At 39.0% G+C, this 72,089-nt stretch overlaps 2 protein-coding genes across 2 annotated transcripts; both read left to right on the top strand.

Moving 5' to 3' along the window:
* Window positions 1-1,542: 1,542 nt before the first annotated feature.
* LOC125177683 (DNA-directed RNA polymerase II subunit RPB1-like) lies at window positions 1,543-2,319 on the top strand (the record flags this gene model as incomplete). Its single annotated transcript, XM_047879898.1, is given in 2 exon segments — window positions 1,543-1,746; window positions 1,837-2,319. Coding segments are annotated over 2 exon segments (687 nt in total), but the record flags the coding sequence as incomplete, so codon positions are not given.
* An 18,806-nt stretch (window positions 2,320-21,125) lies between these two features.
* Window positions 21,126-33,954, top strand: LOC108673096 (cylicin-2-like). Its single transcript, XM_018160878.1, has 5 exons — window positions 21,126-21,170; window positions 21,744-21,975; window positions 26,969-27,794; window positions 28,455-28,596; window positions 33,640-33,954. The coding sequence occupies exons 1-5, from the start codon at window positions 21,126-21,128 to the stop codon at window positions 33,952-33,954; spliced, it is 1,560 nt and encodes a 519-aa protein (XP_018016367.1).
* Window positions 33,955-72,089: the final 38,135 nt, after the last annotated feature.

A 72,089-nucleotide genomic window follows, 5' to 3' on the forward strand; every position in this document is an offset into this window, starting at 1 on the left:
TGTTTTTTTAATCGTTTCATAAAATATCACGAAATATCAAACTAATAATAAACTAGGTGAACGACTTATATCTATTATGCACGTATAATAAAAAGGTAGAGTAAATAAATAAATAAAAAATCAGTGACAGCAGGGCTGACACTGAGTGCCAGCGAGACAGCAGTGCTGACACTGAGTGCCAGGGAACTTAGAGTGCCAGCGAGACAGCAGGCTGACACTGAGTGCCAGGGAACTTAGAGTGCCAGCGAGACAGCAGGCTGACACTGAGTGCCAGGGAACTTAGAGTGCCAGAGAGACAGCAGGGCTGACAATGAGTGCCAGGGAACTTAGAGTGCCAGCGAGACAGCAGGGCTCTGTGACTCACGGTCCCTTGAATCTCACGGTGCGAGACAGCAGTGCTGACACTGAGTGTCAGGGAACTTAAAGTGCCAGCGAGACAGCAGTGCTGACACTCAGTGCCAGGGAACTTAGAGTGCGAGCGAGACAGCAGGGCAGACACTGAGTGCCAGGGAACTTAGAGTGCCAGCGAGACAGCAGGGCAGACACTGAGTGCCAGGGAACTTAGAGTGCCAGCGTGACAGCAGGGCTGACACTGAGTGTCAGGGAACTTAGAGTGCCAGCTCCTAATTGGATTGCTGACTGAAGTGGCAGCGCTTAACAAAGCTAGAGGACTTGTTTACCACACGTACACACGTGCCTCCTGTTTACCACACGTACACACGTGCCTCCTGTTTACCACACGTACACACGTGCCTCCTCCTGTTTACCACACGTACACACGTGCCTCCTGTTTACCACACGTACACACGTGCCTCCTGTTTACCACACGTACACACCTGCCTCCTGTTTACCACACGTACACACCTGCCTCCTGTTTACCACACGTACACACGTGCCTCCTATTCACCTGGATTTCCATTAGCTCATACATCAGATTTCCATGAACTTACAATTTTAAAGTTCGCGAACTATCAACATTATTACTAGAATATTATCCTTAATTTTGGACACACGTCAACTTACACTTCATCAACACAACTGAACAAATTAATTTCCCCTAAAAATCTTTCAATAGCTGATAAGTTTGATGTTATTGAATTTTTTTATTCATTTTTTAGTTCAATATTAACTAACGTATGTTTTGCCTTCCATTTCGCCGGCGCTCTGAAGTGCGGCGGTCGCACCCGTAGATTGATTGGAAAATTCTCACTGTGACGTCTGAGTGACTTTCTGGCGAGCAAAGCCACGAAGAACGAACAATAAAAATATACATTGAATATTTTCAACCAGTTTTTGCATAAAGTTCAATATTGGTTATTTTTTTACAGATATTTGATATATTTTGGTAGCGAGATATTCGGTTATTAGGAGACATAAACGGGTAACTAAATTATTAATTTGCCTGAATTGTTTAAGGCCTACTCACCCCCTGCTTAGTCCTACTTACCCCCTGCCTAGGCCTACTCGCCTCCTGCCTAGGCCTACTCACCTCCTGCCTAGGCCTACTCACTTCCTGCCTAGGCCTACTCACCTCCTGCCTAGGCCTACTCACCCCCTGCCTAGGCCTACTCACCTCCTGCCTAGGCCTACTCACCTCCTGCCTAGGCCTACTCACCTCCTGCCTAGGCCTACTCACCTCCTGCCTAGGCCTACTCACCTCCTGCCTAGGCCTACTCACCTCCTGCCTAGGCCTACTCACCTCCTGCCTAGGCCTACTCACCTCCTGCCTAGGCCTACTCACCTCCTGCCTAGGCCTACTCACCTCCTGCCTAGGCCTACTCACCTCCTGCCTAGGCCTACTCACCTCCTGCCTAGGCCTACTCACCTCCTGCCTAGGCCTACTCACCTCCTGCCTAGGCCTACTCACCTCCTGCCTAGGCCTACTCACCTCCTGCCTAGGCCTACTCACCTCCTGCCTAGGCCTACTCACCTCCTGCCTAGGCCTACTCACCTCCTGCCTAGGCCTACTCACCTCCTGCCTAGGCCTACTCACCTCCTGCCTAGGCCTACTCACCTCCTGCCTAGGCCTACTCACCTCCTGCCTAGGCCTACTCACCTCCTGCCTAGGCCTACTCACCTCCTGCCTAGGCCTACTCACCTCCTGCCTAGGCCTACTCACCTCCTGCCTAGGCCTACTCACCTCCTGCCTAGGCCTACTCACCTCCTGCCTAGGCCTACTCACCTCCTGCCTAGGCCTACTCACCTCCTGCCTAGGCCTACTCACCTCCTGCCTAGGCCTACTCACCTCCTGCCTAGGCCTACTCACCTCCTGCCTAGGCCTACTCACCTCCTGCCTAGGCCTACTCACTTCCTGCCTAGGTCTACTCACCTCCTGCCTAGGCCTACTCACTTCCTGCCTAGGCCTACTCACTTCCTGCCTAGGCCCACTCACTTCTGCCTAGGCCTACTCACTTCCTGCCTAGGCCTACTCACCTCCTGCCTAGAATATTCTCTAGAAGCCCCAGGCTCGAGGCTCGTTCATGCTAATGAGGCACGGTGTCACCTGCTTAAGCCTACTTAACTTGCAACTTAGGATAAAATTTATTACACAACTCGAACAAGCTAATTAAAGCTGTTGCTTAGCCTCCTCGTCTGACCCGCACATTATCATTTTAATTGGAGAATATAGTTATTACATTAATTTATTCCATTAATTATTGATATAATTTTGAAGCTACATGTTTGTTTTTTTTAAATGAGACTTTCTTTCCTGAAAAACAGAGGTTTCTAATTTTACTGGTTAATTTCTAATCTGTGGAATAAATCTTGAATCTCATGTACGATTCGACCATGAGTCATGAGATTGAAACTTGAAACGTTATATTAATATTTAATTTTAGAGCCAAAACGTGAATTTTAAATTAAGATTCTCTTAAATATGGTGCAATGAAGCTTGGCCCCATTAACTCACTAAATTTGAACAGTCAGAGTGCAAATATCAAGACGCCGAAGCGTTCATTTACAAAAATATTTCTATCATTGGTCTGTTCATTTCGTCACAGAAATATTCCACGACCTATCTCACTTTGATAAAAGATATGATGAGATCTCCGCTGGAAGTGTAATTAGTATCTCTGATGACAACGATGACAATTATTGCTCACAGTGTCATGTTAGGACCAGGTTAGGACCAGGTTAGGGACAGGTTAGGACCAGGTTAGGGACAGGTTTGGACCAGGTTAGGGCCAGCTTAAGACCCGGTTAGGTCCAGGTTAAGGGCAGGTTGGGACCAGGTTAGGGACAGGTTAGGACCAGGTTAAGGACAGGTTAGGACCAGGTTAGGACCAGGTTAGGACCAGGTTAGGACCAGGTTAGGACCAGGTTGGGACCCGGTTACGACCAGGTTAGGGACAGGTTAAGACCAGGTTAGGTCCGGGTTAGGGACAGGTTAGGACCAGGTTAGGACCAGGTTAAGGGCAAGTTAGGACCAGGTTAGGACCAGGTTAGGGACAGGTTGGGACCAAGTTAGGACCAGGTATAAGGACAAGTTAAGGAAAACAACAATTAAGCGATTGTTCGGCACTATAGAGTCACTTACAAGTGTTATTGTAAATTGCAGTTTCCCTTCTTGCGTTCATCAATTAATTTTGTTATAATTTTGGTCCTGAAACTTATAAGTTTCACCTAACATTTCCTTCAGGCATCCATTTTCTGATGAAGTGTTTGATGTGTATAAAAAGTGAATAACAAGAACAGCATAACCAAATGGATTCTACGGCCATGATGAATAAATAGAACGGCCAGGATGAATGCTATTCAGCCATGATAAATAGTACGGCCATGATAAATGCTATTCAGCCATGATGAATAGTACGGCCATAATGACTGCTATTCAGCCACGATGAATAGTACGGCCATGATGAATAGTACGGCCAATATTATGCACACAAATAGCACTTCCAGCTAATCTTAACACTCTCGGATAATAATTGTACCAAATTGTCCACGTATTGACATACTTTCCCACCCACCGAACGAGCAGTGAGTGAACGTACACAGTACACTCCCCTGCCGGGCAAAAGTGGGTCAAAATGAGTCACTCACGACCAGGAAGTGCATCGTTATATGGACAAACTCTCCTCATTTCTCTGGGTGTAAGATGCCATTGTACGCATTACTGAGCTTATTTTTCCGCCCCGACGGCCGCAAATATTCTAATAAAATTGCCTCGATTGCGAATTGAACCCGCGGGCCTCAGACAAAAGAAATTCGTCGAGGTGAATGATCCCGAGCAAATGTAATGGTTTATGAAGAAAATTTTCATTCGATATTTTGTTGCAATCTGACAACGTATTTATGAACATTATATGCCTAATGAGAAACTTTTTGTTCGTTGTTATTGATCGTATTGCAATCTAATAAAATGTTACGGGGAATCCAATACCCAATGATTACCTTTTACTTTCGGTATATTGTGGCAATCTGACAGCGTATTTTTGAAAATTATATGCCTACTGAAAAATTTTTTGTTCGTTTTTATCGATTGAATGGCAATCTGATAAGTATCAAAGGAAATTCAATGCCAATGACGGACTTTTACATTCGGTATTTTATGGCAATCTGACAACGTATTTATGACATTATATGCCTAATGAGAAATTTTTCATTCGTTTTTTTTGCGATCGTATGACAACCTAATAAAATATTGCGGGAAATTCATTACCCAATGATAAACTTTTACATTCGGTATTTTGTTTCAATTTGACAGATTAATTACTTAAATTCATATGCCTGATGAGAAACTTATTGTTTGTTGTTATCGATCGTATGGCAATCTAATAAAGTATTAAAGGAAATTCAATACACAATGACAAACTTTTACAGTCGGTATTTTGTAGCAATGTGACAAATTATTTAATTAAATTTCTTATGAGATTTCTGCCTTCAGCAGTTTGTATTGGAGGTCAGCTTGTCTCAACGAGCAATATATGGAAGCCAACGATGATGAACGAGTGCCATCATTCCAATACTTGGCCAAATGACATTCATTGAAATTCTAAACGACCATCTTGAATATTTCTTGCAAAACGAAAATGGTCATAGATGTTATGAAGAATATAGATGTTATGAAAGTTATAGATATTATGAAGAATATAGATGTTATGAAGGTTATAGATGTTATGAAGAAATTTCGTTCTATTAGAGGTTTTTGACGTCCATCGAAATTTTTGCGCAGCAGATAATCATCGTGATTATTTATTTTATTTATTTATTTGTTTTCTTGTAATGATAGTATTTAAAAGGTAAAAGTTTGCCTAATTCCAAAAATGAGACAAAAATTTTAAAATTGTTCAATATGATTCTAGAAATACATGAATAAAATTTAATGTGACCAATGAATTACTTGTATCTCGTTTGTAACAGACTTAGACTTGGCCAGAAAAATCATCGGATCACTTTGTCCAAATTTTTTGTGGACAATACTAAAATGAGTCAATTTTCAGAAAGTGACACATATGAGCTAAAAGTCCATCACTATTTGGACACAACCTCATTCATTTTTTAATGACACGAGTTCAGTTATAATCACATACGAACATTTAGGACACGTGCATGTATACCGGCCTCGTGTACACTCAAAAAACTTAATGGTCGAGGCCATTCACAGCCGTGATTGGCCTAACTTGAGAGCACCAGCCCAACTTGAGTGCGAGAACTTAGCATCATAGAGGAACTTAGCGCAATTCTCTGTCGGCTTCCTTGTAAGTGTGTTGCAGAGCAGCGTGATGTCCTGCCAGAGATTGATGCTGTCACAGAGACATGGCTACATCTATTTCATATAATAATACAATATTATGTTCATGGAATAATTTGGATATAAGAGGAAATTAAAACCACAGTAGCGTTTTGCAAAAATTTTTGGTAAAAGAATTTCTTAGATCTTAAAAGCTGCAAAAATAATTTCCGTAGTAGGAAACTATTAGAAATTTAATTAATAAATGAGTAATGAGCAAATGGAGACCAACCAGAATCGGAAAGCAAAATGTGACATCTCAGACGCTTGTTGTTTGAAGTCATATATCTCCTCAGCTAATTGGTAAGCTTTGTCTCGCTACTGAAAAACAGCCTTAAGACCGTAAATAAATACGTAATGACCGTATAAAACAGCCGCAATAGCCGCAAAAACAGTCGCAATCGGTAAAATTGCGATGCAAAATAATCGATATAATTGCGATATCAGCTTTCATTTCCGTCACACGCGTTGAATTTTTTGCCACATGACTGCAGAGTGAATCGTCGCCATTGAACTAAATTATTAAAACTAAATGTGAGATGTGAACTAAATATGTAAGTCTGCCAGCCACATGGCAGCAACAGAGAACTAGATCAGTAAGCCCTGCAGAGCAGACGTAAGTGTGCAGCGCCTCGCCAACAAGGCCATTATTTGTTCTGGCAAGTCAGCATAAGTCGCAGCTTCTTTTTCGGGCAGCGCTCACATCTCGCATGTGGAGGATAACCTTTTTACCCTTTCAGTAATATTTTGGTAAATTCATAAATATTGTTGCGAATAGCACCAATTGTTTTGTAAGGCTCATAAAACAAAATAAATGATTGGAGATGAACTCACGGTCGTTTTATGGCCGGTAGGGAGTGGTTAAATTGATGCGTTTTTTAATACGGAATATTTTCGAACATATTTAGCATGGAAAAGAAGGTACTAAAGATAATTTCCGATATACTATATATAAGCATGGAATGGGTCGTAGTTAATGTAATTTACGGACATTTTTGGGATATGAAGTTATCGGTAGGAATAATTTCCGAAGATTCGCGCGAATTGCGTCTTTTATTCACGAGCGTTCCTGGCTTCCTAGGAGATATGGTGGCTGAGAAAAAATGCCTTCGCTAACATAACGCCAACACTTTGTCCTCACTGAATAATGCATTCATTGTCTTGTGCTTGCAAGCTCGCTATAAACAATAAAAGGTTTGATATATTTTGACTTTTATTATGCCCATTTCAAAATGAATGTGTGTAAGGACGAATGTTTCTCCTGTTTTTATGGGGTAGCAGGAACGTCGTGGGTTTTCACTGCACAAGGCTGAGTTTACGCCGCAATAAATTCTCATTATTACCAAGGCCGAGAAATAAGGAAATTAGGATCAGTTCTTTCTTATGACACTCATCGTAAGGATTTAAAATGTCTGGGGGCTATTACAACACCTTATCTCCAGCAGCCCGCAGGAATGCCTGGGCTACTGCAACATCTTAGCTCCTGCAGCCCATATGGAAGAATGGGCTACTGCAACACCTTAGCTCCTGCAGCCCGCACGGATGCCTGGGCTACTGCAACACCTTAGCTCCTGCAGCCCGCACGGATGCCTGGGCTACTGCAACACCTTAGCTCCTGCAGCCCGCACGGATGCCTGGGCTACTGCAACACCTTAGCTCNCATATGATCTCTCTTGTAAATATTTATCATTCGTAGGAACCTTGTTATTTTTAGCATTTTATTGATTAGTTTTTTTGTTTGTTTTCAGGAAAGTTTAGGGCTAGAACTTGAAACATTAAATAAGGAATACAAGTGGAGTTTGAATTCCCCTGGAACACGAACAAAGGGTGGATTGGAATTACGATCATGAGTCGCATTTAACGCTGATGCTTGGGCCTAGTTGGCTTTCAGAGTGAGACCACAGCAAAGCTAAGCAGAAATGATAGCCTCAGCGCCAGCATTATCGGGGACATGTCAGGCAATCCGCGGCACGTCTTCTGAGCCTGTCGATCGTCGTGCAGTGTACAGCTGGGGATGAGGAACACAGTCTGGGGTTGTGGGGGATGAGGAACACAGTCTGGGGTTGTGGGGGATGAGGAACACAGTCTGGGGTTGAGGGGGATGAAAAACCCCATGGGGGGTTGTGGGGTTGAGGGGGATGAAAAACCCCATGGGGGTTGTGGGGTTGAAGGGGATGAAAAACCCCATGAGGGTTGTTGGGTTGAAGGGGATGAAGTACGGCCATGATGAACAGTACGGCCATGATGAATAGTACGGCCATGATGAACAGCACGGCCAATATTAAGCACAAAAATAGCACTTTCAGCTAGTCGTGACACTCTCCGACAATAATTGTGTCATATTGTCTAAGTAGTGACATACCACCTACCGTACGAGCAGAGATGAACGTACACAGTACACTCCCCTGCCGGGCAAAAGTGGGTTAAAATGACTCACTTATAAGAAATGCGTATTTTTATGGACAAACTCTCCTCATTTCTCTGGGTGCAAGATGCCTTTTGTACGTATTACTGAGCTTATTTTTCCGCCCCGACGGCCGCAAATATTCAATAAAATTGCCTCGATTGCGAATTGACCCCGCGGGCCTCAGACAAAAGAAATTCGTCGAGATGAATGATCCCGAGCAAATGTAATGGTTTATGAAGAAAATTTTCATTTGATATTTTGTTGCAATCTCGCAAAGTATTTATGGGAATTATTTGCCTTATTTGAAAGTTCTTGTTCGTTATTATCGGTAGTGTGGCAATCTAATAAAATATTAAGGGAAATTCAGTACCAATGATTAACTTTTACATTCGGTATTTTATTTCAATCTGACATATTATTTACTTAAATTTCTTATGAGATTTCCGCCTCCGGCAGTTTGTACTGGAACTCGGCTCGTCTCAACGACCAATGTATGGAAGCCAACGATGATGAACGAGTGACATCATTTCAATACTTGGCCAAATGACATTCGTTGAAATTCTAAACGACGATTTTGAACATTTCTTGCAAAACGAATATGGTCATAGATGTTATGAAGAATATAGATGTTATGAAGGTTATAGATCTTATGAAGGTCATAGATGTTATGAAGAAATTTCTTTCTATTTGGGGTTTTTGACGTCCATCGAAATTTTTTTGAAGCAGGTATTCATCGTGATTATTTATATTTATTAATTTATTTCTTGTTTTTTTTTATAGCGATAGTAATTATAAATTAAAAGTTTACCTAATTCCAAAAATGAGGCAAAAAATTTAACATTGGTCAATAGAATTCTAAAAATACATGAATAAAATTTAATGTGACCAATGAATTACTTTTATCTCGTTTGTATCAGACTTAGTATCGCCCAGAAAAATCATAGCATCATTTTGTCCAAATTTCTTGTGGCAATACTAAAATGAGTAAATTTTTTAGAAAGTGACACACATGAGCAAAAAGTCATCACTATTTGGACAAAGCCTCATTAATTTTTTTTAATGACACGAGTTCAGTTATAATCACGTACAAACATTTAGGACACGTGTATGTACAGATGCCCTGTGTACACTCAAAAAACTTAATGGTCGAGGCCATTCTCAGCCGTGATTGGCCTAACTTAGAACTCCAGCCCCAACTTGAGTGCGAGAACTTAGCATCATAGAGGAACTTAGCGCAATTCTCTGTTGGCTTCCTTGTAAGTGTGTTGCAGAGCAGCGTGATGTCCTGCCAGAGATTGATGCTGTCACAGAGACATGGCTACGTCTATTTCATATAATAATATGATATTATGTTCATGTAATAATTTGGATATAAGAGGAAACTAAAACCACAGTAGCTTTTTGCGCAAAATTTAAGGTAAAGGAGTTTCTTAGATCTTATAAGCTGCAAAAAAAATTCCCGCAGTAGTAAGCTATCAGAAATTCAATTAATAAATAAGCAATGAGCAAATGGAGAACAACCTGAATCGGAAGGCAAAATGTGATAAATGTGACAGTAAAACGTGAAGCCAAAATATGAAGCCAAAATGTAACATCTCAGACGCTTGTTGTTTGTAATCATGTCTCTCCTCAGCTAATTGGTAAGCTTCGTCTCGCTAATGAAAAACAGCCGTAAGCCTGTAAATAAATTCGTAATCACCGTATAAAACAGCCACAATAGCCGTACAAACAGCCGTAATCGGCATATTTGCAATACAAAAAAATCGGTATAGTTGCGATCGTAATCGATATAATTGCGGTAATAGCTTTCATCTCCGTTACACGCGTTGAATTTTCTGTCACGTGACTGCCGAGTGAATCGTCAGCTTAGAACTAAATTATCAAGATTATAGGTGAGATATTAACTAAATAAATAAGTCTGCCGGCCACATGGCAGCAGCAGAGAACTAGATCAGTAAGCCCTGCAGAGCAGACGTAAGTGTGCAGCGCCTAGCCAACAAGGCCATTATTTGTTCTGGCAAGTCAGCATAAGTCGCAGCTTCTTTTTCGGGCAGCGCTCACTTCTCGCATGTGGAGAATAACCTTTTTACCCTTTCAGTAATATTTTGGTAAATACATAAATATTATTGCGAATAGCACCAATTGTTCTGAAAGGCTCAGAAAACACAACCAAATGTTAAAAAAGAACTCACGGTCATTTTATTTCCGGAAGGGTGTGATTGAGTAGATGGGATTTTCAAGACGGATAATTTCCATAAATATTTAGCATGGAAAAGAAGGTACTAAAGATAATTTCCGATATACTATATATAAGCATGGAATGGGTCGTAGTTAATGTAATTTACGGACATTTTTGGGATATGAAGTTATTGGTAGGAATAATTTCCGAAGATTCGCGCGAATTGCGTCTTTTATTCACGAGCGTTCCTGACTTCCTAGGAGATATGGTGGCTGAGAAAAAATGTCCTTGCTAGCCTAACGCCAACAATTTTTCCTCACTGAATAATGCATTCATTGTCTTGTGCTTGCAAGCTCGCTATAAACAATAAAACGTTTGATGTATTTCGACTTTTATTACGCCCATTTCATCATGAATGCATGTAAGGACGAATGTTGCGCCTGTTTTTGTGGGGTTGCAGAAACGTCGCGGGTTGCATGAGGCTGAGTTTCCGCCGTTATAAATGAATTATTATTATCACCAAGGCCAAGAAATAAGGAGATTAGGATGAGTTCCCTCTTATGACACTAGTCGTAAGGATTTAAAATGCCTGGGCTACTGCAACACCCTAGCTCCTGCAGCCCGCACGGATGCCTGGGCTACTGCAACACCTTAGCTCCTGCAGGCCGTACAGATGCCTGGGCTACTGCAACACCTTAGCTCATGCAGCCCATACGAATGTCTGGGCTACTGCAACACCTTATCTCATGCAGCCCGCACGAATGCCTGGGCTACTGCAACACCTTACCTCATGCAGCCCGTACAGAAGCCTGGGCTACTGCAACACCTTAGCTCCTGCAGCCCGCACGGATGCCTGGGCTACTGCAACACCTTATCTCATGCAGCCCGCACGAATGCCTGGGCTACTGCAACACCTTAGCTCATGCAGCCCGCACCGATGTCTGGGCTACTGCAACACCTTAGTTCATGCAGCCAATACGAATGCCTGGGATACTGCAACACCTTAGTTCATGCAGCCCATACGAATGTCTGGGATACTGCAACACCTTAGTTCATGCAGCCCGCACCGATGTCTGGGCTACTGCAACACCTTAGTTCATGCAGCCAATACGAATGCCTGGGATACTGCAACACCTTAGTTCATGCAGCCCATACGAATGTCTGGGATACTGCAACACCTTAGTTCATGCAGCCCGCACCGATGTCTGGGCTACTGCAACACCTTAGTTCATGCAGCCAATACGAATGTCTGGGATACTGCAACACCTTAGTTCATGCAGCCCGCACCGATGCCTGGGATACTGCAACACCGCTGTTAAGCCTGAAATTGTAACGAACAACGCGTGAAGTTCGCGCGTAAATTGAATCATGTCTCACCGGCTGATGTAAAGCCTTATTTACTGCAGGATTATAAGGTCACTTCAGGCGTTATGAATAATAGCTCAATTCTTGACTAATATTTCGAGGATAAGTCGAGAAATGCAGAGTAGATCGTGAATTGCTTACATGGTTAGTCGTTGAAATGGTTAATCTTAAAACTGATAATCGGTTATCATTATACAGTTAATTGTTCAACGGATAATCGTTAAGCACTACACGGTTATTCGTTTAATGGTTAATTGTTATGCAGTTAATTGTTAAATGGTTAATCGTAGAACGGTTAATCGTCGAAGGGTTAATAGTTGAACATTAAATTGTTATACAGATAAACCGTTAATTGTTATACGGTTAATCATTGGACGGTTAATCGTTGTACGGTTAATCGTTGTACGGTTAGTCGTTGAACGGTTAGTCGTTGAACGGTTAATCGTTGAAAATTTTTTTATTAAATACGTAGTCGGTTAATCGCTAAACGATTAATCGTTGAACGGTTAATAGTTATAACTGTTATTCTCACAATAATTGGAGGGCATAGACCTCCAGCCAGCGCTGCAGACCCCCAGCCAGCGCTGCAGACCTCCAGCCAGCGCTGCAGACCTCCAGCCAGCGCTGCAGACCTCCAGCCAGCGTTGCCTTTAGAAGTTAACAAGAAATGATAGCCCCGACGCCAGCATTATCGGAGACACGTCAGGAACCCAGTCTGGGGTTGTGGGGTTGAGGAACCCTATGGGGAGATTGAAAGCCCCACCAAGAAAATACTCCCATAAAGTAATTAACAATAAAAATAACTCTCTCACACATTGAAAGTTATTTAAGCTCCAAATAGTTATTTGTATATTTCCAGAACTATTCGCAACCCGCGATCGATAATTAATGGTTAATTAAGATCGTTGTTTGTTCGTAAATCAATTAACTGAACACAAGGCCCCGTTGACGTGACCGTACCAAATGAAGAGGGAATTTCAGGAGCAATTCAGTCTCCCCTTGGGGCTGGGTAATGCGATCATCAGGTGCTCCTCTTGAGGCTATATGGGGATCACTGCCCCCTTAAGGCNTGTGGGGTTGAGAGGGATGAAAAACCCCATGGGGGTTGTTGGGTTGAAGGGGATGAAAAACCCCATGGGGGGTTGTGGGGTTGAGGGGGATGAAAAACCCCATGGGGGGTTGTGGGGTTGAGGATCCCTATGGGGAGTTTGGAAGCCCCTCTAAGAAAATACTCCCATAAAGTAATTAACAATTGAAATAACTCTCTCTCATTAAAGGTTATTTAAGCTCCAAAGAGTTAGTTGTATCTTTCCAGATACATTCGCAACCCGTGATCAATAATTAATGGTTAATTAAGATCGTTATTTGTTCGTAAATTAATTAACTGAACACAAGGCCCGCGTTGACATGACCGTACCAAATGAAGAGGGAATTTCAGGAGCAATTCAGTCTCTCCATGGGGCTGGGTAATGCGATCATCAGGTGCTCCTCTTGAGGCTATATGGGGATCACTGCCCCCCTAAGGCTATTAAGGGGGGCATACATATCCCTTCATTCCCCTCATTCCTCCCTCCTCCCCCTATTAAGGGGGTGCACATCCCTTCATCCCCTCTCTTCATCCCCTCTTTTAATTCCTTCTCTTCTTCCCCTCTCTTCATTTCCCTTTCTCCTCCCGTCTTCCCCATCGTAACATGGCCTTCCCGAAGGCCGCTCGACTACATTAATCTATTTTTAATTGTTATTGTTTATTTATTGTAATATTTAATTTCATTTAATACACTCATCAAGTAAGTTTATCTATAAATTAATGTGAAATTTAAAATATATTGATAATAAATTGGGCCGTTGCAAGTAATAAACTTTGTTCGTAGTTTACGAGGGCTGCTAAGCGATCCGGGAAGAAGATAAATTTTTACAGCTAGCTGCGGGTACCGAACCAACAATTCACTGCTTCAATCTTGGTTAGACAAATTGAAATTTGACATTTTTGTAATTTTCGAAATTTATATGATTAATTTGATATTTCATGATTTATGATTTGTTATGAGTGGTTGATATTGGTCAGGAGTAGAATAAATCGTATTGGCAGTAATTTCTTTAACTTCCATGTCAATTGTACAGTTAATCGCAAAAATTTACCCAAACAAAAAAAAAAGAGGAAAATGTATTTAATGGCTCGTGATGCATTACATTGTTAAAGGTTTGAAGCAACAAATGGTTCAGATAGTCGATTTAATTGTTATGAAAATTAGAAAAGTAAAAGAGGCAAATGCATCAAAGCTAAGAATTTTGAAGGACGAACTACCTGACATTTTTTTGCGGGTTCTCGACTGTTGTTGAATATTCATAGAGTCAATTGGCCAGAGGGGGCGACGCTCCCTGGTGCTGTAATTACTCTGCTTGCCATGCCATTAAGCTGATGTTTAAGAGCCCCCAAGCCTCATGAATCATCCTAATTCATGGTGAATTATTCCTTAATCTGATGCTAATGAATGGCCGTCCTCGTCCTGTCTAATGCAGGATAAAAAATAGGACACGCGTCGCACAGATCCTGCAATCCTGCGTCGCCAGAGGGAGGATTTAAGTAATCCTTACTGGAATTACAATATCAGGTATAAATAAGAAGAAATTTTATTATATAGATATGATAAAAAAATTATAAATGGCCGCATTTAAATACACGATGTAGTCCTATCGATCCATTTGCTCACGTCCTTGTACACTCAGTATCTGACGGGGCATGTTGTCCAATTAGTTACTCTGAGCTAGCGCATGACTGAATAAATTCAATGAATGAATGATCCAGTATAGACGTTTCAATCGCTACAAAACAATAGTTTCTCAACTTAGTAGGATACGCATACGCTACGTGAGGTAATGTGCTAGACTCTTTTTACATGAAAAAATTAGGCTGAAGCCTGTTTCTACCAGTGATTAAATTTTTACGTAAAAATTGTTTAAACATTGATGTTAAAACCTGGAATATTGTCATTTTATCTACACTTTAGTTCACACAAATTATCAAAATTTCTATTTACAAAATATTGATAAACAAAATGACACTAATTTTAAGCTGAATCATTACCTACAGTCTGGATTTTCCAGCCTGATTTAAGCTCAGTTTAAACAAAATTCATTAAATTCCGAGACTGAGAATAAATCAAGGTAACACAAGACTAAATGGGACAGAAATACGCGACCTCACAGCTGGACCTGGGACTTGAAAGCGTCCTTTGACCAACGTACCGTCGACTAGTAGACCTTATCTAAGCTACGGGCCTACACATTTATCAAGAGTTGTTGGTGCATGATGCCGATAAAATACGAGGAAGCGATTCATTTTAAATGCAGGACTTGGGTATCAGGAAGGCTTGTCTGATCAAAGTATAGCTTGATCCAGCAACTCTTCTTTCCTCTGCAGATTCGGTCGCTTCTGCTCGGCCTGCCGCTTTGTGAGCGGCGAATTGATATGAGAAATGCGGAGCCGCGGCCCTCGAGAATGCGAACCGGAACCAGAGAACCAGCGATCTCGAGTGTCTGCAAAGACCAAAGAACCAGCGATCTTAATTGTTCACTATGGCCAAAGAACCAGCGAACTCAAGTGTCCGTTATGACCAAAAGAATCAGCAATCTCTAGTATCCAAAATGACCAAAGAAACAGTAATCTCACGTGTCCGAAATGACCAAAGAACCAGCGATTTCAAGTGTCCAAAATGACCAATGTTTCTTGAAAATTTCAATTCAATGGTCCAAGGTGATCTTACGCACCACGAAGATCATAAATTTCACGATAAATTTCGATCACTAATCGAATCACTTTGCGGTGTGTTTTTCAATTCTAAAAATCTAAGAGTTTTATGTCATAATTGTCCTTTTTTTGGTACTGATTCGATTTTCATCAAATTAATTTTCCTGACATGTTTTACGACGGCTGGAAGTGTGATGGCCGTACTTATTTCCAAATCTAAAGCCCAGCTAATTGATGATCGTTAAAAAAAGGTTTGTTTCTATGCTTGCTTACAAACCTAATTCCTGATTTCAAAATTTTTATTTTGGGTGTCGGCAAATAATTAAAGGATAGATATTATTTGGGGTAACACAGACACGTGAGGATATTCCAGCTAGTGAGCATGCCAGCTAAGGGGATTAATTTGGCTAGAATTTATATACAAATAAATATAATCAATTTATTCCGTGTTTCTCCTCATCCCATCGATTGTCCATTAAAAACTCAACCCATACCAACATCAAGCACCTGGCAATATTGAATTGATTACCTTCACCAAAACTAAAAAAAAAAGAGGACGCACCAAAAATCTTTTCAAAGCGTCATCATTTCCGTTCAAGGCTCAGTCTCGATATTTCCCCACGAGACTTACCCTCCCATGACAGTATGACAGTGTAGGACCTACTATCATAATGTTTGTTCAGGACTGCTCCCGAACCATCGAATGGATCGTTCATGACATGTACATATACCTTAGAGTTGTACCTCTTACATTCAATTGAGTCTCTGAAATCAAACTCAAAGATACGAGTGGGACTTCTTTCAAATAACGATGACAATTTTGCGTCACTATGTAGGTCAACCTTACCCAATAATAATAATTTATTGCTACGTTCGCTCTCTGCACGTGCTGCAAATAAGAAATCGTGCTATCAATTGGACAATATAACTCGTTCATTTTTCAGAGTGATGCATGAATGATTGAACAGAGACTAAGAGATTTCTCTGTTGCCGCAGTCCATAAAATTCTCCAGTAGCAAATCTCCATGGAGCACAGCACTCCATAGACCCACTCCTGCCTCCCTCCACTCCCGGTCTCCTTGCTTTGCTTCACAGAAGATAGATTTATTGCATCGAACTTGCCTGCATAGCCAACCTGGGGACGGCACAACATGCACGACTCAGTCTCAGCATTGAAATGCGAGCAATAACTGCATTCTTGGAGCACTCGCATTAACTGCATTTTTGGAGCAGTAATATTAACTGCATTCTTGGAGCAGTAATATTAACTGCATTCTTGGAGCAGTAATATTAACTGCATTCTTGGAGCAGTCACATTAACTGCATTTTTGGAACAGTAATATTAACTGCATTCTTGGAGCAGTAATATTAACTGCATTCTTGGAGCAGTCACATTAACCGCACTAATAGAGCACTCACATTAACGCATTATTAGAGCACTCGCATTACCTACTTTCTTGAGGCACTCACATTCACTGCATTTTTGGAGCACTCACATTAACGGCTTTCTTGGAGCCCTAACATTAACTGCATCTTGGAGCACTCGTACTAAATGCATTGTTGGGACACTCGCAATAACTGCATTCTTGGAGCAGCCACATTAACTGCATTCTTGGAGCACTCGCATTAACTGCATTCCTGGAGCACTCATATTAACTGCATTCTTGGAGCACTCGCATTAACTGCATTCCTGAAGCACTCATATTAACTACATTCTCGGAGCACTCGCATTAACTGAATTCTAGGAGCACTCGCATTAACGGCATTCCTGGAGCACTCATATTAACTGCATTCTTGGAGCACTCACATTAACTGCATTCTTGGAGCACTCACATTAACTACATTCTTGGAGCACTCACATTAACTACATTCTTGGAGCACTCACATTAACTGCATTCTTGGAGCACTCACATTAACTGCATTCTTGGAGCACTCACATTAACTACATTCTTGGAGCACTCACATTAACTGCATCCTTGGAGCACTCATCTCAAGTACATTCCTGCACCAACTCTACTCCGTAGCTCACGACCTTCATTCTAGATTAAATTTGATTGCGTGGCGCAATGCTAAAGATATAAATCACATGGGATTTTGCACCAAATATACAATCGGTAATGGGATTATTTTGATTTACGGTGCGTACAAATAGTTCATAAAATAATTAAAGTATTTTTGCGTGTCGCCGTCTTAACCTTACAGATTTCAATAATATAGATGAGGGAGGAAGCTGAGCGAGCTTCGATGCTTCTGACATCAAAATGCGTGCGACATCATACACTTGATAAATAAATTCTATAAAAAATCTTTGTATAGAGCAAAAAGAATTTTAGTTCCTGTTTTTTTAAAAACAACAATTAAATGCCTGTGGAAAGAGGCCCTTGGTTTTGTTTCGGCACTTTTTTATCCACTGTGAAGCATTCGCTTTCGCTACATAACAATTAAAATGAAAATAAAGTGAACGACTAATAAATTTTAGTCTCTTTGCCCTCGGTGTACACATAATAATTAGCGTCAATACCACGTGACCTAAACTGAGGCCGATAGGTTTTCAATTCCAGAAAAATTGTAGGAATTTTCGGCCGCAGTTTCACCGAAAACGGCCGCCAACTTCTCCACGTCAAGAAAATATCGATAAAACTTTTCGGAGGTGAGGCGAACAAAGTAAGAAGCGAGCAAAAAACTTTCGCTTCGATGGTTAGAACTCTTCGCTGAATTTGGTGGGAGTTGGTGCGTTGTATTGTTGGTCTTCAGCGAACGTGAACAATGAAGCGACCAAGCCAGTTAACTTCGCTTTAAAAAAGAGAGAATATTTAATTAGATTTTGATTTGGAACAATGAGCTGAGGCGATATGTGACAATATTCGAAAAATAATAATAAAAATTTGTTAATGAATGAAAAAATAATGCCTCATTTATTACATGCCCTAATAAATAAGAATTTTCAAATTAAATTTTGATTTTGAACATTGAGCTAAGTACCAGGCGATAAATTACAATATTCTAAAAATAATAATAACTATTTGTTACTTTCTCGTTGGCATAGTTGTATTATAATTACATATTTGACACATTCACAGTAATTCTAAATGTGAATAATAAATTGTGAAAGTTTCCATTTTTTCTCGACTATTTGTAACAGTTTTTTCCATAGATGGCTTCTGGGAACCAAGAAAATATAAAAAAATAAATAAATAACAACCAAAAAAATGTAAAAATTGGTCGAGCGACGATTTCAAAGTATTTACAAAGCTGTTCTTTGTCCAGGCGGGACTTTTGAAAGGCTCATGACATGCAGAAGGCGAAATGATAATATCCCGAAAAAATTATAATATTTGTTAAATTAATTCTCCTTCAAAGTCTCGGTGTTGCTCGGGCTGGTGATGCGATGTAAACTCACAGGATAATCGTTAGAAATTTATATTTATTGGCCCTGCTTTACAATTTTTAATAAAGCTAACTGGATATTTTCAAACGATGCACATGCCCCAGATTCAGACGTTGCACACGCTATGATTTTAAACGATGCGAAAGCGATATTTTCAGACTATACATACGCTAAATTTACAAACGTTGCAAACGTGACATTTTCAGACGATGCGAACGCTACATTTTCGGACGATGCAAAAGCTACATATACAACCGATGTAAGCGATATATTTTAAGACGATGAAAACACTACATTTTAAAACGATGCATAGGCTACCTTTTCAGACGACGCAGACTCCACATTTCCAGACGTTGCAAACGCTACATTTTCAAGCGATGCACGCGCTACATTTTCAAACAATTTATATGCTACCTTTTCAGATGATGCAAATACCACATTTTCACACGGTGCAAATACCACATTTTTCAGACGGTGCATAGGATAGGCTACTTTTTCAGACAAATTCATTTAAATGCTAAGTGAGAAACGTTGATCAAGCTTTCAAAGCAGCGGCTCCCAATGAAGTCCTGACCTGAATCTTTTGTTGTGCAAGCGACCGAAGATTGAACGAAACGCGAAGGAATTTTTCCGAATGAGTTGAATTAGATTTGAAATCCAGGACAGAGGAGGAAATTTTGTTTCCAATGTCGGAAGAAACTCAAAGGTTTTGGTTGATTGAATGACGATATCCTGAGCACGAATGCATGAGCAGCAATGCGCTGTGCAGTGTATATCTGCATCAACATTTGGTGTTGACCGACAGTTTTAGCAAAATTGAGTGTTAAGATGTTTCTTTTCTCAAGAAAACACCGAGCAAAATTAAAGAAAGCCAAAATATTTGTGGAAAATTCCAATGAAACTCGGTTTTCGAAGTGTTACCTACATTTTTCTGCTATACTTCCGCACTTACCTAAAAACAAATAACCTTTCCCATGGTGAAAATTTTAAAAAAATTACATGCGATTGCATATCGAGATTTGCAATGTTTAGTGCGAACTGAACTGCGGTAGTTGAACTACAAACAAGCACTGCAACGAAGTTATCGAAGAAAATAAGTATGATGGTCGATCGCATATACCATGTATGAACCACCATCTACAGATGGCAAAGATTATGGCACGAATATGGAAGAATTTAAGCTGGAATCCGAAGTGATTTCAGTCTCACGTATTGTTTTTGGGGGAAATTTTTTTAATTAATAACATTGTTTGATATTTTTATTTCTTTATTTTTAATAATTCAGCATAAACATTTATTAATGCATAGGAAATAATTGATGAACGGCAGCTAAAATTGAATGGTTGGTATACAGCTCCTGTGGTTTAAATAAAACAATATTGAATTTTCAGCCAACCATTAAAATTAAAGTGCATTAAATAAATAAATCAGAACCATAATAGGAAGAAATATTTCTATCATAAGACACATCTGCTTGAGGGCGATGTCATTTTTGTCATGGATGAAACTTCAAAACTCTACAAGTTCGCAGCAATAGGCAAATCAGAAGGTAAGGTGGCTCATAAATGAAAGCCACTCTCTAATTGGCAACGATTTTTGCGCTCCGATAACGACTGAACTTTTGCGATCGCTCGGGCGAGATTGCTACAACGTTGCAGAGCGAGCACAGAGACCGTATATAGCCGAGACAGAGATTACTGCAAGAGACCTGCGAGGCTGATAATCTCGTGTGTACAGAGACATGAATGTAGTGTATAGACGGGGCATTGAATTGTACGGATAATCTCTAGTACGAAGAGACATGAATGTAGTGGATGGATGGGGCATTGAATTGAACGGATAATCTCGTGTATACAGAGACATGTATGTAGTGAATGGATGGGGCATTGAATTGTACGGATAATCTCGTGTATACAGATACATGTATGTAGTGAATGGATGGGGCATTGAATTGTACGGATAATCTCGTGTATACAGAGAAATCTATGTAGTGAATGGAAGGGGCATTGAATTGTACGGTTAACCTCGTGTATACAGATACATGTATGTAGTGAATGGATGGCGCATTTAATTGCTTGGATAACCTCGTGTATACAGAGACAAATGTCATTGTGGTAATATATTGGGGCATTAAATAACTATAAGGAAATCTCGTGCAAACCAAAACAAACGTGTGTTGAAATATTGAGTAATTGAATTTCGCAGGCAATCACGAGTACACCGAGACATGTTTGTAGTGAATGGATGGGTCATTGAATTGCAAAGACAATCTCGAGTATACCGGCACATTCATCTAGTGAATAAATGGGGCAACGAAACACAAAGGCAGAAGACGAGACAGAGACCGCGGTAAGAGACCTGCAAGACCGACAACCTCTCAAAGACTGAGTCTTATGTGTGGTGAGTTGATTTATGTATTTTAGTTTGCTTTTCCAAAAAATGTGTTTCAGCCTCCATGTCACTTGGATAAGAGACTAACAGGCCTTCCCCTATTAAAGGAAAATACAATTTCCTCGCTTTTACAGATTAACATTTTCGTTAATAAAGAGGTTTTATGAAGCCACGATTCGTCAGTTCACTGGTGTATCATAAATAAATGTGTAATTCATCAGAATAAATCACTTTAGTTAACAAAATATTGTTAATAAAAATGGATGTTTGCGACGTCTCGACATATATTGTTGACGGAGAATTTATCTTTAATCAAAATCTCTAGTAATCAAAATTATTTTCAACAGTTTGGTCTATTAAAACTATTTATTCGTCCATATATTCTTCGCTGCACAACTGTAACTTCGTACAGCGTGTAAATTTAAAAATTTCTTGTCTAAGTAGCTGAATCCTGTACTCGATAGAAGGATTTCCAAGCCAGGCTCTTAACTTGCGGACAATCATTCCTTCGCTCAAGTCAATTGGCAACAGGAGGATCTGGCAACAGGAGGATCTGGCAACAAGAGGATCTGGCAACAAGAGGATCTGGCAACAGGAGGATCAGGCAACAAGAGGATCTGGCAACAAGAGGATCTGGCAACAAGAGGATCTGGCAACAACTGGCAACAGGAGGATCTGGCAACAGGAGGATCTGGCAACAGGAGGATCTGTTTACCAGGTACACATCCTATCGAAGGAAGTCGCTCGTGCGTCGCAAGAACGGGTGAGAGGTTCTTCCTGTTCTCAATAGGAAGGCTTCCTGCCTTTGAATCAAGCCTTGTAAAGGATACGATGGCCGCGCGATCTACATTCCTAAAGCCTGCCATCAATTTGACTTGTAAAATGAATGCAATCGTATCACTAAGAGCTTTTTCGTCTTGTAAATTTAGTTTTTTTCTTGCTGGTGTTCTTTTCTTCTAGTCAGCCAACCTCAGTTCTTCTTTTTATAGTGTTTGTGCATTCACTTTCGTTCGCTAGGGAAACATAAATCGTTTTTTCACTAGCATTCGTACGTCTTCCATTGCTCGTTAGACAAACGTAAATTTTTTCTTTTGTTTTCGTACATTCACCTTTGCTCGTCTTGGCGACCACAGTATTTCTTTTACCACTTTTCGTTCATTCTCCTTAACTCGTCCGGCAAACATAAGTCTTTTTCAAGACTCTTTGCCTGAAACAAAGAGAAGATGTCCGGTTGTACTGCCGGCATTCATCAGCGTCAACAACAAGCAAGTTAGCAACGAATTGCAGCAATATTTCTGTTGCTTGTTTGTTCAACTACGACGCAATCGCAGGGGCTGGTGAGTGGCGACTGAAATGTGCTCTACCTTTGCTTTAAAAATTCATTTGTTCAACACTGTGAACTTCAGGCGTATACATAAGGTATAGAGTGTGCATTATTCAGGGTGCACATTATAAAATTTCAATATGTTTCAAATATGATCATGAATTTAAACTCAGTGCGAATATGGGCATGCATAAACTTCAACAATGTACGAAAAGAATTTCAACGCAGCACATCTATTCCTTAAACCTAAATCATAAAGGAAGTTTATTTTAATGTGATGTTAGAAGCTTATTTTACAATGAAGTTTAAGTAAGAAGAACTCCATAACGAAATTGAGGATCAAATTTCAGATGGAAAACTTCACTATAATGTTCTATCAACAACGATCAAATGCACACCATAAGTTCTCAGCATCAGTAGTAAAACGTAACGTGTTTCGATAAATACAACTTTGCCAACATCGAAAACCATTCAAATATATATAAATGAAATTTACGCTTTAGTTTTTGGCAGGCTGTGTTACCAAACAACCACCTGCACTAATTAAATATTAGTAATAATGATTATTTAATATTATTGTTAATGATAAACAGTATTTATGCAAGGCAAACATGATATTGATGCAAGGTCTAAGGTGATAGTGAATTTTTTTCCGGGACATGAATGTTATTTTAATATAGGGTTGTAAAATTACGGAGCTAATTTACTCGGTTTTTAATAACACAAGCTTACTTAATACATTATTTAAATTCTAAAGACTTATTTCATAGCGCTTTCGAAACTATAAATAAATAATAAAGTTTGTTATTTTGGACTCGAGCGCCAACTGTCCATGTATATCACTGTGCCAGAGCTCAAAATAACGCACAAAGAAACAAACTTCCACATATATAAACGAGATTAAATGATTTAACAAACTTTCCACCCATGTATTTTAGCATCCATTCATCTTAGAACCTCAAGACTGAATTAATCCCGGGGAATGAAAGCAAGTCTATTGACGCCTTTCACAGCGTCTTCAAAATACGCTTGAAAATAACGCGAAATTTTGTGCCCGGCGCCCAATTCTTGGCAGTTCTTAAGACGCTCTTGACGCCTTTGATTCTGCCTTGGCAAGGCGTAATCTCGGCCTTATGATTAATGGTGACTCGTAGTGAGGGTAGTGATGTGAGGGTGGTAGTGAGGGTAGTGATGTGAGGGGTGGTAGTGAGGGTAGTGATGTGAGGGGTGGAGATTTGAGGGGTGGTAGTGAGGGTAGTGATGTGAGGGGTGGTAGTGAGGGTAGTGATGTGAGGGGTGGTAGTGAGGGTAAAGATATGAGGGGTAGTAGTGAGGGTAGTAATGTGAGGGGTGGTAGTGAGGGTAGTGATATAAGGGGTGGTAGTGAGGGTAGTGATGTGAGGGGTGGTAGTGAGGGTAAAGATATGAGGGGTGGTAGTGAGGGTAGTGATGTGAGGGGTGGTAGTGAGGGTAGTGATATGAGGGGTGGTAGTGAGGGTAGTGATGTGAGGGGTGGTAGTGAGGGTAGTGATGTGAGGGGTGGTAGTGAGGGTAGTGATATGAGGGGTGGTAGTGAGGGTAAAGATATGAGGGTTGGTAGTGAGGGTAGTGATGTGAGGGGTGGTAGTGAGGGTAGTGATATGAGGGGTGGTAGTGAGGGTATAGATTTTAGGCAGTTATATTTTAATGACAATATTTTTGGGGAAACAACAATATTTTGCAGGAATATTGTCTAACAGCAAAGTAATTGTAGACCATTAACTTGGTGGTTATATATAATTGATTATCATCGTCTAATGGTAACACTATTTAATGACTATTACTTGATGGCTGTAATGGTGAACTAATATTTTGTTATCTTCCTCTTTTTATGTAATGAATGAAGGAAAAATGGCTCACAGATGCCACAAAAAAAAGCAATTCTGTCTTAATTTGACTCCCCAGTCACAATGAGACAGTAGACGTGTTTTAAAGAGACTTGTTATTCACCTACTTTCTGTACAATATTTTCCTGACTTAAAAGAAACCTATTCGGCACTCGCTTTCAGTAAAATATTTTCCTTACGCATCGAAATCAGAAAATTTAAAAAATTTAAGCCAGATCGTACCACAGATAAAGTAATGGAGTAAGAATTTCAGAAAACTTTCAAACTTGAACGCAATTGTCAATAAATCAAATTACAAATAGATTTATAAACATTTTATCTGTGTGAGCGTTGAAGAGAAGGTTTGCGAAGGCCTCTGACAATCGCAGTATTTTCTTACTGGCTGCGGATTTACACCCACAACTCACCGCTAAAATTTGATTGATCTTAATCACTCGGAAACACCTGAGATATGCTATTCATCTTCTATTGTTAATAAAGCCTTGAGAAGTAAATGATGCTAATACTTCCATAAAATAAGATGATATATTTTATATATATCTATATATATATATCTATGTATATTATAACGCAGATCACGTGCCTTATTTTATTCGCACGTGGCTAGTAACCAGCGCGGAGGGATGGTGTAGCGGCAAACACTTTTCCGCGCAAGAATACTTTTCCGTAAAATTCCAGGAAACTTCAATGTTAAAAAAGAACAGATATATATTATAAAAAATTATTTTAGTTTGAAATTACCCTGAGTTGCCATCATAATATGCATTTAACCAGTTAATATATTCTAGCTCAAGGGAAACTGTTACTAATTTTAGTTGAAGTAATCTTCTTAAATTTTTGTTGGCATGCGAGTTTCATTGTGAATTGCAGTTACTTGCAAGGGAAGACGTTTATCTTGCTGTTCTTTCGAAATAATCGGGTTTTAGTTAATTTTTTTAATGTGTACTATTTATGACTACTAATTGAGAGCATTATATTATATGTATTACATGGCGGAACAACTGGATTGGTTTTACCGTATCATGAGGCTACAGCATTGCATGAAAATAACACAACAACATTCGGTGAAATAAAGCATGAATGTTTAACAGGTACCAAGCGAAAGCAAGAGAAACAGCAAGACACAGCACAGAGACAGCCAGAGGCAGTACAGAGACAGCAAAACACAGCACAGAGACAGCAAGAGACAGAAAACGCAGCACAGAGACAGAAAGAGGCAGCACAGAGACAGCAAAACAAGGCACATGAGGGGTGGTAGTGAGGGTATAGATTTGAGGCAGTCATGTTGTAATGGCTATAATTTTGGGGGAATGACAATATTTTGAAGGAATATTTCCTATCAGTAATGTAATTGTGGACCATTAACTGAATGGTTATAAATAATTGATTATCATCGTCTAATGGTAACGCTATTTAGGGACTATTGCCAGATGGTCTGTCACGATGAACTAATGTTTTATTATCTTCCTCTATTCATCTAATGGACAAAGGAAAAATGGCTCTCAAATATCACAAAAAAATTTGTTTTAATTTGACTACCCAATTACAATGATGCAGAAGAATATGTGTTTTAAAGTAACCTGTTCATCACTCAATTTCAGTAAAATATTCTCCTGACTCCTCGGAGACAGAAAATTTAATAAAATTCAAGCCAAATCGTAGCACAGATAAAGTAATGGAGTGAGAATTTCAGAAAACTTTCTAACTTGAACACAATTGTCAATAAATCAAATTTCAAATAAATTTATAAACATTTTATCTGTGTAAGCGTTGAAGAGATGGTTTGCGAATATCGCAAAATTTCCGAATATCGCAATTTTTGTCCGAATATCGCAAAATTTTCCCACTGGCTGCGGATTTACACCCACAACTCACCGCTAAAATTTGATTGATCTTAATCACTCGTCAACCCTTAGATATGTTTTTCATCTTCTATCTATAATAAAGCCTTGAGAGGGAAATGATTGTAAAACTTCCATATAATAAGATGATATAATTTGTATATATATCTATGTATATTATAACGCAGATCACTTGCCTTCTTTTATTCGCACGTGGCTAGTAACCAGCGCGGAGGGATGGTGTAGCGGCAAACACTTTTCCGCGTAATAATACTTTTCCGTAAAATTCCAGAAAGCTTCAATGAAACAGAAAAACTTGATATATTATCAAAAACTATTTTAGTTTGAAATTACCCTGATCTGCATGCATAATATGCATTGCAACAATTAATTTATTCTAGCTCTATGAAAACTGTTAATACTGTATTTCAAGTTGAAGTAATCTTCAAAGTTTTGTTGGCATGCGAGTTTTACTGTAAATTGAATTTACTTGCTAAGAAAGACGTTCATCTTGCTCTTCTTTTGAAATAATTGAGTTTTGATGATTTTTTAATATGTGTTATTTATGACTACAAGTTGGGAGCATTTTATTATATGTATTACATTGAGGAACAACTGGATTGGGTTTACCGTATCATGAGGCTTCAGCATTGCATGAAAATAACACAACAACATTCGGTAAAATCATGCATTAAGGTATAACAGGTACCAAGCGAAAGCAAGAGAAACAGCAAGACGCAGCGCAGAGACAGCCAGAGACCGCAAGAGACAGCACAGAAACAGAAAGATACAATGCAGAGATAGCAAGACACGGCACAGAGGCAGCAAGAGACAGCAAGACACAGCGCAGAGACAGCAAGAGACAGCAGGACACAGCACAGAGACAGCAAGAGACAGCAGGACACAGCACAGAGACAGCAAGAGACAGCAAGACACAGCGCAGAGACAGCAAGAGACAGCAGGACACAGCACAGAGACAGCAAGAGACAGCAGGACACAGCACAGAGACAGCAAGAGACAGCAAGACACAGCGCAGAGACAGCAAGAGACAGCAAGACACAGCGCAGAGACAGCAAGAGACAGCAGGACACAGCACAGAGACAGCAAGAGACAGCAAGACACAGCACAGAGACAGCAAGAGACAGCAAGACACAGCGCAGAGACAGCAAGAGACAGCAGGACACAGCACAGAGACAGCAAGAGACAGCAGGACACAGCACAGAGACAGCAAGAGACAGCAAGACACAGCGCAGAGACAGCAAGAGACAGCAAGACACAGCGCAGAGACAGCAAGAGACAGCAGGACACAGCACAGAGACAGCAAGAGACAGCAAGACACAGCACAGAGACAGCAAGAGACAGCAAGACACAGCGCAGAGACAGCAAGAGACAGCAGGACACAGCACAGAGACAGCAAGAGACAGCAAGACACAGCACAGAGACAGCAAGAGACAGCAAGACACAGCACAGAGACAGCACAGAGACAGCAAGAGAATCATGGTAATCGAGCCGCCCTCGCGAACCCTCAAACGTAAGATTATTCATGGAAATCCATATTTAATTTCTACTTTCGCCAGATTTTTATGAGGGAAACCTCAAATTCGACAATGCTTTTAATTTACACACATTAATTCAAAATGGGAATGACTTTCCGGTAGAAGAAATCTTGCGAAAAATTTAGGAAGTGTTCACAACTTTCGACATACAGGCAGACATTAAACTTTGTGACAGAATTATTCACGTTAAATATTTTTATTGATATGTGTCATCTTTCAGCCTCGACATATGTCAAACAACTAAACGTGATTGTAATGTATATTATCAATTTTCTTTCACTTTATTATAAGCGAAGAGTCGCCTACGGGCATAAAATTTTTGAAAAAAACTGAATTACCATATTACCTCTTGAAAAACTGAATTACCATGTTACCACTCGATAAACTGAATTACCATATTACCTCTTGGAAAACTGAATTACCATGTTACCTCTCGATAAACTGAATTACCATGTTACCTCTCGATAAACTGAATTACCATGTTACCTCTCGATAAACTGAATTACCATGTTACCTCTTGATAAACTGAATTACCATATTACCTCTTGATAAACTGAATTACCATATTACCTCTCAATAAACTGAATTACCATATTACCTCTGTCTCTTATACACATCTAGATGTGTATCAACAGGAGGATCTGGCAACAGGAGGATCTGGCAACAGGAGGATCTGGCAACAGGAGGATCTGGCAACAGGAGGACCTGGCAACAGGAGGATCTGTTTACCAGGTACACATCCTATCGAAGGAAGTCGCTCGTGCGTCTCAAGAACGGGTGAGATGTTCTTCCTGTTCTCAATAGGAAGTTTCCTGCCTTTGAATCAAGCCTTGTAAAGGATACGCTGGCCACGCGATCTACATTCCTAAAGCCTGCCATCAATTTGGCTTGTAAAATGAATGCAATCGTATCACTAAGAGCTTTTTTGTCTTGTAAATTTAGTTTATTTCTTGCTGGTGTTCTTTTCTTCTAGTCAGCCAACCTCAGTTCTTCTTTTTATAGTGTTTGTGCATTCACTTTCGCCCGCTAGGCAAACATAAATCGTTTTTTTTCACTAGCATTCGTACGTCTTCCATTGCTCGTCAGACAAACGTAATTTTTTTTCTTCTGTTTTCGTACATTCACCTTTGTTCGTCTTGGCGAACACAGTATTTCTTTTTACCAATTTTCGTTCATTCTCCTTAACTCGTCCGGCAAACATAAGTCTTTTTCAAGACTCCTCACCTGAAACAAAGAGAAGATGTCCGGTTCTACTGCCGGCATTCATCAGCGTCAACAACAAGCAAGTTAGCAACGAATAGCAGCAATATTTCTGTTGCTTGTTTGTTCAACTACGACGCAGTCGCAGGGGCTGGCGAGTGGCGACTGAAATGTGCTCTACCTTTGCTTTAAAAATTCATTTGTTCAACACTGTGAACTTCAGGCGTACACATAAGGTAGGGTGTGCATTATTCAGGGTGTGCATTATTCAGGGTGTGCATTATTCAGGGTGTGCATTATTCAGGGTGAAAATGACGACTTATTATAGTCCTTAGAATTAATCAGTGTTATTTTCTGATCAGTGTTGAATTTGATCAGTGACCGAAATAAATCGGCCTTGATCATTAATACTTTATTTTATATTTTTATAAATACTTTTTTTTGTTTATACTTTATATTTTAGACTTCAGTGTTCAGCGTGCATATATTTTTTGGAACTCCCGCTTATTGATAACCTTATCTAGAGGGTTAGTAACTTTATTCGATTTGTAGTACCCTCATTTTAATTTTATTTCAATAATTTTAATAAGTAATTCATTTACTTGTCTTAAGCTTGATTCCGAACAGCGTCAAATATCAGTGTAAAAGCAGCAAGTGACCAACTAAAATTGTAGCCGATTTATCGGCGGCCGCCTCTCTGGCCAATCGCTGACCTGCATGCCAACATGTTCCGTTAATTTTAATAGTTTTAATAAGCAATTCATTTGTTGGCTTGATTGTGAACAGCATCAAATGTCAGTCTAAAAGCAGCAAGTGACCAACTTCCATTAATTTACAGCTAATGCCAATCTGCTGCAATTTACAGCAGGTCGTGCCGGGCGGTTCTGTTCTTAACAGCATTTGCTGGTCCAGGCGTCGCTTGCTATCCTGGACCACGAAACCTTACAACTGTCGTAAGTTCAACGGCGAGCTGATGTTCTACGATGATCGTAAGTTCTTTACTAACTTACATGTGATATTTCATCTTAAATATATTTGTTCTAATTTCAGTTATTTTATTTTATTGCTTTGCCTGTCATAATATCGAAGGAGATTCTCTTGAGATTATTGAACATTCTCGCCTATTAAGAAGTATTTCACTCTGCACGGCCCCACCATTCACTCTGCACGGCCCCACCATTCACTCTGCACTGCCCCACCATTCACTCTGCACGGCCCCACCATTCACTCTGCACGCCTCACGTCCGGCACTCAGCCCCAGGTCTCAGGTTGCGCCGGTTGTTGTATTCGGTTTACGGCGCAGAACAAAACTGACAAATCGAGCCTGAGTTTATAAAAGTTTTGAGGCGGTCAAGAGGTCAACAAAATACTACCTCTCTGAAAAATTACAAAAATAATGTAAAATTTTTATCAGTTTTCTCATTTGCGAGATTGAATTTCCTCTCAAGTATTTATTCACTACTTATTTTTTTCAACAAATGTATTCTCTAGGATTAAGTCTAATAAATATTAATGAATTTTTAATAAAAAATTCATTACTTACTATTGAATTGTGTCTTCAATTTTGTATTCGATTTATCTGTTATGTAATTGAGAATTTTAATTTTTAAACAATCTAATTTTTTATTTTGCGGCTGAGAATGCAGAATGCCGATATCCACGTAGGAAATCGTACCCATGGATGAATTATTAAATTGAATTATTAATTCAACCATGATCGTACCCATCCCACCGCTTCTGAAATTTGAAAATAACAGGGCCTATACTTTCAAAAAAGTTAAGTGATCGTAAGTTCNTTACCTCTCGATAAACTGAATTACCATATTACCTCTTGATAAACTGAATTACCATGTTACCTCTCGATAAACTGAATTACCATGTTACCTCTTGATAAACTGAATTACCATATTACCTCTCGATAAACTGAATTATATTTCGTGGATTATAATTTCGGATCCTCGTAGCATGTACCATGTGATGATAATGAGAATATTTCTGGATACCAAACAACGACTTATTATAGTCCTTAATAAATCAGTGTATTTTCTAATCAGTGTTTAATTTGATCAGCGACCGAAATAAATCGGCCTTGATTATAAATACTTTATTTTACTTTTTTTTATAAATACTTTTTATATTTTGATTTTAGTTTACATTTTAGATTTCAGTGTTCAGCGGGAATATATTTTTTTTAACTCCCGCTGATTAATAACTTTATTTAATGGGTTAGTAACTTTATTCCAGCTTCAGTACCCACATTTTAATTAATTTCCATCATTTTAAGGAGTAATTCATTTAGCTTGCTTCTGTACAGCGTCAAATGTCAGTCTAAAAGCAGCAAGTGACCGACTTAAAATTGAAGCCGATTTATCGGTGGCCGCTTCTCTGGCCAATCACTGACCTACATGCCAACATTTTCCGTTAATTTTGATAGTTTTAATAAGTAATTCATTTATTGGCTTGATTGTGAACAGCGTCAAATGTCAGTCTACAAACAGCAAGTGACCATCTAAAATTGTGGTCGATTTATCAGCGGCCGCCTCTCTGGCCAATCGCTGACCGGCAAGCCAACATTTCCCGTTAATTTACAGCTAATGCCAATCTGCTGCAATTTACAGCAGGTCGTGCCGGGCGGTTCTGCTCTTAACTGCATTTGCTGGTCCCGACGTCGCTTGCTGTCATGGGCCACGAAACCTTACGACAGTCGTAAGTTCAACGACGAACTGATGTTCTACGATGATCGTAAGCTGTTTACTTAGAAATATTTCATTCTATACAAAGATATCTTTTTATAAATTCAGTTATTTGATCGCATTGCTTCGCTTGTCAGGATATCGAATGAATTTTTCACGAGATTATTGATCATTCTCGAGTATTAATTTTTCAATCTGTCAAGGCCCCACCATTCACTCTGCAAGGCCCACCATTCACTCTGCACGGCCCCACCATTCACTCTGCACGGCCCCACTCTGCACGGCCCCGCCATTCACTCTGCACGGCCCCACCATTCACTCTGCAAGGCCCCACCATTCACTCTGCACGGCCCCACCATTCACTCTGCACGGCCCAAACACTCTGCAAGGCCCCACCATGCACTCTGTACGGCCCCACCATTCACTCTGCACGGCCCCGCCATTCACTCTGCAAGGCCCCACCATGCACTCTGCACGGCCCCACCATTCACTCTGCACGGCCCCACGTCGGGCCACTCAGGCCCAGGTCTCAGGTTGCGCCGGTTGTTGTATTCGGTTTACGGCGCAGAGCAAAACTGATAAATCGAGCCTGAGTTTATAAAAGTTCTGAGGGGGTCCAGGGGTCAATAAAATGCGACCTCTCTGAAAAATTACAAAAATAATGTAAAAATTTCATCAGTTTTCTCATTTGCGAGATTGAATTTCCTCTCAAGTATTTATTCACTACTTATTTTTTTCAACAAATATATTCTCTAGGATTAAGTCTAATAAATATTAATGCATTTTTTTAGTTTTTAGATAATTTAATTTATTACTTACTATTGAATTGTGTCTTCAGTTTTGTAGGTATTCGATTTGTCTGTTATATAATTGAGAATTTTAATTTTTGAACAATCTAATTTTTTATTTTGCGGCTGAGAATGCAGAATGCCGATATCCACGTAGGAAATCGTACCCATGGATGAATTATTAAATTGAATTATTAATTCAACCATGATCGTACCCATCCCACCGCTTCTGAAATTTGAAAATAACAGGGCCTATACTTTCAAAAAAGTTAAGTGATCGTAAGTTCATCAGACATTCATTGACGGCATTTCAAGCAAAATCCACCAATCATAGATAAGAAAATAGAGCGTAAGTACTTATGTTAACTTAGCGAGTTTTGAAACTATGGCCCCAGGTAGGGAAAATCAAAATTATTTACAGTGCCCATAAGAACAAATAAAAACATCGTTCAGTAATAAAATTTTCAGAAAACTCAATAAATAAAAAAATATTTCCTGGGGTTCCAATATTTCGAAATTAAAGAACATTAAAACTAGTTCTAATTTATTCGCCCCTTTAATTAAATTATAAATTCATGTTTGAATTTGAATAAGATTTATTCATAGCTTGGCAATGAATTAGTACAATTTCATGATTAAATTGCCACTGCTCCAAGATTATGTTGCATGCGCTGTGCAAGCAATCTATGCAAATAGATTAGGATTTTAATTAATCGAGTTAATTATCTCATTTGGAGCTTGCAATATGGAAACCGAATACCTCAGTGTTCTTAAAAAAATAAATTTAGCATCTAATTCCGCACATGCGAACTAAAACCAGTTTGCACGACGCCTACGCATATTCACTTCTTACCCGCAGTACAAGTCAAGCCACAATCTTATATTCATTTCTTCAGGGATGTCTGAGTCTTATTTATCTGAGACCGCTAAGGCGGCCACGAGACATAAGAACTGGCTTTCCATTGGCAAGAGACATGAGACATGGATTCCCTTGAGACATGAGACATGGCTTTCCATTGCCATAAGGAATGGCTGCTCATGAGCCATGAGACATGGTGCCTTCAAGCCCTGCTTCCCTACGTTCCTCATCGCCCGCCTCATCATTCGAAAAATCTGCATACGTTCTGCCTCATGAGCAGGCATTACTCTCCTGTTCAGCTGCAGGCCTCGCTAAAGAGGCCATCGCTGAGGCCATTACAGTTGGGGAAACCATACCTGAGGCCATCCCCGTTGAAGAAACCATACCTGAGGCCATTCCAGTTGGGGAAACCATACCTGAGGCCATTCCAGTTGAGGAAACCATACCTGAGTCAATTCCAGTTGGGGAAACCATACCTGAGGCCATCCCCGTTGGGGAAACCATACCTGAGGCCATTCATGTTGGGAAAAAGATAGCCGAGGCCATTTCAGTCAATAAAACCATAGCTGAGGCCATTACAGTCGATAAACCATAGCCGAGGCCATACCAGTCGAGGAAATCATAGCTGAAGCCATTCCAGTTGTTTAAACCATAGCTGAGGTCATTCCAGTTGAGGAAAGTGAAATTTAGCCGAGGTTTCCATCATGCGTGTTGTAGCGACATTATTTTTTTGCAATAATATACTTCCCAGTTTACAGTAATATTCTTTACAAAGTATTTTAAAATTAACTGCACAAACTAAATTGAAGTTAGAATGTAATTAATAATCTTCCCTTACTATTATTATTTAATTGGAACCTAAATCACAACTTCTTCCTAAGTGTTGAGTTTTTTTCAGTCTACTTCACATTTTACATCCTACTCTCAGGTTCCACACCATTAGTTCATTAATTCAAATTCGATCCTAATTCATTATTGTACATTCATTCCTTTATATTCATCCCTCGTGCCTCACCGCAGTTTCAGTCATTCACTTCATTCTTTAAATCACGTTCATTCTTCATTCCTTGCAGCTGACTCATTCCTTCATACTCATTCATATTTATTTACTGCAGACTCATTCCTTCATGTTTATTCATAAGTGTCACCGCAGAGTCATTCTTTCATATTTATTTATAATTCTTCACAGCACATTCATTCCTTCATACTCATTCATATTTCCTTCTTGTACACTCATTCCTTCATATAATCATTCATGATTCCTTCTTGTAGACTCATTCCTTCATATTCATTCATAATTCCTCCTTATAGACTCATTCCTTCATATTCATTCATAATTCCTCCTTATAGACTCATTCCTTCATATTCATTCATATAATTTCTGTTGAGCTTAATCCAAACGGTAAACAAAATTGAACTTTTATTTCAAAGCCGACTGGTCCAAATCTTGAGAAAGCAGGCGCATTCTCAGAATATTGATGATAGAACCACACATTAACGCTTGGTAGCGGTTCCGTTACAGGTTATCGACGTTATACCGACGAATAAACCCTGCCCAACATAACTGTAGAAGCAAGAAGTATCTTTTAAATTATACAATTCTGCATAACAGCAATAATATTCCAATGTCGCATTAAGTTTCAATAAATACATTCACAGAAGCCAATTTAACACACCATGACAAACTGAAGGCTCTGTATATCGTAAACTGTGTCGCATCAGAAAGTCCTCAAAAAATCGAATGTTTTCTCCCACCAGATCCGCAGTTCTTCTATCGAATAAAAGAAACAAATAGCTGTAAGATAATTGGTAATCAAATTATAAGTTCAATCAGCCTAAATTTAAGACGCATTGTGCCACCTATAACAGCTCTGGACCCACCTTAATTAAAATCTTTAGCCACCAAGCGGTTAAGCTGTAACTTTAAGAGGTATGTAAAGAGACCATATAAAGGGTAATTATGATAGTAGTAGGAGAGGCAGACTGCGAAGGAATAATAAATTTAACTGGAAGAACTCGGTTCTTCTTATCAAGGTAGGAATATATATCGAGTATTTAATTTAAGTTAATAAGCCTATGGCCAAGGTGTTTAAACCACAGTAAAGGGCAATGCCCAAGATCGAGTCGGTGTCTGCCTCCTAAATAAAGCAAGAGCGAAAATGCATTTAAACTTAAATAAACAAAACGAAAAGTGAGAGTGATCACTCAAACAAAAAAATAGAATTGAAAAGGTATGGCGTTAATTACAGACTGCCGAAGCGCGTCCAAGAAGAAAGGTGCTTTCACCATCAAGTTACAATGCCACACTGCTATTTACAAATTCATACCAATAATAGGTATGAAGAAAAAGAAACTTAGAACCTAAGTAATATGGAAATTTCTAACATTCCTTCTTGTAGACTCATTCCTTCATATTCATTCATATAATACCTTCTCGTAGACTCGTTCCTTCATATTCATTCATATGATATAATAATAATAATAATAATAATAATTCCTTCTCGTAGACTCATTCCTTCATATTCATTCATATTTCCTTCTCACTGACTCATTCCTTCATATCCAGACTTCATACCTCACCGTGAGCTCATTTCTTCATATTCATTTTTTGCAGTAAATACGATGAAAAAGAACAATACACGAGAGATGGAAAACGTTTTTTAGATGTAAAAAAATGCAAAGGTATACCAGATGATTATAGTTTTCTAAGATACCAAAGAAATTACTCTCGATGGGCAACTGCTTTAAATTGTGAGGTCCGGAAATGTACAAGGAATCCGTCTCGTTCGCCTCCGCCTATACGTACATAGTGGCTTGGGCCCGAGAAGTCACGAAATGGTTAAGGAAAGTAAAATTTCTACCCTCGAATGATGATCAAAAATTCGAAACAATAATTAGTTATGGCCTCGGCTATAACTAAAAAAACTGCGTTGTAACACATCCATGCGACAACATTTCTTCTCGCTTCGAGTCACCGACACGTGGAGCAGCCTCCCTGATAGCATAGTTGACGCTCCGAGAATGAACGCCTTCAAGAACAAACTAGACGAAGCTATGCAGGAGCATATGTTCAGTCTTAAAATTCCTAGCAAATTACGGACCAGTCAATAAGTCCAGCAGCTATCTCAAACAACCGTCGCTTATGCAAAGACCGGGTTCAGAAGGCCGGATCTGTTGTAAAATCATGTCACGAAAAGTGCAAGAAACGGCAACAGGCCATGGACCTATTTCTTCAATCCCCTGCAGCAACGGGCCCTCCATGGAGCATAACCACGACGCGGGCCATGGAGACAACGTCCCCTGCAGCAACGGGCCCTCCATGGAGCATAACTACGACGCGGGCCATGGAGACAACGTCCCCTGCAGCAACGGGCCCTCCATGGAGCATAACTACGACGCGGGCCAGCAACATGGCCCGCCACATGGAGCCCACATTGCAAATTATTAGTCTGAGGTCGAGCAAAATTTGGCATCTGCATACTATGCGATTGTGAATACCTGCAAATTGAAGAAAAAATACTGGGGAAAATACTTTTGCTTCATACCGAAGCACTGCAAAAACCTTCTCCCTCATTGCTCCAAAATTAACGCACTGAATTATCAGAAGTTCATGTGACCGTGGAGATGAGTTTGAACCTCGAAGTAAAAACAGATTTTCTCCGCGTACCATCGACAAACTTTTTCCTATGTAGAAAAAATTATTCAGTGCATTTCTCCCACCAAATTCGGTGACCAATTTTTCGAAGATTTTCATGTAAAATTTGACCAGCTGGAGGATTATATATTAGAATTATCTGTCCACATAGACGACAAAATTTCACTCGAGAGAACCGGCCTTAATCGCGCTGAGCGAATATGTCATATTTTTTGTAAACACGTTTTCTGCGACTCTTGCATTACGCTGCGGCTGGAACAACAGTAAGTACAGGCTTTGACTTTACCCTAAATATGCTTACAATTATGTACATAGGGTGATACATTTTAAACGCGCACATTATCCCAAGAAGAATATTAATCATGTTCACGTTTTTATATGTTCTTTGTAACTTTTCCTTGTCATTTATGCAGCTACTTCAAATTTTTTTCAGTTTCATAATTTTGTTTTACTTTCAAGTTCACAATTCAGTGCATGCGATCACTTCTTTCATTATTAATTGCCGTGGCAAATATTCAGTAATTGAGCGCTGAAAAAATATGACGTATTAAATTGCCGTAGCAAATGTTTAATGATTAAGTGCTGAAAAAATATTTTCGTTAAATTCCGTAGCATACATTTTTAATTAATTGTCGTAACAAAAATTTTTTAATTAGGTAACTGCCGTAAAAAATATTACGTCATAAATCGCCTTTGCGAATATTTCTTAATTAATTGCAGTATCAAACATTTTCTAACCAATTATCGTAGCAAACATTTCGTAGTTAAGTACTGACAAATATTTAAAAAAAATTGCCGTAATAAATATTTATTAAATACTTGCCGTAGATACGAAGTTACCGCCTCATAATAGTCACAAAAAATGTAGTGTAATAAATGAAATGAGCAAATTGTCGTTCCATTTCCATGTGATAATAGATATTGATTATTAAAATTAGCGTTGCATTTTTGTGTTGCAGTTCGTCGTGCCCGATGTGTTGCCAGCCTGTCAGCCACCGCGCCTGCCGCGACGAATTCCTGGCCTTCAAGAAGGGGGAAGATGGTGCGAGCACCAGCTAACTGTGATAAAACTTGATGACCAGCGTGCCCTGCAAGCCCTGCACGGCGCAGCGGGGAAGATGGTGCGAGCACCAGCTAACTGTGATAAAACTTGATGACCAGCGTGCCCTGCAAGCCCTGCACGGCGCAGCGGGGAAGATGGTGCGAGCACCAGCTAACTGTGATAAAGTTTGATCCAAACGAAGTTTAATCACCTTTCTACATTAAATAATTTGAGTCATAGATAATTTACTGTCTAGCATTACCTTGATTGATTACTTGTAATCATGCAACCTTTATGATTACCTTTATGATTAATGCATCAATAAAAGTGTATCGTTAATAACTTTTCATTCTCGTCCATCTTCCTTTGTTTTGTCTCCTTCATACGTTAGTATTCATTTCGTTAGTAATAAATTCGTTAGAAACCATTCGTTAGTATCCTGATCATCGTCGGGTCACCAATAAACACAATTTGTGTGGATGTAGAGATACGGAAATATAAGAAACAAGTGCTACTTAAATTTTGGGAAAAATTGCTTCTAAATATAAATGATGAGAAATGTACAGATCACAATTAGTTGAATGATTTATATGATCACCTCAGCTCCTTAACCGACAGCCGCAACAAAAACTTTTGTCCCAAGAGATATTTTTCGGTTTTTCAATTATGATGTTTGAAATAAAGTCAAGAAACCTCAATAGTTTATATTTTAACTTGAACACGAAAAACAATTATGACAAGAATGAAATCCTACATGAAAAATTCTAAATATGACAAAAACCCCGAGGTTGATAAGATATTTGCAGAGTTGACCCATATTACGGAAAACCTCTTCTTTATTTTCTTTGGCAGGCTAGAAATCAAATTCTAAATGCTGCTCATATCAATAAAGTTACATTCGTGCAAAATCAAGTCCCATAAGTCCTAGGTAGAACTTGCTTGGGTTTACCATCTTATATTTACCCTCCTTTTGAAAAAGGCCCATGAATTTTCGATAGAGTTGAAAACTGGAGAATTTTCAGGCCATGGTGTTATTTCTTCAATGCTTAAATCTTTAAGAAGCTTTTTGATAGGACCGACTTGATGAAAAGGAGCTCCATCGCTTCTAGAAAATACAATTCTGATCATGAAACTGATTGTAAGCTGAGGGAGGTGAAGGAGATAAAGTGTTCCTGTTCACTTAACTGAGAAGGGCCTAGATGCTTCACCGTGGGCGCATGACATTCCGGCTTGACGCGCTCACTTGATATGTAAACTAAATTCCGTATTATTTAAGGGGACCGACCGTGCTAAAATTTTCAATTTTGGCGTTTTTCGGTTTTTGTGCTCATCTGAAAGCTGCAATTCTGCTCTTTCCAATGGTACCACTGCCATCGCTGTACGCCAATATTTACGTTAATGACGTCTCTTTAAAGGGAAGCGGGTGGGAGAGTTCTTTAAGAAATTAGATATAAATTAATTAGCTAGTTTTCTATGAATTTCACGTTTTCTATCAATTTTTTCGAAAAATTTATAGGAGCAAAATGTTTTTTATTTTACATTTTACGTATGTATGTGAAGTTTCATGACAATCGGATAATAACTGTAGAAGTTTTCCGTATGCCCGTTCGGTTCCCTTAACATTTCCCCAACTAACGAAGGAATAATTAGAGCTGTAATTTTTATGACGTTTTTGTGCAGCTCGAATGACAGATAAAATATTGAAATAGTAGCGGACGGTGATGAAAGAAAAAGGTTTGCTTTGCAACGAATTATTGGCCTCTCGTTGCCGTCGTTAGTCCACAAGTGACTGGAAATCTGCATGAAAATCAAAATAAATCGTTAAAAATTAAAACAAATCGTTAAAAATCGAAATAAATAGGTGTATATTAAAATAGATCGTTTGAAAATTTAAATCAATTGTTTAAAATCGAAATAAATTGTTGAAAATCGAAATAAATCGCTGAAAATCAACATAATCATTGAAAATCCTAATAAATCGTTGAAATAAAAAAATCGTCGCTGACAGTCCATTCTACATTGAGGCGTTAAGTAGCAATATCTTAGTTTGTGTGAGATAAAATTTTTTATAAAGAATATAAAAAACAATTATACGCCGCTCAAATTCATCTTGCCTCCATCGGAAAAAGTTTCCGCATCATTTTAAAATCCAATTGTCGAGCTTGAAAATATCAATACCATGTCTTGTCTTTCAATTATTACTTTGTTACTTGCTTAACCTTTTAGGTCACGGCTCTCGGTTAGCTTGTTAAATCATGGCTCCGGTAATCGTTCTAAGTCACGGTTCACGGTTAGCTTCTTAAATCACGGCTCATGATAAGCGTTTCAAGTCACGGTTTACGGTTAGCTTGTTAAGTCATGGCTCCGGTAAGCGTTTTAAGCCACGGTTCACGGTTAGCTTCTTAAATCACGGCTCATGATAAGCGTTTCAAGTCACGGTTCACGGTTAGCTTGTTAAATCACGGCTCCGATAAGCGTTTAAGTCACGGTTCACGGTTAGCTTGTTAAACCTCGGCTCATGATAAGCGTTTCAAGTCACGGTTCTCGGTTAGCTTGTTAAATCACGGCTCCAGTAAGCGTTTTAAGTCACGGTTCACTGTTAGCTTGTTAAATCACGGCTCCGGTAATCGTTTAAGTCACGGTTCACTGTTAGCTCGTTAATTCACGGTTCCAATTACAGGGTGTGCAGGCGCTAATGTTTAATCTGCTAGTAAAGTGTGGACAAGAACGGCCATGATGCTGGGCGCTGCGTGCATTCATTCAAAGTAATCGTGTGCCTAAAATTCAGTCACTGATATATTATATGCGAGGTTTAAATTAATAGATGAACACTTTTAAAATTGTCTTTTAATTTTCAAATTATGCCGAAACATTGTAAGTAAATATGTAATTTTCATATTAGTTAGAGACATTTGTTAAACCATCAACTGTTAACTCAACATCGTTCTTCAAACTGTATTTGTAAAGTATCAATAGCGCAAACTAGCTGTAGTTGGTTTCTTGATACTGAGCCTGCAGTCAGGCAGCAATAATATCTATAGTGATACACCTTAATACACATTTTAGGTGTTTATTTCGTTATATAGGGGTAAGTTGTATAACATACAGCTAAGAAGAATATTTCTTTCCGACCGATACGCTATTCGTCATTAATTATTTTAGTTCCGCTTCGAAAATCGCTGTTCTTTGTCATTCGATTTTTTCTTTGTAATCGCTGTTCTTTGTCATTCCATTTGTTCTTTGTAATCGGTGTTGTTTGTCACAGCCATGGAGGCAGCAAGTGAACGATCTCCACGGTCTAATTGAATTACATTTCCTTCAGGTTTAGTTTAGATTTTTTTTCAAGACTTCATGCCGAACGACCAATCAGCTCATGGGAAAGAAGGTCACAACATATTTTTTTGTAATACGACTCGACCTGAGATAACAAGGAAGTTTCGTCACACCTATTCTACACCGTGATAATTCCTGTGACAAGACGCTTCCGTTTATGACTTCAGACCGAGGTTAGGTTAGGCCTTGATTGTTTTCTAAGCCACTCGTTGCTTAAGGCGGGCTAATGGTATTTTACTTCATAAATATGTATGCACGGCCCCACCATTCATTCTGCACGGCCCCACCATTCATTCTGCACGGCCCCACCATTCATTCTGCACGGCCCCACCATCTACTCTGCAAGGCCCCACGTCCGGCCTCTCAGCCCCTGGGGCCGGATTATCAAAACTTCGTAACTTTTTGTACTTACGACAAAAAATTCTGTGGTACGTAAATACACCCTAATTTTGGCATTATCAAAACTTTCGTAAGTCTTAGCTGAAAGCCTAAATTTTTTTCCCGCGCAAATGTTATTATAATACCACCGCTAGCATTACGTTGTCATAGCAACGCCACTCGTAAGTCGAGCCCCTGGTCTCAGGTTGTGCCGGTTGTTGTATTCGGTTTGCGGAGCAAAGGAAAACTGACAAATCGAGCCTGAGTTCACTTGCTGTTGAATTTTGTCTAAAATTTAGTATTCTAATTGTCTAGGAATTGAAAATTTTAAGTTTTATTAATTTTTTTATTATGCGGCTGAGAATGCAGAATATCGATATCCACGAAAGAAATCGTACCAAACACACCGCTGCTGAAATTCAAGGAAATCGGGTAGAAAAAATCAAAATTATTTACAATTCAAAAATAATAAATACAAACCACGTTCTGCAATAAAATTTCAGAGAGCTCAATAATTTTGCCAAAAAAATGATGGGGTTCCAATATTTCGAAATTCAGGAACATTTAAACGAGTGCTAATTTATTCACTCTTTTACTGAGAGCATAAATTAATGTTTGAATTTGAAAAAGATTTATTCATTGCTCGGCAATGAATTAGTATAATTTCACGATTAAATTGCTACTGCCCCAAGATTATGTTTATTATGCTGTGCAAGCAACCTATTCCAATAGATTACGACTTTTAATTAATGGACTTTATTATCTTATTTGGAGCGTGCAATATAGAAAACGAATACATTTGTGCTCTTAAAAACGAAAACAAACTCAGGATCAAATTCCGTACAAGCGGACTAGAGCCATTTTGCACGACGTCTACGCATATTCACTTCTTATCCGCAGTACAAGTCAAGCCACAATATTATATTCATTACTTCAGGGATGTCTGAGTCTTCTTTATCTGCGACCGCTAAGGCGGCCACGAGACATGAAACATGACTTTCCATTGACTTTCCATGGATTCCCATGAGACATTAGACATGGCTTTCCATTGGCAAGAGACATGAGACATGGATTCCCATGAGACATTAGACATGGCTTTCCATTGCCATGAGGAATGGCTGCTCATGAGCCATAAGACATATGGTGCCTGCAAGCTCTGCTTCCCAACGTTCCTCATCGCCTGCCTCATCATTCGAAAAATCTGCACACGTTCTGCCTCTTGAGCAGGCATTACTCTCCTGTTCAGCTGCAGGCCTCGCTAAAGAGGCCATTGCTGAGGCCATTCCAGTTGGGGAAACCATACCTGAGGACATTCCAGTCGAGGAAACCATAGCTGAGGCCATTCCAGTTGGGGAAACCATTACTGAGGCCATTCCAGTCGAGGAAACCATAGCTGAGGCCATTCCAGTTGGGGAAACCATTACTGAGGCCATTCCAGATGGGGAAACCATAGCTGAGGCCATTCCAGTTGGGGAAACCATAGCTGGGGCCATTCCAGTTGGGGAAACCATAGCTGAGGCCATTCCAGTTGGGGAAACAATTACTGAGGCCATTCCAGTCGAGGAAACCATAGCTGAGGCCATTCCAGTCGAGGAAACCATTACTGAGGCCATTCCAGTTGGGGAAACCATAGCTGAGGCCATTCCAGTTGGGGAAACCATAGCTGAGGCCATTCCAGTTGGGGAAACCATAGCTGAGGCCATTCCAGGTGAGGAAAGGAAAGTGAAATTTGGCCGAGGTTTCCATCATGAGTGTTGTAGCTTCATCATTTTTTACAATAATATATATCCCAGGTTACAACAATACTCTTTACAAAGTATTTATAGATTAACTGCAAAAACTAACTTGAAGTTAGAATGTAATTAATAATCTTCCCTTACTATTATTATTATTATTTAATTGGAACCCAAATCGCACTTCCTTTCTCAGTGTTGAGTTTTTTCAGTCTACATTACAAATCCTACTCTGCCTCCCCGCAGGTTCATTCATTCACTTTCATTCTTCAACGCATGTTCATTCTTCATTCCTTGCCGCTGGCTCATTCCTTCATACTCATTCATATTTCCTTCTTGTAGACTCATTCCTTCATATTCATTCAGAATTCCTTCTTATAGACTCGTTCGTTCATATTCATTCGTAATTCCTTCTCGTAGACTCATTCCTTCATATTCATTATTTCCTTCTCGCACTCATTCCTTCAGATCCAGGCTTCATACCTCACCGTGAGTTCATTCCTTCATACCTACTCATTCCTTGCAGTAAATTCGATGAAAAAGAACAGTACATGAGAGATGGAAGAACCTTTTTATTAAAAAAAATGTAAAAGAATAAAAAACGATTATAGTTTTCTAAAATATCAAAAACAATATTTTTGATGGCAGACTGCTTGAAATTGTGATTCCAGAAATGTACAAGGAATTCGTCTCGACCGCTGCCTCCGATACGTTAATCGTCGTCAATGCTGTTCGTACATAATGGCTTGAGACCCAGAAGTCACGCAATGGTTAAGGAAAGTAAAATTTCTTCCCTAGAATGATAATAAAAAATTCGAAACAAGAATTAGTTATGGCCACGGCTATAACTAAAAAACTGCATTGTAACCTTTCCACGCGACAACATTTTTTCTCGCTTCGAGTCACCGACATGTGGAACAGCCTCCCTGATAGCATCGTTGACGCTCCGAGTATGAACATCTTCAAAAACAGACTAGACGAAGCTATGCAGGAGCATATGTTCAGTCTTAAAATGCTTAGCAAATTACGGACCAGATGAACTTACGATCTCTTGACTTTTTTTGAAAGTATAGGCTCAGGCAATAAGTCCAGCAGCTATCTCAATCAATCTTCAGTTACGGAAAGATCGGGTTCCAAAGGCTGAATCCCTTGGGGATCAAGTCACGGAAAGTACAAGAATCGGCAACAGGCCATGGGCCTATTTCTTCAACGCCGACACTTCTATTCTATTCTTATGCTGTTGAGCTCTCAGGCTGTCATGTGCTTAGCGTGTGTGGGAGACATGTTCTCGTGCGCACACCCCGTCGGTGTAGTCTTAATGAAACCTGGTAAAAGTTGTTCTAAACAATCTCTATTACTTAACCGGCTATGTGGTGGAGTGCAGCAAGATTGTAGCTAGCTGCGATAATTTTTAGTCAACTTCAGCGAGGTTCAAGAATAGGCAACAGGCCATGGGCCTATTTCTTCAGTGCCGACACTTCTGTTCTATTTTATTCTATTCTATTCTATTCTATTCTATTCTATTCTATTCTATTCTATTCTATTCTATTCTATTCTATTCTGCAGTAAAGAAGGGAAAGGAGGGCTTAAGTGTGAATGTGATCGACTTGTATATATTTGACTCTCTTCTAAGTTAAATAGACCCAAATAACGGAAATGAATTCTTTATTTCCGTACATGATGTCTATATTTACAAAAAGCTGTATGCGACTGTCGGACCGCGTGACACAGAGGCAAAAAATAGCTCAAAAGAAGCCCAACAACACCAGAACAAAGGTTGGCCAGAACACCACCTGAGCCATGACCCGACGCGAAGGAATCAAGTTGGGACAGCCGGGACCACGAGGTTGAGACAGCCACGAGGTTGGGACATGACGTTGGGACAGCCGGGACTATGACGTTGGAACAGTCAGGAGCACGAGATTGAGACAGCCGGAACCACGAGGTTGGGACAGCCGGGACCATGACGTTGGGACAATCAGGAGCACGAAATGGAGACAGACGGGACCACGAGGTTGGGATGGCTGGGACCCGAGGCTGATAAAACGAGTCTCAAATTATATCAATGCTCGTTTTCTTTCGGGGCTGAGCAATGGAGATAAGAAAACTCCATTTGATATTCCGCTACAAAATATCAGATTTCATATGATATTCAGTTTCAGATTCTCAAATTTCATCTGAGACGTGTAGACTCATAAATAACCGGATAAGATGCTTAAAAGACCACGTTTACAAAGGATATTAGTGTTACAGTGGACCCTTGTGTCCAGTACAACATATATATTTATCAATTAAGTACTGAAAAAATATTTCGCAATCAATATTATTGCCGTAGCAAATATTTACTAATTAAGTGCTGAAATATATTCCGTGCTTAACGGATGCAATCCTGAATTTCTCAGTAATTCTTTAATTTTTCAAACAAAATCGGATAATTTGAAATTCTTATAGAGATACAAAAATAAAAACCCTTATAGAAGAATCAAAATCCTTATTGATGGGTATTCAATAATCACCTTCGCCGCCCTTCCATAAAATTCACAAGGTCGAGCTTACCCTAGACAAAGTTCCCTGCATGCCATCGACTGTCTGTGTCTTTGTTCTAAAATTTGATTCTATCAAAATGTATTTGAATTTGATATTTAAGAATTATTTAATACTATGCTTATACTTGAATTCTAACTACGCTTTTAATTACAAAGAAGCCTGAGAGACGCTACAGGAAAAATTTTGATGCCCGTTTGACCAATGTGTGCCTGACTCCTACTGTATTAGTGAGGAACTATGATTGAAGTTTTAAAATTAATTAATCAGACTTTCTGTCACAACATAAATTTAAATTATGACTTCAACGTTTAAATTAACGATCATTTCAAGGGATTATATCGCTCGACTGCTGAAATGATTGTGCTGCGTATCAAATTTAACTGGATAGAAGATTGGTTCTTTAATATTGTGATGGAAAAATTCCATTACTAATTCACGTGAATTTTTAAAAATTATTCCTCAATAGATAATATTTCGAGAAAATAAATGAAATTCGATCAGAAGAAATGTAAATCAAATTTTCAAATATTCGAATTATTGTTCGCAGAGAAGGAAGCATGAGGCAAATCGATCTAACCACCGCTAGAGATGTATAGATAAGAACGTGCCAACGAGACAAACTTGTTGATAATCTCAAGATGGCTCAAATAGAACTAAAAGCCTGTATAAAAAATACCTTAAATACATTATCTACCGTAATCTAGCTTTGGTGTATCACGTCTAACGTTGGTGTAGAGGATCGTCATGTACAGGAAAGTGACCAGTCGGTAACCGCACTCGGTTCTTCACAGACGCCTTACATACTGCGCTGTCGCCGTGGTTGTTCACACAACTCACATCTTCAACTGTTCCATTCAGTGATTATTTCGAGAACCCTTTGAAAAAGTCCTTTGCGTATATTATTTTTATCATCAAATTGGTATTTGAAAAAGTTTGTTGCGATAGTCTTTCTTCAAGCGTCACATTAAGTTTGCTAAATAATTTGTGTTTTGTATTTTGGTGCATCGGTGAAAAAAGTTCGATGGCGTCGAACTTTGCTGCAGAGTTGAACCCCGAGCAAGACGATCAACCGCCGGCGCCCTCCGCGGTGCCCCATGGAGACAACGTCTCCTGCAGCAACGGGCCCTCCATGGAGCATAACCACGACGCGGGCCATGGAGACAACGTCCCCTGCAGCAACGGGCCCTCCATGGAGAATTTTAAAATCATCAGGTAATTCATTAAAATATTTCACAAATTAAAAACTGTACCGTTTCTTTCAATTTCCAAACGAACCAGGGGTAAGTTAAAACGCATGCTCCTGGTGTCATGGGAATGTAGGGGAACAAGAGAGGCGAATGCAGAATTAAAAAGACGTTCATCGTGGAAGAGTGCCCTATTCATGAATTTTAAAAGCTAAAATTTGTACATATCGTCAAGTTTTAAAATTTTCGACTGCCTATATAATACAGTAGTAGTACGAGTCAAAGGGATATTGTTTTCATCATACCTAACCCGAAATATAGTACGCAACGATTTATTTATTAATGTGATGACCCGTTTTTTAGAATTAGAAGATACCCCACTCCATATGACCAGCGTGTTCGACAGTTTAGATACGGAAATTGAGTAGAAAAGCGTTCTTAGTGATGGAAGAGGTAAAACACTTGATAGAGCACGCAAAACACCGTGGGCTCTACTCAGCCCCTGACAGACGTAGGTAATGTATTTATTGTAGGAAAACTTATTGTCGATTATTAAACCAAGATATCTAAAACCATCGACCCATTCTAAAACTGTCGACCCTGCATTTGCCGTCCTCATGGACGAATAGATTATTTTGTTTATTTTCTAACAGCTGATCGACGGAATCACAAGAAGTTTTTCGCCAGTGGACTTGCAGAAGACCACTGGACGCTGAGCGTTCCGGGGACGCCAGGTTTTGGCATCGTTTGCGCGACCGATAATATCGAATGATGGCGGGCATGTAGCTTCCTAATCTAGCAATGACGTTAACCAACGTTGAATTGCCGTTGATTCAGCCAAACAACGTTGAAATACCGTTGATTCAGCCAAACAACGTTGAATTGCCGTTGATTCAGCCAAAAAACGGTGGAATATCGTTGATTCAGCCAAACAACGTTGAATTACCGTTGATTCATCCAAACAACGTTGAATTCATCGTCCGATACCTAAGCAGCGCTGTCACCGGCCATTGCTATCTTCTCTCTCCCCAGACTCGTCTTTGCAGGATAATGAGAAACAACATGGCCGACAAAATACCGTCAATATCATATAATTGTGACAGCTTTGGTCAGGCATGTTGGCCTGCTTCTATTCTTTATTATGTAATGTTTTATCAGACATTAAAATAAAGTTGGGTTCTGCTGTCATGACTCAAGTTATTCAAGTTTGATATTTTCCCTTCAATTAAATAAATTGCGAGAGCAACACGTTTGAGGTCCATCTCCATTTCCTGAGAAAGAAGCAATGTTACGAAAGTGAAAAATGCTGCACTACAAATTAATAAACAATTCGTCAACAATTATTTATTCCAACAAAATTGAGCCCCCTGGAGACCCCAAAAAATCAACTGTAAATTTATTCTAGTAAATTATTTATTGTGTTGATCGATTTCAGTGACTTCAACCAATAATCATGGCTGGAATTGTTATATATAAGCTTTGTAATTCAAGTTAATTAAACTAACCTGGGAAATATAAGTTGTGGAGGAATCAATATCAAAATAATGATTGCGAGTAAAACGAATTTGTCTCATACGATGCAAAGCTCAAAATTATATGTATCGTACAAAGCCTGAACATTTGACATGTTCCGAGGGCGATAAATGCTACATTAAATTTCTTGCGTATTCTCTTATTTATGGGAACAATGCGGATAGTAGAAAGGACTGAAACAATAGTGCAGGTACAGCAGCGAAGCTCAAAAATATACGAGTTAGCACTGAGCGCCTGCTGGCTATTCAGTAGCCCTAGAGGACCGTCAGAATGACATCTATAAGCGTTAAAAATTTATCTGCAAAATAAATTTGAAAAGCGGAGTAAAAAATATATATTTAGATAAAATACGTAATTCATACTTCTACGGAGAAATTGCAGATGCTATTCTGTCTTTAGCACGACTACTACATCCACTAGCTCTCTTTCGTCCAGCAGGCGAGTCCATTCATTCAAGGTAGGCAAGAGATTAGTAGTGGCACCGGAATAATGCTATGTTGACAGTCTGTTAAGGTACTTAAACATGGGGCGATTAGTTTCGTCTACTACAGTTTTGCAGGCTGAGAGGCTAAACACGAGTATAGTGTTGTCGGTACACTGCGGCGACTGCACCCGCGTCCGTCAGTGCGACGTTGGGAGTTGTCGAGTAAGGGTGACACGGTGGATGCATGCGAGAGCACGACATCAGTGTGCGCTACAGTGGGCGAGAGAGAAAGTGACGCTCTCATGCTCGGTATGACAGCCGGGCGGCTACTGACAGTCTGACACTGAGCGCAATAGACTGCTTCAAAACAACTCGAGTTGCTCTGCCTGCATTGAACCAGCTTGTTGCCTCTGAACACGTCAAGCATCACAAATTTTATCTTGCGTTGCCTAGTAGAACCAACTAATAGAGTAAATAGACGACATTAATAGCCCCGTATATAAGCGCCTTTAATGGGGCTTCAGCCATTAAAAATATTTTCCGTGCAAGAAACAATTTCTCACAACATAAGAACTAGCGCGTTTATTCCGGTCCATGGATACTGATGACGTAGAAAAAATTGATGGCCAACTGACGTAGTTTTGCGATGATGTGACGTATGGAATTGTCTTGATCTGAAATGAACGCATTTAAGCATAAACGTAAAAAAACAGCCTTGATATTTCATTGTAACTTTGTACGTTTTATGCTTAAAGTAAAATCCAATGTTTGGCACCCTTTACTTCGTATATTTTAATATTGACAGTAAATAATTCAAAGTTCGTTCGTTCTCAAACATCAAGCCACTAGCGCACTCGTGTGCCAGCATCGCTTACATTCACAATTTTTAATTGAAATTCTACCGTAATCAACACAAGTGATCCTCAAAGCTATTAGGTTTCTTTAAAATAATATAGGTAATGTCCATTATAAATCCATGTTCAGGAGTCACTATTCTAAATTTATGAAGAAGGAAATAATAGGAAGGAAAATGAAGGAAAGAAAAAAATAAGGAAAGAAAAAAATAAGGAAAGAAAAGGGGGACATAATCTTGCTAGTTGCTACTTGCTACAAACGTGGAAATAATTTTTTAACAAAAATGCGCTATCATCTTCACAATATATATGTTTTCTTGAATGAATTAGATTAGTAAAATAGATAAAAATGAAATATATAATTCAAAATCAAATTTAACGTCTTCCAGTCCGAAGAAGTCAGAAGTTAATATTAAAGAGGCATGATTAAACCAATCCAATGTAGTGCAAAACATCATGGACCCCCTTTAAACTCACATTTTATGCTTGGTATAGAAAACGTTAAGGACAAAACTATAATAATAAAGTTCATAATTCAGGTCGACTTTGCTTATGGGCTCTTCCGTCCTCATGGACGAGTAGATTATTTTGTTTATTTTCTAACAGCTGATCGACGGAATCACAAGAAGTTTTTCGTCAGTGGACTTGCAGAAGACCACTAATCGACGGAATCACAAGAAGTTTTTCGTCAGTAGACTTGCGGAAGACCACTGGACGCTGAGCGTTCCGGGGACGCCATGTTTTGGCATCGTTTGCGCGACCGATAATATCGGATGATGGCGGGCTCCGGGGCAAGGGCATGTAGCTTCCTAATCTAGCAATGACGTTAAACAACGTTGAATTGCCGTTGATTCAGCCAAACAACGTCGAAAAACCGTTGATTTAGCCAAACAACGTTGAATTACCGTTGATTCATCCAGACAATACCGAATTCAACGTCAGATGTCAGAGCAGAGCTGTTATCGACCATTGTCATCTACTCTCTCCCCAGACCCAGACGCGTCCCAAATTGCGAAGATATCAATTTCAAATGTAAAGAATGCGAGTACAAAGAATTTGTCTCATTCGGTACAAAGCTCAAAATGCTTTGTTTCGTAAAAAGCCTGAGCATTTTTTTTGATGAGAACAATGCCGCGCGGGAACAATGGGAACAATACAACCGAGCGGAGTGGAGCATTAGTGTAGGGACAGCACTGAGATTAAAAATATATTAGTTTGCGCTCAGAACTGCCGGGTTTTCAGTTACCCTACAATCATTTCCAAATGACAACTACTGTATGACGTGTATTATTTTATAGCTATAAAATGAAAAGGTAATCACGGCTTGGGAAAGAGATAACTACTTGGCATGAAGTGACACTTGCGTGGTTACGTTATATGACTTCCATGCAACCAGTCTGACGAGTGACGACCACCTGGCCTGAAGCTTCAGGGCAGGATATTTCCTCGCGTTCAATAGCACAGCGACGCTCTGGCCAGGAATTTGGCACGAAGTTTTTAGCGTCCTCACGGTAGCATCTTTCTACGCATAGATTACGAACATCGCCATTACACATACGGCCAAATTGCTGCGCGTGCTCGACTACTCAACGATAATTTATGGCTTTAGTTAACAATGAAATTTCGTTAGTGCTGTTAAATTTGAAGTCCCGTCAGAAATGCTTAAATAATCTACTGAACTAAGAACAATTATTTGGTAAAGGTAGGATAATGCCTTCAGTTTTCTACAGCCGCGGATGCCCGAGCTAGCGCTGAAACTATATTGGGAGCTATAAAATAATCTTGCTTTATACGCTTGCAGTCGATGTACTCTCATTTCCCGGGAAATTTTTGAATTAGTAACAGAAATCTAGAATTGGTGAAAATTCTGTTATTTTCCCTCATTTAATTCATATTTTTTGGAGATCAGCGCTTGACAGGCCTACGTGTGCTGCAGAATACCTGCTAATATTTGAGCCGACTGCTGATTCTAACAACAAACTTGCTAAGCTCTCAGGATTTATGAATTTATCTTAACAATTCTACCAACTTATAGATTCTAGAGGCTTCTCAGCCCTAAAAATTTAAAATAGCAGAATATCTAATTTTTTAATAATATTTTACAGCTGCTCAACTTGACTCCTATCCATGGATACTGATGACCTAGAAAATTTTGATGGCTTACTAACGAAGTTTTAACGTTTTGCGATGCAACGTTTTGCGATGATTTGAAGTTGGAATTGTCTTGCTCTGAACTTTCAACACGTTTCAGCATCAACGTAGAAAATTTGGCCTTGAACTTTCAATGTAACTTCTTCTATTTATTTCTTGAAGTGAAATCTATTGTTGGCTCAGTTTACTTTGTATATTTTATTTTTCAGTATTGGGTCCGCCATATTTATAGCAACGGATGTTTGCTATATAAAAATGAATTGGTTTCTAGGAGACTTTTTATAATGAAGGTTAATATCATCTATTAATTCATCCATTTCATATTGCAGAAGTGTAAGGTGTCTAAATTTACTATTACTTATGGCAGTAGATAGAAATGCAATTGTAACCCTTCATGAAAGGGGCGAGAGTAATTCAGTCATTGCAAAAAATCTCCAAATTCGACGTGAAACTGTGTGGAAGGTGGTAAAAAAATTCAAGGAAACTGATAAAACATGCAATCGACCTGGTCAAGGAAGGAAACTAAGTGTCCGAAGAAAACAATTAGTCAAAAACATGAGGGAGAAGTTGAGGAGAAACCCTCGTCGCTCAGCTTCAAAATTGGCTGCAGAAGCAGGAGTCAGTCAGACATCAATGCGTAGAGTCCTCAAAGATGACCTCAAAAACCTCCCGTTACAAGATGCAAACAAGGCATGAACTAACAGACCGTCATGAACCAATGAGGCTCGAAAGATGCCAGCACATTCTAGATCTCATTGAGGATGGCACGCTGCCCAACTTGATGTTCAGTGACGAGAAAAAATTTGACATTGAACAAAGCGTTAACCGTCAAAATGACAGAGTTTGGAGTCGGGATGGATCTGTGGCAACCAGAACAGCAACACGACGTCAAAATCCTATGTCCGTGATGGTTTGGGCCGGGGTAACCGCCACTGGGAGGTCCCCACTCGTTTATGTCCCGTCAGGAGTCAAATTGAAAAGTCAGCGATACATTTCGGACATTTTGGAAGCTGTGTTGTTTCCTTGGGCCCGTAAACACTTCAACAGCTCACCATGGAGTTTTCAACAAGACTCTGCCCATCACATGGCTCAAACATGACCCAAAACTGGCTTCAGGGTCACATCGCTGCGTTCATTAGCAAAAATGAATGGCCCTCAAGAAGTCATGATTTGAATCCTCTCGACTTTTCTGTGTGGGCTATTTTAGAGAGTAGGGTCTGCAGAACACCTCATGATTCTTTGGATAGTTTGAAGTCCAAATTGACACGAGAATGGGACTTGATCCCATAAGAAATGCCGCGTGTTTCCTGTGAAGCTTTCTCGCGTAGATTGGAGGCCGTCATTAAAAAATAAGGGTGGTCATATTGAATAAATATGTTTGAGAATTGTTTAGGTAACTCGTGGCTGCTAGCTCATCCAATAAAAAAACAATGCACCTGTTTGTTTCATTGAGATTTAACAAAAACCATGCGTTGCCATAAATATGGAGGAACCTGTATGTCAATATTATGGCTAAATATTTTTTTTTCATTTTATGCCCTTATAAAGTATGAATATTTACTACGAATAACTTCACTGAGTACATGGCACTATGCTTGTATCACAGGATTGTAAGGTCAGAACGGTGAACAGGGTCAGGAGCGGAGGATTAGTTTGGGATAGTTTCCGCTAGAATTGATCAAAAGAAAATTAGTGCAATCAGGGGTAACTTCTTGATCAGGATTGATACTCGAAACCACTTTAGTGTTCTCATCAATTATTGTTAGATATTAGGTTTCTTAACAAATAATGCAGTACTGCATTACTTATACATTATATGATAGATAGAAAGTAATATGTACGCCGAAATAAAAGAATTATTAGAAGCCTCTGACCTTGTAACTCGCATGACTTCCATTTCTTGTTAACGTAAATGCGTTTCTCTTCACCGAATATTAACCTCTCTATTCTTATCGGGCGACATTAGATGCTGGACTGTAAAATTGATTATATTAGTTTCCTCTGAATTTATTTAGAGTTCAAATTTGACTATAACCCTAATTCATCACATTTCCCTATCATGAGCTGTTTATAACTTGAATACACTAAAGACATTCTCATAATTAGTTATGTGGCAGTACATAGTCGGCAAATGCCTTTCGACCTCCCGTCCAAAATTATCGACATTCACCTCGCCATATTCACCCCACGCAAACTTTGAGTTAATTGGACGCGGCATGTGGCGTAGGCACGAATGCCACAGAGACGCCACATGCCACAGAGACGCCACAAGCCACAGAGACGCCACATGCCACAGAGACGCCACATGCCACAGAGACGCCAGATGCCACAGAGACGCCAGATGCCACAGAGACGCCACATGCCACAGAGACGCCACATGCCACAGAGACGCCAAGCTGAGTACCAGGGGTCATATCTTCTGTTGCTTTCCTCTTTGGTCTTTCAGAATTCACTTCTTCACACATTTGATCTTCAGTCCAGTCATCACCTGTGTTTACAAAGTGTTCCATTTGAGATTCAGTTAGATTTTCTGCATTACTTTCTAAGCTTCCAGGAGGTCCTGGAGCTTGAAAGCCATTCTGATTAGGCTTTGGCATATTTAAACCACAGAGATCGTATTAACGTTTTACCAGGAGCTATGTTAACTCGGCCACAGTCAGAGTCAGACCTATCGAGATGAGGTGATGACCCATCATCTTGCTTCCATGATCCATAATTAGGAATACTTTAGTATACCTGCAAAAAAAAAAATGTCCAATAGTTTTTTATTAGTAAATTGTGACATTTGCAATGTAAATAATTGCCACATAAATCCGTCTATATATTCTGTATGAATAAAATTATAGATGACATGATAAGTTTGTTGCATTTTCGTGGCCTTAACCTGTTTTTCTTCTAGTCTTCATTGTTATTGATATTACATTTCAATGCATATTTCTGCCGCTAACAAAGTTAGAAGGCCGCCAAAATTTGAAGCTATCATATATATGTACTGACTGTTAAAATGTACCGATGTTCCAATGTACTGGATAAATGTACTGATGTACTTGGTAAATGTACTACTTTATACAAATGTACTGATGTACTTGGTAAATGTACTGCTTGCTACAAATGTACTGATGTACTTGGTAAATGTACTGCTTGATACAAATGTATTGATGTACTTCGTAAATGTACTGCTTTATACAAATGTACTGATGCACTTGGTAAATGCACTGGATAAATGTACTGATGTACTTGGTAAATGTACTGCTTGATACAAATGTACCTGGTATGTTCATTGGTGAGAATTAATGGCAGAGTTGATCATAAGAAAGGACCGTTGAACACAAATGCCGCGCACCGAACTCTCCATAAATTACCGAATATTGATTTTATTTCTCACATTTATTCTTGTGATTATGAAGGAATACAGATTGTTATCAAAACAAATTTGGCTTCCTATTTCATTGGTTGAATTTAAGTGCCCAAAAACAGTTCAACAATTATTATAACTACCATAAGATGATGCTCTGAATATTCAACTGCAATATAACAATATAGTGAAAGAATCATAAATTCTATTTCTTAATATCACGCGGGAAAATCTTGCCTTCACTTCACCCCCTCACTAATCTCGCCAGACCAGCGGTTCCCAAGCTGGCGTAGGCCACAGGTGCAAACAAGGCCTTCCATGTAGTAGGCTTACTTTATATATCCTATAAACAAAAACGTTTTCCTGCCAACACAAGATATTCTGGTGTGCAACTGTTGCCTATATATACAGCCTCATCGGCCGACGGTTGAATTCAAACCGTACACGCTCTGAGGCGCTGATTTTCATTACTTCAAGAGCAGCAAATTCTTCGTGTCAAGAATTGATGTACAGCAGCGGTGGCCGGCCAACAGTTAGACATCATGAAACATTTATATATTTTAACCTTCACTATGCATAGACCAATGTGGCCTCCAAGACTTTGGAATTAAAATTACTAAAATAAATTCTGCAATGTATTACACATAATTATCAGTAAAGAATTACTGAACATTACGCAGAAAATATCAATAACTCAATTATTTTTCGAGAGGATCTCAATAAACGGAAACAATTGTGTCACTTGACTCAGGATTCACCAATTGTTCTTAACACTGAGAGGTAATCCTTGCCGCAATATCCTGCATAACAAGCATCAGTAATTATGTATGTTTATTAATATTGCTGGAGACGTTAAAATCATTTATAAACAAAAATACTCTATCAACCTCACAATATACATTTCCTCTAATGAATCTAAATAATAAAATAGGTTAAAGCGAAATATTCAAGTTCAAATAAATTTAACTATCTTCCTACCTACGTCTGCTTTTGAATACATGCGAATATTTGGGTCGACTGCTGTTATGACAGCATATCTGCAAAGTTTTTAATCTAATCATTTAAGGACTATATAATTATCAGTATTTAGCGGCTTTACAGCCATAAAAATGTGCATCTTATCAGAAAATTATTTATATATATCAAACTTAACAACGATGGATACTGATACTGATGAATGGATACTGATGTAAAAAAATCTTAGGGCTAACAAACGAAGTTTTGCTAAGATGTGTCATCTGGAATTGTCCTGCGATGAAATTTAAACACAATACAGTACCAACGTAAAAAATAAGGCCTTGATCTTTCATTGTAACTTCTATTTATTTCTTGAAGTGAAATCTATTGTTGGCTCCCTTTACTTTGTATATTTTAATTTTCAGTACTGGGTCCGCCATATTTATGACAACGGATATTTGCTATATAAAAATAAATTGGTTTCTAGGAGACTTTTTATAATGAAGCGTAATATCATCTATTAATTCATCTATTTTAGATTTCAGAAGTTTAAGGTGTCTAAATTTACTATTACTTATGGCAGTAGATAGAAATGCAATTTTAACCCTTCATGAAAGGGGCGAGAGTAATTCAGTCATTACAAAAAAGCTCCAAATGCGTCGTGAAACTGTGTGGAAGGTGGTAAAAAATTCAAGGAAACTGATAAAACATGCAATCGACCTGGTCAAGGAAGGAAACTAAGTGTCCGAAGAAAACAATGAGCCAAAAACACGAGAAGGAAGTTGAGGAGAAACCCTCGTCGCTCAGCTTCAAAATTAGCTGCAGAAGCCGGAGTCAGTCAGACATCAATGCGTAGAGTCCTCAAAGATGACCTCAAAACCTTCCCTTACAAGATGCAAACAAGGCATGAACTAACAGACCGTCATGAACGAATGAGGCTCGAAAGATGCCAGCACATTAATTCTGGATCTCATTGAGGATGGCACGCTGCCCAACTTGATGTTCAGTGACGAAAAAAAAATTGACAATGAACAAAGCGTTAACCGTCAAAATGACAGAGTTTGGAGTCGGGATGGATCTGTGGCAACCAGAACAGCAACACGACGTCAAAATCCTACGTCCGTGATGGTTTGGGCCGCGGTAACCACCACTGGGAGGTTTCCACTCGTTTTTGTCCCCTGAGTAGTGAAATTGAACAGTCAACGATACATTTCGGACATGTTGCAAGCTGTGTTGTTACCTTGGGCCCTTAAACACTTTAACGGTTCACCATGGAGTTTTCAACAAGACTCTGCCCAATCACATGACCCAAAACTGAATTCAGGGTCACATTCCAGCGTTCATTAGCAAAAATGAATTGCCCTCAAGAAGCCCTGATTTGAATCCTCTCGACTCTTCTGTGTGGGCTATTTTAGAGCGTAGGGTCTGCAGAACACCTCATGATTCTTTGGATAGTTTGACGTCTAAATTGACACGAGAATGTGACTTGTTCCCTCAAGAAATGCTGCGTGTCTCCTGTGAAGCTTTCCCGCGTAGATTAGAGGCCGCCATTAAAAATAAGGGTGTTCATATTGAATAAATATGTTTGACAATTGTTTAGGTAATCCTTGGCTACTAGCTCATCCAATAAAAAAACAATGCACCTGTTTGTTTTACTGAGAAATAACAAAAAACCTGCGAACAAAAATACACTATCATCCTCACAATATATCTTTTCTTGGGTAAATCAGATTAATAAAAGAGGCAAACGTGAAACATTCAAATTTAAAATCAAATTTAACCTCTTCCACTCCAAAGAAGTCAATAGTTAGTTAAAAAGGCATGATTAAGCCAATATGCAGCCAAATATCATAGAACCCCTTCAAACAAAAATTCTACGCCTTGTGTAGAAAACGTTGAAGCCGAAACTATAATAACAAAGTTCAAGTTCATGTTGACCCTGCATTTGCCGTCCTCATGGACGAATAGATTATTTTGTTTATTTTCTAACAGCTTATCGACGGAATCACAAGAAGTTTTTCGTCAGTAGACTTGCGGAAGACCACTGGACGCTGAGCGTTCCGGGGACGCCATGTTTTGGCATCGTTTGCGCGACCGATAATATCGGATGATGGCGGGCTCCGGGGCATGTAGCTTCCTAATCTAGCAATGACGTTAAACAACGTTGAATTGCCGTTTATTCAGCCAAACAACGTTGAAATACCGTTGATTCAGCCAAACAACGTTGAATTACCGTTGATTCATCCAAACAACGTTGAATTCATCGTCCGACGCCTAAGCAGCGCTGTTACCGGCCATTGTTGTCTTCTCTCCCCCAAGACTCGTCTTTGCCGGATAATGAGAAACAAGATGGCCGACAAAATACCGTCAATATCATATAATTGTGACAGCTTTGGTCAGGCATGTTGGCCTGCTTCTATTCTTTATTGTTTAATGTTTTATCAGACATTAAAATAAAGTTGGGTTCTGCTGTCATGACTCAAGTTATTCAAGTTTGATATTTTCCCTTCAAGTAAATAAATTGCGAGGGGAACGCAGCCGTGCACCACAAATTTTGTACACCAATAAGCCCTGAATCGAACGCCTTGGATCTTTCTGGACATCCACCAATCAGCCGTGAATGGAATCTGCTATCCGTAACCGATCATTGAGAAGCAATGTTACGAAAGTGAAAAATGCTGCACTACAAATTAATAAACAATTCGTCAACAATTATTTATTCCAACAAAATTGAGCCCCCTGGAGACCCAAAATATTCAATTGAAAATTTATTCTAGTAAATTGTTTATTTTGTTGATCGATTTCAGTGACTTCAACCAATAATCATGGCTGGAATTGTTATATATATAATATAAGCTATGTAATTTAAGTTAATTAAACTAACCTGGGAAATATAAGTTGTGGAGGAAACAATATCAAAATAATGATTGCGAGTAAAACGAATTTGTCTCATACGATGCAAAGCTCAAAATTATATGTATCGTACAAAGCCTGAACATTTGACATGTTCCGAGGGCGACAAATGCTAGATTAAATATCTTGCGTATTCTCTTATTTATGGGAACAATGCGGATAGTATAAAGGACTGAAACAATAGTACAGGTACAGCAGCGAAGCTCAAAAATATACGAGTTAGCTCTAAGCGCATACTGGCTATTCAGTAGCCCTAGAGGACCATCAGCATGACATATATAAGCGTTAAAAATTTATCTGCAAAATAAATTTGAAAAGCGGAGTAAATAAATATATATTTAGATAAAATACGTAATTCATACTTCTGCGGAGAAATTGTAAATGCTATTCTGTCTTTAGCAAGACTACTGCACTCACTAGCTCTCTTTCGTCCAGCAGGCGAGTCCATTCATTCAAGGTAGGCAAGAGATTAGTGGTGGCACCGGAATAATGCTATGTTGACAGTCTGTTAAGGTACTTAAACATGGGGCGATTAGTTTCGTCTACTACAGTTTTGCAGGCTGAGAGGCTAAACACGAGTATAGTGTTTTCGGTACACTGAGGCGACTGCACCCGCGTCCGTCAGTGCGACGTTGGGAGTTGTCGAGTAAGAGTGGCACGGCGGATGCATGCGAGAGCACGACATCAGTGTGCGCTACAGTGGGCGAGAGAGAAAGCGACACTCTCATGCTCGGTATGACGGCCGGGCCGCTACTGACAGTCTGACACTGAGCGCAATAGACTGCTTCAAAACAACTCGAGTTGCTCTGCCTGCATTGAACCAGCTTGTTGCCTCTGAACACGTCAAGCATCACAAATTTTATCTTGCGTTGCCTAGTAGAACCAACTAATAGAGTAAATAGACAACATTAATAGCCCCGTATATAAGCGCCTTTAATGGGGTTTCAACCATCAAAAATATTTTCCGTGCATGAAACAATTTCTCACAACATAAGAACTAGCGCGTTTATTCCGGTACATGGATACTGATGACGTAGAAAAAAATTGATGGCCAACTGACGTAGTTTTGCGATGATGTGACGTATGGAATTGTCTTGATCTGAAATGAAGGCATTTAAGCATAAACGTAAAAAAATTAGCCTTGATCTTTCATTGTAACTTTGTACGTTTTATGCTTAAAGTAAAATCCAATGTTTGGCACCCTTTACTTCGTATATTTTAATATTGACAGTAAATAATTCAAAGTTCGTTCGTTCTCATACATCAAGCCACTAGCGCACTCGTGTGCCAGCATCGCTTACATTCACAATTTTTAATTGAAATTCTACCGCAATCAACACAAGTGATCCTCAAAGCTATTAGGTTTCTTTAAAATAATGTAGGTAATGTCCATTATAAATCTATGTTCAGGACTCACTATTCTAAATTTATGAAGAAGGAAAGAATAGGAAGGAAAATGAAGGAAAGAAAAAAATAAGGAAAGAAAAGGGGGACATAATCTTGCTACAAACGTGGAAATAATTTTTTAACAAAAATGCGCTATCATCTTCACAATATATATGTTTTCTTGAGTGAATTAGATTAGTAAAATAAATAAAAATGAAATATATAATCCAAAATCAAATTTAACGTCTTCCAGTCCGAAGAAGTCAGTAGTTAAAGAGGCATGATTAAACCAATCCAATGTAGTGCAGAACATCATGGACCCCTTTAAACTCACATTTTATGCTTGGTATAGAAAACGTTAAGGACAAAACTATAATAATAAAGTTCATAATTCAGGTCGACTTTGCTTGTGGGCTCTTCCGTCCTAATGGACGAGTAGATTATTTTGTTTATTTTCTAACAGCTCATCGACGGAATCACAAGAAGTTTTTCGTCAGTAGACTTGCGGAAGACCACTGGACGCTGAGCGTTCCGGGGACGCCATGTTTTGGCATCGTTTGCGCGACCGATAATATCGGATGATGGCGGGCTCCGGGGCAAGGGCATGTAGCTTCCTAATCTAGCAATGACGTTAAACAACGTTGAATTGCCGTTGATTCAGCCAAACAACGTCGAAAAACCGTTGATTTAGCCAAACAACGTTGAATTACCGTTGATTCATCCAGACAATACCGAATTCAACGTCAGATGTCAGAGCAGAGCTGTTATCGACCATTGTCATCTACTCTCTCCCCAGACCCAGACGCGTCCCAAATTGCGAAGATATCAATTTCAAATGTAAAGAATGCGAGTACAAAGAATTTGTCTCATTCGGTGCAGAGCATAAAATGCTTTGTTTCGTAAAAAGCCTGAGCATTTTTTTTGATAAGAACAATGCCGCGCGGGAACAATGGGAACAATACAACCGAGCGGAGTGGAGCATTCAGCATTAGTGTAGGGACAGCATTGAGATAAAAAATATATTAGTTTGCGCTCAGAACTGCCGGGTTTTCAGTTACCCTACAATCATTTCCAAATGACAACTATGACGTGTATTATTTTATAGCTATAAAATAAAAAGTTAAACACGGCTTCGGAAAGAGAACTACTTGGCATGAAGTGACACTTGCGTGGTTACCTTCTATGACTTCCTCGCAACCTGTCTGACGACCACCTGGCCTGAAGCTTTAGGGCAGGATATTTCCTCGCGTTCAATAGCACAGCGACGCTCCGGCCAGAATTTGGCACGAAATTTTTAGCGTCCTCACGGTAGCATCCTTTTTACACGCATAGATTACGAACATTACACATACGGTCAATTGCTGCGCGTGCTCGACTGATCAACGATAATTTATGGCTTTAGTTAAGAATGAAATTTCGTTAGTGTTGTTAAATTGGAAGTCCCGTCAGAAATGCTTAAATAATCTACTGAACTAAGAACAATTACTTGGTAAAGGTAGGATAATGCCTTCAGTTTTCTATAGCAGCGGATGCCCGAGCTAGCGCTGAAACTATATTGGGAGCTATAAAATAATCTTGCTTTATACGCTTGCAGTCGATGTACTCTCATTTCCCCGGAAATTTTTGAATTAGTAACAGAAATCTAGAATTGGTGAAAATTCTGTCATTTTCCCTCATTTAATTCATATTTTTTGGAGATCAGCGCTTGACAGGCCTACGTGTGCTGCAGAATACCTGCTAATATTTGAGCCGACTGCTGATTCTAACAACAAACTTGCTAAGCTCTCAGGATTTATGAATTTATCTTAACAATTCTACCAACTTATAGATTCTAGAGGCTTCTCAGCCCTAAAAATTTAAAATAGCAGAATATCTAATTTTTTAATAATATTTTACAGCTGCTCAACTTGACTCCTATCCATGGATACTGATGACCTAGAAAATTTTGATGGCTTACTAACGAAGTTTTAACGTTTTGCGATGCAACGTTTTGCGATGATTTGAAGTTGGAATTGTCTTGCTCTGAACTTTCAACACGTTTCAGCATCAACGTAGAAAATTTGGCCTTGAACTTTCAATGTAACTTCTTCTATTTATTTCTTGAAGTGAAATCTATTGTTGGCTCAGTTTACTTTGTATATTTTATTTTTCAGTATTGGGTCCGCCATATTTATAGCAACGGATGTTTGCTATATAAAAATGAATTGGTTTCTAGGAGACTTTTTATAATGAAGGTTAATATCATCTATTAATTCATCCATTTCATATTGCAGAAGTGTAAGGTGTCTAAATTTACTATTACTTATGGCAGTAGATAGAAATGCAATTGTNGGCCCCACCATTCACTCTGCAAGGCCTCACCATTCACTCTGCACGGCCCCACCATTCACTCTGCAAGGCCTCACCATTCACTCTGCACGGCCCCACCATTCACTCTGCACGGCCCCACCATTCACTCTGCACGCCCCACGTCCGGCCACTCAGCCCCAGGTCTCAGGTTGCGCCGGTTGTTGTATTCGGTTTACGGCGCAGAGCAAAACTGACAAATCGAGCCTGAGTTTATAAAAGTTTTGAGGTGGTCAAGTGGTCAACAAAATACTACCTCTCTAATAAATTATCAAAATGAAATAGAAATTAAATCAGTTTTTTCATTTACGGGATTGATTTTCATCTAATATATTTATTTAGTATTATTTAACCAAATATTTCGTCAAGTATTTAGTTTAATAATTACTAATTAACTTTTTAAAGGTCTTATATATTTTAATTTATTACTTACTACTGAATTTTTTCTTCAATTTTGTATTCGATTTATGTGTTTTATAATTGAGAATTTTAAGTTTTAAGCAACATAATTTTTTTATTTTGCGGCTGAGAATGCAGAATGCCAATATCCACGTAGAAAATCGTACCCATGCTTGAATTATTAAATTGAATTATTAATTCAACCATGATCGTACCCGTCCCACCGCTTCTGAAATTTGAAAAGAACAGGTAGGGAAAATCAAAATTATTTACAGTGCCCATAAGAACAAATAAAAACATCGTTCAGTAAAAAATATTTCAGAAAACTCAATAATAAAAAAAATTGGTGGGGTTCCAATATTTCGAAATTAAAGAACATTAAAACCATTGCTTATTTATTCACCCCTTTAATTAAAGCATAAATTCACGTTTGAATTTGAATAAGATTTATTCATAGCTTGGCAATGAATTAGTACAATTTCATTATTAAATTGCCACTGCTCCAAGATTATGTTGCATGCACTGTGCAAGCAATCTATGCAAATAGATTAGGATTTTGATCAATCGAGAAGAATTACTAGAAGTAAACGCTTTCAATTAATCGGGGGAAATATTGAATTACTAATTATCTCATTTGGAGCGTGCAATATAGAAAACGAATACCTCAGTTAAGACTTTGACTAATCGGGTTAATTATCTCATTTGGAGTGTGCAATATAGAAAACGAATACGATACCTCACTGTTCTTAGAAACAAAAGTAAATTCAGGGTCAAATTCCGCACATGCGAACTAAAACATTTTGCATGACGCCTACAGATATTCACTTCTTATCCGCAGTACAAGTCAAGCCACAATATTATATTCATTTCTTCAGGGATTACTGAGTCTTATTTATCTGAGCCCGCTAAGGCGGCCACGAGACATAAGACATGGCTTTCCATTGGCAAGAGACCTGAGACATGGATTCCCTTGAGACATGAGACATGACATTACATTGGCAAGAGACATGAGACATGAGACATGGCTTTCCATTGGCAAGAGACATGAGACATGAGACATGGCTTTCCATTGGCAAGAAATATGAGACATGGATTCCCAATGAGACATAAGACATGACATTACATTGGAAAGAGACATGAGACATGGATTCCCATGAGACATAAGACATGACATTACATTGGAAAGAGACATGAAGGAAACCATACCTGAGGCCATTCCAGTTAGGGAAATCATACCTGAGGCCATTCCAGTTGGGGAAACCATTGCTGAGGCCATTCCTGTTGCGGAATCCATACCTGAGGCCATTCCAGTTGGGGATACCGTAGCTGAGGTCATTCCAGTTGAAGAAAGTGAAATTTAGCCGAGGTTTCCATCATGCGTGTTGTAGCGACATCATTTTTTGCAATAATATACTTCCCAGTTTATAATAACAGTCTTTACAAAGTATTTCAAAATTAACTGCACAAACTAAATTAAAGTTAAAATTTAATTAACAATCTTCCCTTACTATTATTATTCAATTGCAACCTAAATCACAGTTTCTTCCTCAGTGTTGAGTTTTTTTCAGTCTACTTCACATCATACATCCTCCTCTCAGGTTCCTTCCCCTATGTTCATTTCTCAATCAACACCATCAGTTCATTCATTCAAATTTGTTCCTGATTCATTATTGTGCATCAATTGCTTTATATTCATCCCTCATGCCTCACCGCAGGTTCAATCATTCACTTTCATTCTTCAACGCATGTTCATTCTTCATTTCTAGCCGCTGGCTCGTTTTTCATATGCATTCATAATTCTTCACTGCAAACTCATTCCTTCATATACAATCATAATTCCTTTTTGAAGACTCATTCCACTATTCTCATTCATATTTCCTTCTTGCAGGCTCCTTCCTTCATACACATTCATAATTCCTTCTCGCAGACTCATTCCACCATACTCATTCATATTTCCTTCTCACTGACTCATTCCTTCAGATCCAGATTTCACACCTCACCGTGAGTTCATTCCTCTATAGTCATTCCTTGCAGTAAATACGACGAAAAATAACAATACATGAGAGAAGGAAGAGACTTTTCAGTCTAGAAAAATGCAGAGGTATACCAATAAATTACAGTTTTCTGCGATACCGAAGAAACTATTTATTGATGGCAAACTGCTAAAAATTGTGAGTTCCGGAAATGTGCAAGGAATCCTTCTCGTCCGCTGCCTCCGATACGTTAATCGTCGTCAATGCTATTTGTAAATTGTGGCTTGGGACTGAGAAGTCACGAAATGGTTAAGAAAAGTAACATTTCCACCCTCAAATGATGATAAAAAATTCGAAACAAGAATTAGTTATAGCCACGGCCGTTACTGAAACACTGCGTTGTAACACATCCATGCGACATTTCTTCTCGCTTCGAGTCACCGACAAGTGGAACCATGGTTGAACTATATAAGGTTGACCCACGAGAAGTTCCGTCTTTCAGTTCAACTTTCTTGTTACGTCAGGTAGATCGAGAAACGTAAACAAACCCGTCATTCCCACGTCGGATTGGTTGACTGGTTTGATCGCATTTCGGTGATTGGTTAATGCCCGTGACGTCACTGAGATCAGTGACGTCACAGGCGATCAACGAACTACATCCGCAAAAATGGGCTTCTGATGGGTCAACCTCATACTAGTTCAACCATGAGTGTAACAGCCTCCTTGATAGCATCGTTGACGCTCCGAGTATGAACGCCTTCAAGAACAGACTAGACGAAGCTATGCAGGAGCATATGTAAATGATATGTTCAGTCTCGAAGTGCCCAACACCTTAAGGGCCTTGTAATAAGTCCAGCAGCTATCTCAATCAATCGTCGGTTGTGGAAAGATCGGGTTCAGAAGGCCGGATCCCTTGTGAATCAAGTCACGAAAAGTACGAGAATCGGCAACAGGCCATGGGCCTATTTCTTCAGTGCCGACACTTCTATTCTATTCTATTCTATTCTATAGAGGGCTCAGGTATGAAAGTGATCGACTTATATATATTTGACTCTCTTTAATATGAAATAGACCCAAATAACGGAGAAGAATTCTTAATTTCCTGGCATGTGGTCTCTATGCACAAAAATCTGCATGCGACTTTCGGGCCTGTGAGGCAGAGGCAAAAAATAACTCAAAAGAAGCCCGAAAAAGAACAAACGTCGTTACCTGAGCCATGACTGGACGCGAAGGAATCAAGTCGGGACAACTGGGACCATGAGGCTAGTACAGCCGGGACCTAAGGTTGGGACAGCCGGGTCCACGAGGTTGGGACAGCCGGGACCATGAGGTTGGGACAGCCGGGACCCGAGGCTGATAAAACGAGTCTCACATTTTATTAATGCTCATCTTCTGTCGGGGCTGAGCAATGGCAATAAGAAAACTCCAATTGATATTCAGCTTCAAAATATCAGATTTCATATGATATTTGGTTTCAAAACATCAGATTTTATTTAGTATTCAGCTTCAAACATCAGATTTCATCTGATACTTAGTTTTAAAACATCAGATTTCATATGATATTCAGTTTCAGAATCTCAAATTTCATCTGAGACGTGTAGACTCATAAATAAGTGGATAAGATGCTTAGAAGACCACGTTTACAAAGGGTATTAGTGTTACAGTGGACTCCTGTGTCCAGTACAACATTTATATTTATCAATTAAGTGCTGAAAAAATATTTCGCAATCAATTGCCGTAGCAAATATTTACTAATTAAGTACTGAAATATTTTCTGTGTTTAACGGATCCAATCCTGAATTTCTCAGTAATCCTGTAATTTTTCAAACAAAATTGGCAAATTCTAAAGTCTTATAGAGATACAAAAATAAAAACCCTCATAAAAGATTCAAAATCTTTATTGATGAATAGTTAATAAACACCTTCGCCGCCCTTCCATAAAATTCATAAGGTCGAGCTTACTCATAGACAAAGTTCCCTGCCAGCGACTGTCTTTGTTCTAAAATTTGATTTTTATTAAAATGTATTTGAATTTGAATTTTAAGAATTATTCAATACTATGCTTATACTTCTAACTACGCTTTTAATTACAAAGAAACCTGAGAGACGCTATAGAAAAAATGTAGATGCCCGTTTCACTTTACGTGGAATTTTTTTTCAATACCTGCGAGCATCCAAGCATCCAAAAAATTCAGTAATTTTTTTTTGTGAAAGGCAAAATACTCATATAAAAAGATAGACGCTCATTTTTCATTTTAAGAAATGTACTGATGACTGAATTTTTTTAAATCCAACAAAACGAGTTAATAAATTTTACAGCATTATATTTATCCCACTATTTGGCCAATGTGTGACTGACTCCTTCTGTAATAGTGAGGAACTATAAGTGAAGTTTGAAAATTAACTGACCAGACTTTTTGTCACAAGATAAATTTAAATTTTAACTTCAACGTTTAAATTAACGATCCTTTCAAGGGATTATATCGCTCGACTGCTGAAATGATTGTGCTGCTTATCATATTTAACTCGGTAAAAGATTGGTTCTTTAATATTGGGATGGAAAAATTCCATTACAAATTGACGTGAATTCTTAAAAAAATATTCTTCATTAGATAATATTTCGGGATAATAAATGATAAATTCAATCAGAAGAAATGTAGATCAAATATTCAAATATTCGAATTATTGTTTGCAGCTAAGGAAGCACGAGATCCAACCACTGATAAAGATGTACAGATGAGAACGATACTTTGGAGATAATGCCAACGAGACAAACATGTTGATAATCAAAATATGGCTCAAATAGGCCTAAAAGCCGGTATAAAAAAACACCTTACATGCATTATCTACCGTAATCTAGCTTTGGAGTATCACGTCAAACGTTGGTGTAGACGTTGGTCATGTACAGGAAAGAGACCAGTCGGTAACCGCACTCGGTGCTTCACAGACGCCTTACATACTGCGCTGTCGCCGTGGTTGTTCACACAACTCACATCTTCAACTGTTCCATTCAGTGATTATTACGAGAGCCCCTTGATAAAGTTCGTTGCGTATATAATATAATCGAATTTGTCTTTGAAAAAGTTTGTTGCGTGAATTCCATCATCAAACGTCACTTTAAGTTTGCTAAATAATTTGTGTTTCGCATTTTGGTGCATCGGTGAGAAAAGTTCAATGGCGTCGAATTTTGCTGCAGAGTTGAACCCCGAGCAAGAGGATCAACCGCCGGCGCCCCACGCTGTGCCCATGGAGACAACGTCCCCTGCAGCAACGGGCCCTCCATGGAGCATAACTACGGCGCGGGCCAGCAACATGGAGCCTACACTGCAAATTCTTCGTCTAAGGTCGAGCAAAAATTTGGCATCTGTAAACACTGCGGGTGTGACTACATGCAAATTGAAAAAAAATTGCTGGGGAGAATATTTTCGCTTTATTCCGAAGCTCTGCAGAAACCTTCTCACTCATTACTCCAAAATTTACTCACTGAATTATCAGAAATTTCTGTGACCGCGGAGATGAGTTTGAACCTCGAAGTAAAAACAGATTTTACTCCACGGACCATCGACAAACTTTTTTCCTATATTGAAGGAATTATTCAGTGTATTTCTCCCACCATATTCGGTGACCAATTTTTTGAAGATTTCCATGTAAAATTTGACCAGCTGGAGGATTATATAATAGACATGTCTCTCCACATAGACGATAAGATATCAATTGAGAGAACGGGCCATAATCGCGCTGAGCGAATAAGTCATATTTTGCAGTCAATTTACAACATGGAAGAAAGCTTCATCCGAGTGGGAGTCATTCACGGCAAGATTTTCCACGATCTCTTGACTCCATTTTTATCCATTGATTCATTGGAAGAATTCGTCCCTAAGTCCGAAGAAGCGCAGCCTTGTCCGGTGTGTCTGGATCTCAGGATCAAACAAGACGTCAACTTCAAGATTTTGTCCAATTGCAAACACGTTTTCTGCGACTCTTGCATTACGCAGTGGCAGCAACAACAGTAAGTACAGGCTTTGATATCATCCTAAATATGTTTTCAATTATGTATATAATTCTGCTGATATTTTCAATTATGTATATAATTCTGCTGATACATTTTTAACGCGCATATTATTTCAAGAAGACTCTTAATCACGATCACGTTGTTACAAGTTCTTTGTAACTTTTCCATGTCATTCATGCAGCTACTTAAATTTTTTCAGTTTCATAATTTTGTTTTACTTTTAAGTTCACAATTCAGTGCATACAATAATTTCATTCATCATTAATTGCCGTACGTAGTAAATAATATTTCTTAATCAATTACCGGAACAAATATTTCTTAATAAATTACCGTAAAAATGTTTCTTAATCAATTACCGTAACAAATATTTGCAATCAATTGCCGTAGCAAATATTTAGTAATGGAGTGCGGAAAAATATTTTCATGTAATTGCCGTAGAAAATGTTTTTTAATTAATTGCATTAACAAATATTCCATAGCCAATTTCCGTAGCAAATATTTCTTAATTAGTTGCCGCAAAAAATAATCTGCAATCAAGCGCCGTAGCAAATATGTATTTACCAATTTCCAAAGGAAATATTTTATAGTTATTTGCCGTATCAAGTATTTCGTAATTAAATGCGGACAAATATTTCTAATTAATTTCCGTAAATACCAAGTTACCGCCTCACGGTAGCAACGAAAAATTTAACATGATGAATGAAATGAGCAATTGATCCCATATCCATTTGATAATTTATATTGACTATTTAAATTGGCATATGATATTGATTATTAAAATTTACGTTGCATTTTTGTGTTGCAGTTCGTCGTGCCCGATGTGTCGCCAGCCTGTCACCCACCGCGCCTGCCGCGACGAATTCCTGGCCTTCAAGGCGGACCAGCGCGCGCTGCAAGCCCTGCACGGCGCAGCGGGGGAAGATGGTGCGAGCACCAGCTAACTGTGATAAACTGCAAGCTCAGCGAGACATAGCGGGGGAAGATGGTGCGAGCACCAGCTAACTGTGATAAAACTTGATCAAAACGAAGTTTAATCACCGTGATTCATTAAATAAGTTAACCGTTGTGATAGATAATTATTTACTGTCTAGCATTAACTTGATTACATGTAATCAAGTAATCTCTATTGTCAATACATCAATATAAGTGAATCGTTCATAACTTTTGACTCGTGTTTACCCTCCTCTTGTTTTGTCTCCTTCATACCTTAGTAATCATTCGTTAATAATCGTTCGTTAATAATCATTCGGTAATAATCAATCGTTAATAATAATTCGTTAATAATCAATCGTTAGTAATCCTGATCATCGTCGGGTCTCCAATATGCGCGATTTGTGTGGATGTGAAGAAACGGAAAAATAAGAAATAATGGCTATGTAGATTTTAGAGAAAATTGCTTCTTAATGTGAGTGATGAGAAATATACAGGTCATAATTAATTTAATGATTTTCAGCCACTCAGCTTCTTAACCTAGAGTCGTGGCCAAAACTTTTGTCGCAAGAGTTATTTTTCGGATTATTCAATTATGATGTCTAAAATAAAATCAGGCAACCTTCAATATAAATTTTTTAACTTGACCGCGAAAGAAAACACCCACAGGAACGAAATCCTATACGAAAAATTCGAATTATGGCAAATTCACCCGAAGTATCATTGTATGCAGTGCTGACCCTTTATATGGAAACCGTCTTCTATTCTCGTAGGCGTGCTAAAAATCAAATTCTAAATGATGTTTATATCAATATAGTTCCATTCATGCAAAATCAGGTCTTGTATATCATTGTAGAAGTTGGCTTAGGTTTACCCTCTTGCGTTTATCCTCTGTTTGAGAATGCCAAAATTCAAAAGAGGGTAAAATATCAACACAGGGGTCAATTCTTCAATGCCAAAACCTTCAAGAATCTTATCGATGGAACCTGCTCTATAACAAGGAACTCCATCGTGCTGGAAAATGAAACTTTGGTCAGGATAGTGATATTAAATGGAGAGAAGGGAAGGAGATGAAGTGCTCCTGTTCCCTGAACTGAGAAGCAGCCAAGTACATGGACAGTGTCTGCATGGATGCTGCACCGTGGGCGCACCACATTACGGCAATTGAAGCGCTCACTTGATATATAAAAAATATTACATATTAGTTAATATTTGCCCAATTAACGAAGAAATAATTAGAGCTGTAATTTTGATGACTTTTTGAACAGCTCGAATGACAGATAAGATATTGAAATAATAGCTGACGGTAATGAAAGAAAACGGTTTGTTATGCAGCGAAGAATTGGCTTCTCGTTGTCGTCGCAAGTCCACAATTAAGTGACTGGGAATCTGCATGAAAATCAAAATAAATCGTTGAAAATCAAAATAAACCTTTAAAAATCAAAATAAACCTTTAAAACTCAAAATAAACCTTTAAAACTCAAAATAAACCGTTGAAAATAAAAATAAACCTTTAAAAATCAAAATAACTCGTTGAAAATCAAAATAAATTGTTTGGAAATCATAACCGAACCGTTGAAAATAACAAAAATCTTGGAATATTGAGATAAGTAGTAGTATAAATA

This window comes from Hyalella azteca, unplaced genomic scaffold, assembly GCF_000764305.2.
Source record: "Hyalella azteca isolate HAZT.00-mixed unplaced genomic scaffold, Hazt_2.0.2 contig4152, whole genome shotgun sequence".
Classification (NCBI taxonomy): domain Eukaryota; kingdom Metazoa; phylum Arthropoda; class Malacostraca; order Amphipoda; family Hyalellidae; genus Hyalella; species Hyalella azteca.

Coding starts and splice junctions, on each gene's coding strand:
- LOC108673096 (XM_018160878.1), top strand. CDS start 21,126: ATGGGGCAACGAAACACAAAGGCAGAAGACGAGACAGAGACCGCG. Junction 21,171..21,743: donor AAGACGAGACAGAGACCGCG/GTAAGAGACCTG, acceptor AATTGGCAACAG/GAGGATCTGGCAACAGGAGG. Junction 21,976..26,968: donor CTCGTGCGTCGCAAGAACGG/GTGAGAGGTTCT, acceptor AAGGTATAACAG/GTACCAAGCGAAAGCAAGAG.